The sequence below is a fragment of the Tamandua tetradactyla genome (genome assembly GCF_023851605.1).
Source record: "Tamandua tetradactyla isolate mTamTet1 chromosome 1 unlocalized genomic scaffold, mTamTet1.pri SUPER_1_unloc_1, whole genome shotgun sequence".
In the NCBI taxonomy this organism is placed as follows: domain Eukaryota; kingdom Metazoa; phylum Chordata; class Mammalia; order Pilosa; family Myrmecophagidae; genus Tamandua; species Tamandua tetradactyla.
In genome coordinates, this window is record NW_027518237.1 from 541,054 (window position 1) to 613,142 (window position 72,089).

Here is a 72,089-nt window from a genome sequence, read left to right on the forward strand (position 1 = left end):
TGCTTGTACAAAGCCACACTCGAATGTTTTTTGCACCTTTACAGAGTTTTGCAGAAATAAGAGATATAGAGATGTTGGTTGGTTGTTGTTAGATATGCTGTATACATTAGTGAGAGAAAGGGATGGGCTGAAAGCTTCAAAAGAGAAGCTTACATTCATGACAGATGTAAACATTTCTATGAGTCCTCTGAAGAAAATCTTATTTTCTGTAGCTGCAGACTTGAGATATCCAAAGATCAGACTCTGAGTCTTATTGTTAGAGCAGCAACTTTATAACATAAACTGAAATCTCAACCTTGCATGGTGTCTGACATTAAAGTGTGGACATTGATTGGAAAAAAGTGGGACCCTAAAAAATGGGATAGTGAGATATGGATTGATAATTATATTGGTGGAGAGGTGGAAACCATAGGTGATGATGAGTCTTTTCTAGATAACCATATAGTAGTAGGCTCTGAGGACATAGCTGTCCCACCACCTGCTTGCCCTGAACAATTGGCCACCCAACCTCCACCTGAAAGAATTAGTTTTGAGTGATTAATCATGTTTCACCAGATGAAACTGCAAATGAATGCCCTGAAGCATTGGAAGATGCTTCTAATTTTTTTATGCCCACCCCCACAACCTCTTTCCTTAGGTCATTTCTTCCAGACCTAAAACTAAAGTCCCAACAGGACCCAAAAGATGAAGTACAAAGTGTCACCCTTGAGGAGTTATATTATACTCCAAAAGTACTGCATGAGTTTTCCAATTTATAGACATAAATCAGGGGAATATGTGTGGCAATGGATCATAAGAGTGTGGGATAATGGTGGGAGGAATATAAAGCTGGATCAGGGTGAAATTATTGATATGGACCCACTAAACAGGGATTCTGCATCCAATGTTATAGCTTGAGGGATTAGAAAAGGCATTAACAGATTGTTTGGATGGCTCACTGAAACATGTATCAAAAGGTGGCTGACATTAACTAAGGTTGAAATTCCAGAACTACCCTGGTGTAATGTAGATGAGGGGATCCAACAGCTTAGAGACATTGGATTGTTAGAGTGGATTTATCATGGAAAGCATGATCATCCACCCCAGGAATGTCTGGAGGATGCATCTTTTACCAGAACTGTGAGAAATAAGGTTGTGAGACTAGTGCCATCATCCTTGAAGAGTTCTGTAGTTGCCTTTCACTGAAGGTCAGATATTACTGTATGAACAGCTGTCACTGTTACATATTTTTTTGGGATACTTAAACACAATAGGGATGATCAGATCCCAAGTTGGCAGAAGCCAGGTGGCAACACTTAACCACCAAAGATAAGGTGGATTTGGCTATCATAATGTACAGTAGACTCAGAGCAGGAGTCAAAATAATCTGACATGCAAACACTTGTGGCCTTGGCTAGTAGATCATGGGGTACCTAGAAGTACAATAGATGGGCAATCTACCAAATTCTTGTTTGAGCTGTATAAGCAAAAGAGTTCTAGGTCAAGTGAACAGAAATCTAACTTGAATTACAAAAACAGAGAGTCATGGTCCCTGAATTAATTTGCAGATGAGAGAGTTTACAAACCTAGAGCTCCAAAGTCCTTTGGAAGAGGATCTTGTTACATTGTGACAAATTTATACTGTTAATCTTCCTCCATGACTTCCCCAAGGACATCAACAGACTTTTTACCAGGGTAACTGTGCCCTGGGGAAAAGGAAATGATCAGATATTTGGGGGGTTATTAGCACTGATTCAGAAGTGGCATTAATTCCAGGGAATAAAACATCACTCTGATGCACAAGTCAGACTGGGGGCTTATGGAGGTCAGGTGATCAATGGAGTTTTACATCGGGTCTGTCTCATAGTGTGTCCACTGGGGCCCCAGACCCATTCTGTAGTTATTTCCCCAGTTCCACAATGCATAATTGGAATAGACATACTGAGCAACTGGCAGAATCTCTACATTGGCTTTCTAACTCATGGAATGAGGGTTATTGTGGTAGGAAAGGCCAAGTGCAAGCCACAAAACTTCCCCTAGCTAGCAAAATAGTAAATCAGAAGCAATACTGGATATCTGAAGGGATTGCTGAAATTACTGCCACTCTTAAGGACTTGAAGTGTTCATGGGTGGTGATTGCCACCACATCCCCACTCAAATCTCCTATTTGGCCTCTGCAGAAAATATATGGGTCTTGGAGGATGGCAGTGGATTATCATGGGCTCAACCAGGTGGTAACTCCATTTGAAGCTGCTGTTCTGGATGTGTTATCATTGCTTGAGCAAATCAATACATCCTCTGTTATCTGGTATGCAGCTATTGAGCTGGCAAATGCTTTTTTCTCAGTAGATATTAGTAAGGACCAACAGAAATAGTTTGCTTTCAGCTGCTAATGTCAGCAATATACTCTCACTCTCCCACCTCAGGTGTATATCAACTCTCAAGCCCTATGTTATAAACTTGTACACAGGGACCTTGATTGTTTCTCCCTCCCACAAGACATCACACTGGTCCATTATATTGAGAATATCATGTTGATTGGACCTAGTGAGCAAGAAGTAGCAGCTACTCTAGACTTACTGGTAGGGCATTTGCATGTCAGAGTATGGGAGATAAATCCAACAAAAATACTGGGGCCTTCCACTTCATTGAAATTTGAGGAGCATGTCAAGATACCCCTTCTAAGATGAAGGATAAGTTGCTGCATCTGGCCCCTTTTATGACCCAAAAAGATGCACAATGCCTACTTGGTGTCTTTGGATTTTGGCAACAATATATTCCTCATTTGGGTGTTCTACTCTGGCCCATTCATCAGGTGACCAGAAAAAACAGCCAATTTTTAGTGGGGACTTGAACAAGAGGAGGCTCTGTGACAGGTCCAGGTTGCTGTAAAAGCCACTCTGCCACTTGAACCATATGATTCAGCAGATCCTATGGGACTGGAAGTGTCAGTGGCAAATAGAGATGCTGTCTGGAGCCATTAGCAGGCCTCTATGGGTGAATTACAATGCAGTCCCTTAGGATTTTGGAGCAAGGCCTTATCATCTGTTGCAGATAACTACTTTCCTTTTGAGAAACAGCCATAGCCTGCTATGGGACCTTAGTAGAGACTGAACACTTAACTATGGGCCACCAAGTTACCATAAGACCTGAGTTGTCTATCATGAGCTGGGTGTTATCTGACCCACAACATCATAATGTTGGGCATGTACAGAAGCACTCCATCATAAAATGGAAATGTTATATAAGAGATGGGGGATGGGGCCAGAGCAGATCCTGAAGGCACAAGTAAGTTACATGAGGAAGTGGCCCAAATGCCCATGGTCTGCACTAAATCCATAATACCTTCTCTTTCCATAACCAGAGCTATGGTCTCTTGGGGAGTTCCTTACAATGAATTGACTTAGGAAGAGAAAACTCAGGCCTGGTTTACAGATGGTTCTCCACAATACACTGGTACTACCACAAAGTGGACAGTCACAGCACTATGATCCCTTTCTAGGATGCCCCTGAAGGACAGTGGTGAAGGGAAATCCTTTCAGGAGGAAGAACTTTGAGCAGTGTACCTGGTTGCTAACTTTGCTTGGAAGGGAAGCTGGCTAAATTTGCAGTTGTATACTGACACATGGGTTGTTGCTAATGGTTTGGCTGGACAGTCAGTGACTTGGAAACAGCATGATTGGAAAATCAGTAACAAAGAATTCTGAAGAAGTGAAATGTGGATAAATGTTTCTAAGTGGTCTAAAAACATGAAGGTATTTGTGTCCCATTTGAATGTGCACCAGATGGTGACTTCAGCAGAGGAAGGTATTAATACTCAGATGGGTAAGATGGCCTGTTATGTGGTTACCAGTCAACCTCTTTCCCAAACAACTCCTGTTATTGCTCAAAGGGCTCATGAACAGATTGGTCATGGTGATAGGGATTGAGGTTATGTATGGGCTCAGCAAAATAGACTTCCACTCACCATGGCTGACCTGGCTACAGCCTCTGCTGAGTTTCCAACCTAGCAGCAACAGAGACCTACATTCAGCCCCAAATATGGCACCACTCTCCAAGGTGACCAGTCAGCTACACAGTGACAGGTTGATTACATTGAACCACTCCCTTCATGAAAATGGCAGCAATTTGTTTTAACTGGATTAGACACATAATTTGCATGAGGATTTTCTTTCCCTGATGCAATCCTTCTGCCAGAACTACCATCTATAGACTTACAGGAAGCCTTGTCTACCAACGTGCTCTTCCACACAGTATTGCTTCTGATCAAGGAACACACTTCACAGCAAAGGAAATGTAGGAATGGGGAAATACTCATGGAATTCTCTGATCTTACCATCTTTCTCATCATCCAGAAGCAGCTGGATTGATAGCATGGTGGAATAGCCTTTTGAAAACTCAGTTATGGTGCCAACTACGTGGCAATATCTTTCAGGGTTGGGGTGATGTTCTCAGGAGGCTGTGTTGTTTCTAAATAGTGTCCACCATTTGGTGTTGTTTCTCCTATTGCCAAGATCCATGGGTCTTGGAACCAAGGGTTGGAAATAGAAGTGGCACCACCTACTATTACCCCTAGTGATAAACTAGGATAATTTTTGTTTCCTGTCCCTGTGCCTTTGAGCTCTGTTGGTCTACAGGTTTTAGTTCCAAAAGTGGGAGTGCTTCCACCAGAGAATCAACAACAATTCCATTGAACTGGAATCTAAGACTGCCACTTGGTCATTTTGGGCTTCTCATGACCCTGAATCAAGAAGCCAAGAAGGGAATTACTTTTCTGGCTGGAGTGATTGACCCTGACTGTTGGGTGAAATAAGGCTGCAACTACATAATTGAGATAAATAAGAGTTTTCCTTATATGTGGGAGATCCCCTAGGGCATCTTTTAGTACCACCATGCCTTGTGATTAAAATGGAAAACTGCAACAACCCAATCCAGGCAGGTCTATCAATGTGTCTGAAATTTCAGGAATAAAGGTTTGGCTCACCACACCATGCAAAGAACCATGGCCAGTTGAAGTACCTTCTGAGAGTAAAGGGAACATGGAATGGGTAGTGGAAGTAGGTAGTGATAAACATGAACTATAACCACGTGATCAGTTACAGTAATGAAGACTGTAATGCTGTTTTGTTCATGTTATAGAATTTAAGTTGTAAGATATCAAGATTAAAAGCAAATATTACCCAAGGACTTGCACCCTATTCCAAAGAGATTTAATGCATTTCTGGTTGTACATGGGACAGTTGAGTATTTTTATGTAAGGAAAAAAATGTGTCTGTTATTGTTTTTTATTTAGAGTTAAGTATCATTTAAGGTTATGTGTATAGCTGCCAAGTTGAGAAAGGGTGGATTGTCCTGGGGGTCATGTGTCATCTTGGCTAGGTGGCAGTGCCTGATCATGTGATCAGGCAAGTGATGGCCTGTATCTTTCTATGAGGACATTTCATGGACTTTAATCATGATTACATTGACTGCATCCACAGCTGATTGCATTTGCAATCAGCTAAGGGGAGCGCCTTTTGCAATGTGATGTTTAATCTAATCACTGGAAAGCTTTTAAGGAGGATTCAGAAGAGATAATCTCTCTTCCTGCTTCAGCCAGTGAGCTCTCTATGGAGTTTGTACAGATCCTTCATCGGAATCAGCATCTTCATTGCCTGGACTTTTCCATTCCTGTAGTTTTCCAACCAGCCTCTCCTGAAAATTCATTGAGGAATGTAATCAGAGTAACCAGCTTGTGGCCTGCCCTACAGACCCTGGAATCTACATTCCTATGATTATGTGAGATAATTTTATAAATTTTATATCTATGGATATCTCCTGCTGATTCTGTTTTTCTAGAGAACCCCAGCTAATACAATGTGCATGTCGGTTCTTGATATGATTGGACACTACAGGAGAAGTGCTATTGTTAGGTAGGGCATAAGACAAGCAAACTACTGATTATCTGGGTGTTTTGGCACAATGCTTTATACTGGTGTTGATATTTCCATACATATAGTAAGTTGAAATTTCCATTTCCTAAATGGAAATTAAGTACAAATAGTGTGGGACACTGTAGAATTGTACCTACAGGAGATCCTTTTTAATCCTTACATTCATTCAGCAGATATTAATTAAGCACCTACTTTTATTCTAGGTGATAAAATTTAACAGTGAACAAATAGAAAGAAATCCACATCTTTATATTTCTTACTTCTAATGCATGTCATTCCTATGGCAGGTAATTATACTGCATAACAATTATGTGAATTATACATACATATACACATCTGTATGTTTACCTGTCCACCTTACCTATCTTTCATTTCTGTCTATCATCTACCTATCTAAATATTTAGTTTATAGGAACTGCAAATATTTTTCACTTCATTAGGCTTAAGAATTTCGCTAAAAATTACAATTGCAAAACTTCCAAGAATCAAGTGAATCTAGTTGACAGCGTGGTATATAATGTAGAGTACTGAGTTCTAGAAGTACATATATATCTGACACACCATCTTACTTAAACTCCTGACTATTAATATTGCCTAAGAATATTGCTGTTCTTCCTGACTGTGTCAGAAGAGAGTTTTGAGTTCTTAATGATATGTTGCTGTAAATATGCAATCATCTCAATTGCTAAGACTTAAAAAATCTTTAATCTTCAATGCAACACATAATGACATATTTTAAAATACAACCAAAGGGCACATCTTATAATGTAGGTCTTCTTCCCATTTCTGATCCCTAGAAAACAGCTTCCATCCCCATACTAGAGCTATTAGGTACCCAATTTTCTTCTGTGCTATTCTACACAAAATCCAGTCGTATAAACATGTGACATAATATGTATTATTTTGTTTTTAATGAAAATTTTACCATTCTAAACATACATTTCTATGCTTTTATTTTTCAGTTTATAATATATTTTAGAGTTCATTGTCTATGTATCTCTTTTGTTTGTATCAATGTTTGGAGAAAAGAATCATCTCTGACAAATTCAATCCCTTTTGATGGACATTTAAGTTGTTTCCCATCTTTTAATGTCATGGAAAGAGCTGCAGTGATTGCCTTTGCTCATGAGAGTAAATGTACCTGTGGGAAAGGGGGTCATTGGTCTGATGTGTATGTGCAGTTGTAATATTACCAACTTAAGGGTTGAACAGCATGTCCTAAGAGTCTGCATCCAATTAAACTCCTACAAAAATATATGAAACTGATCATTTCCCACATCTTTGCTGGCATTTCATGTTAACACTCATACATAAAAACATTTTACTAATATAATAGATGAAAAGAATTTATAACTGTGGTTTTTATTTCAATTTGTTTAATTATGAATATAATTTAGTTTCTTTTCAAGTGTGAAATTCTTTTGATAATAAGAAAGGTCTCATAAAATTGTTTTATTTGTTTGTTACTCATTGGTGTTGGCATTTTTAAACACTAATTGTGAAATTGATTTATATTTTAAAGGATATATTTTGACTATTATATGTGTTGTAAATAAATTTTACCAGTTTGACACATTTTTACTTTTGATTATAGTATTGTTTAGAGGAATAAATGTGGTAATATACATAAAACAATTTGTCCAGTTTCTGGCACATAGTTAGATATAAATACATATTAGTTTGCTTTTTCTTTCTGACTTCTCTTCATTTAAGTCAATGTATAGGACACTCAAAAATACAGATGAAAGACATTCTATTGAAATGCTTCAGCTATGACTTTGATATTTCAGACCACATTTTGAAAAATCCCTGGTACTTAAGCTGTAAACTGGAAATTTGAAAGACTGTTCTGATTTAGGGAAAATGTCACCTCTCTTTTTTTCTTAACTATAGATAGTCTTAGTGTCTGCTTGTACCTTAGAAAACAATGCTGAGAGAACCATAAACTAAAAACTAAGGGGAAGAAATTAAATGTGGACAGCATAGTATGATTAAAAAGTACAAAGTTGAATGAGTGTTTGAATTTAGAACAAGAAACAACTAGCAAGATGTGAGAGGCAAAGTAAAAGGAAATATACTTACACTTAGGCAATAGGTACAAATAAATATTCATGCTGGAGATGACTGACAAGCTTGTCAGATTGTTGCTCATTCATTGTGCTATTTTTCTGTCATTATCACAAAACAACTCTGGTAAGGCAAAGTGTTAAGTTTATTGTCTGTCTCTGTGTGTGTGTGCTTGTGTGTGCATGCATGTAGGTTTTATTAAGGATGATGTTCTCAAATGTTTAGACCAATATTCACTGAATGTTCAGAATATGACAAGAAGAGTCTTTTATGAATGGATTATCAGTTTCAAGAAATGTGAAAGTTCACTGAATTAAATTATGCATATATTTTCATTATTTTTATAAAGCATACTCCTAATATTGATAGGTCCTGGCTGAATACTAAGAAAGACATTCAGATCAGAAAACTATACACTAATGCCTAATTCACAAAATGGATGTTTAGTATATCTGAAGAATCATGTACTTTTTCATTATTTTCCTAAGTACCCTCCTATGCAATCAGGTAAATAATTTGAATAGATATTATGCATTGCTTTACATTAAGAAAAAATCAATACACAGATAGATAAGTGATTACCGAGTTGTAAAGGGAAGTTCCATGATCAAGCATACACTCAAGCTCTAAATATGTTTATTTTATAAAATTATTTATTTTCTCCTTGGAGATTATTGCTTACCATTACTTTCCTCCCAAATTAACTGAAACAATCTAGCAAAAGACTAGAATAATTAAATTCATACTGCTGGGATTGATAAATGATCCTATAGGCAGAATGTGGTGTTTTTATTCTTCCTATTATATTATGCAGGAACTGTGGTGGGTAATTTGCTCATCATTGTGACCCTCAAGTTCAGCTAGACACATGGGAACACCATGTACTTCCTCCTATTTTTTTCTTTAGCCAACTTCTGCTTTTCAATTTTCACAGCCCCTTGTCTACATGTGGATGTTCTCTCAGTAAAGAAAATCATATCTTATGATAAGTGCATGACACAAATCTTTGAACTGCATTTATTTGGTTGCAAGGGGATCATTCTCATGGCTATTGGCTGATATGTGGCCATCTGTAAGCCCTTATATTACACAACCATCATGAGCTGGCAGGTCTGCATCAACTAGATTATTCTTGCCTGGATAGGGTCTTTCATACATTCTGTGGCTCAGATTGCCCTAGTCTTGAGATTGTCTTTCTGTGTACTCAGTTTTAGTGATCATTCCTGCTGTGATTTACAGTCTTTGTTGAAACTTGCCTGAGTGGACACTTATATGATTAACCTACTCTTGGTATCCAATAGTGAGGCCATTTATTTTGGTAGTTTCATGATTCTGATGATCTCATGCTTTGTCATCTTGTATTCTCTGTGAAACCCCAGTGCAAAAAGGAAAAAAATCCCTCTTGACTTGCATATTACACATCACCACAGTCCTCTTATTCTTTGGACCATGTTATTCAAGTATATGTATCCCACGGACAGTTTGCCTTGCACCAGATGGTGGCAGTATGTTATAGCATTGGAATACCCTTTCTCAATACATGATGAAAAATGTATTAAAAACTTCTAGACTATTAGAATTACCTTAGAAGTAAAAGGATTACCCATGGGTCCAATGATTCATTCAGTCATTGCTTGTCTAAATCAGTACCTATATCAAATATGACAGCATTGGATTGTGTAAAGAACATGCACTCATATGTAATGTTATGAGTTGCTACTTTTTCTAGTTCACAAATAAGATTAATGCCAAGATATCCTGTCAGAGAAAGATGAGTTGCTAAAGGAAGTTCTTTAAAATGATAAAAGAAAAGGCTGTGGGATATCAGAAAAGAAGAAAGAACACAATAACAAAAGTATAACTAAATACAATAATCTGCCTTCTCTGTAGTTTTCTAAATTATGTCTCACAGTTAAGGCAAAAAATATGTCAGCCTTATATGGTTCTAAATGCATACATAGGAAATATTTAAGAAAATTATATTATATAAATGGGGATTATGTGTAAAGGGATATAAAATAAGTTAAGGTTTTCATACATCACCAAAACTTGCAAAATGACCAAACCAGTAGAAAAATTATGTAGATAATAGATAACTTATGTATATATAATGTAATGTATTTAAATATCTCAATAAATATTGGATTATTAAAAAAACTTACATAAATCTCTAAGTTACAGGAAAAATAACTGATCAAATCTAGTTTAAAATTTTACAGGAAAAAGAGACAGCACAGTAACTGTCATTAACAATTTCATTTTCATGAATGGAAGATACATAAATATTTTATTAAAATTAGAATTAATAGTGCCTTTGAAAAGAAATATAGAACCCCATCAGTAATAAAACTTTGTACTGCAAACTACACCATCAAAAAAATTAAAAGCCAGTCCACATTGCGAGAAAAATATTGCAAATCAAATATATAATCATATATATATGATAAATGAATTATTTCCAAGATGTATAAAGAATTCTCACCAGTCAATAACTAAAACACAAATATTTCAATTAAGAATTGATGAAGCATCTGAATAAACATTTTAAAAAAAGATGTACAAATGGTTCAAAGAAAATGATAAGATGCTCAATGTCATTATCCATTAGAAAATGCAAATCAATGTCACAGTGACTTGCCATTTCACACATACTAGGATGGCTATAATAAGAATTTCACAATATATATAGAAAATAACAGGTGTTGGTCAGAATGCAGAGAACTTAGGATGAGCATGCATATTGGGTGGGAATGTAAAATGGTGCAGCCACTCTGGAAAATAGCCTTGTAGTTCATAAAAAATAAAACATACAGTTATTATTTGAACCAGCAAATGATATATGCCCAAGAAAAATGAAAACATAGGTCCATGCAAAAAGCTATACATGAAAATTTTAACATCATTCTTAATTGTGAAAGCAATCCACATGTTGACTAGCTGATAAGGAAATAATGATCCATAAAATGGAATATTATTCAACACTAAAAGAATGAAGTAATGATTAATTCTGCAATATAGATGAACTTTGAATGTTGTCAGTCACGAAAGATCATATATTATGTGACTCCTTTGGTATGCAATGCCATGGTTTGGCAAATCTGCAGAAACAGAAAATAGATCAGTGTTTACCTAGTAGTGTGGTAGAGAGAGGTAGAAAAGAGGAATGGGGTATGACTGCTAATGGGTATTGAGTTCTTTTAGAGATGATAAATATGCTCTAAAATTAGTTTGCAGTGATGGTTTCATAACCCTATGAGTGGTTGTACATTTTGTATCAGTGAATTTTATAGCATGTAAATTATATCTCAATAAAACTGTCAAATGAATGCATATTAAATTGGGTGAGCATTTCTGCAGCATAAAGAGCAAGGCAGCAACTGGCATTTAGTATTCCATCCCCATGAAAGTAAGGTATGTAAATAGTTTATTAAAATTTAGTAAATAATTGTGCTTTTAATTCCTAATTAACATGATTAATATTTCAAATGGCTTGCATTTATTTGATCATTCAATTCATTTAACTCATACAGAATGAATCATATATTTTATTATGAGAAGTAAATATTATGTATCCAAGGAAGTATCAGCTTACTCTAAACAGAAAATGGCACCACATGGGCTACATAATGGACATATGCTTCACCAGCCAAATGTGGAGTACAATGCCACCCATCAAGAGCAACCCATTGGGTCAGAGAAGTTCATTTCTCAAGTACCTGAGGAGCATGGCACAAGTGGTCCCAACCACTTCCCTTATAGTAAATGTGAGGGACCATGCATTACAATCAGGGGATCCTGACAGGGTGAATTCCAACTAAACAGTTCCAAATTTAAACCTTTACATATATTAGACATTTTTCTCCATTGAGTTATTGTATTAAATTTTAATTTTCGTGCTATCTACAAGATGATACTTAAATAAACCATGTTCAATCTACAAATTAGAGTTCCAGCATTACTTTGAATGGTGTATGTTTGAGATGAAATAGAGAGATTTGTGTGAGTTACCCTGAAATATGGACCTTCCAAAATCTCTGAATCTTTAGGCAATAAGTATCAACCCCCTACCCTAGCCCCAAAAGAATATCATGCCTTGGCAGGAGAATGTAAAATGACTTTACCTGAAACAGAAGCCTTGCATAATTGAGGTTTGTGCATCCTCAAATCAAATGACATCACCCCTAATTGCCTCCAGACCAATAAACATAATCATATCTCAATTTAACACAAGTTAAGATCCTAATCTGAGGGAAAGTAGCCTACACTTGAAGTGAGTTTGCAGTACTTTAAAAATTCATGAACTGTGGCAATGCTTTTTTGGGATGGATCGTGAACATATTAGTCTTAAGGAATGCACAGAATTTAGTTCTGAAGGAGGACGGATATATTAAATAAGGACTTCTGATTCAGTGCTCTGGTATGGTTATAACAGAAATTTCCTTGATGATTGAACAGGATAATGGGTTACAGCAAATGACATGAAGATATGTAAACTTCCTGTGGGAAAATAAAGTTTAAAAAAGGGGATCATTTGCTGGAAGATTTATACACTGGGAGAAGGGGACAACTCAGAAATTTTTAGGATTGTTGGATATAAATTCTGGCCTGTCACTGATGTGAGAGTTTGAAATACTATCATAATCATCCAGTTAGAGTGGAGGCTTATGAAAACCACATTATGGGTTGAGTTTTGATTCAGGACTGCTTCAGGGTAGGCTGACATCTTGTACCAGTAAGAAATATTTTACCTAGGTTATTATCATTTTGCATTATCCTCTTTAAATAAACCTTCTTAGAAGTAGATAAAAGAACACTTATTGCCAAAGATGTTATGAAATGGCAGATTTCAGTGGGGGACAGAACCAGGGTTCTCTCTGACTCCTACCTGCAACTGGATTTCTGGGCACTAACTATTGACAAAGCAATTCTGAAAATTGTCTGGTACTATTTACAAAGCAATTCCAAAGGTACCTTCCTACTTTACCTTGGTCAGCTGCTCTCAAATAACCTCAGAAGGCATAGACAAATGAAGCAAGACTGAAGCCCTGGAACAAACTTGTGAGACTACTTTATTCTTAATCTTTATCTTCCAATCTATATAGAAATTTTGTTGTAAATATATATTCAATTAAATTGCTGTATTTTCAGCACATGTAATGTATCTGTAAGACTCTGTTCTCAGAAGTAAAAGGAGTAATGGCCCCATATATATCCCAGGGTAATTTGCTCAGTGAATAAAGAAGTATTTGTAAAGTCCCCTTGGAGCATTTGGAAGAAAGGAGGAAATCTTCAACTTTCCCATTTGGAGAATTCCTGATATTCTCCTAAGCAATAGAGACAACCAAATCCATTGGTTGAATCCCCAATATTGGGGTTCATCCCTACAAAGCTTATTCCTACAAAGGAGAAGCTAAGCCTACTTATAATTTATGCCTAAGAGTCACCCCCAGAGAACATCTTTTACTGTTCATATGTGAACTCTCTCTTTAAGCCAACTCAGCAGGTAACCTCACCACCCACCTCCCACCTCCTACATGGGACATAACTCCCAAGGGTTTAAACCTCCCTGAAATTGCAGGACAAGACTCCAGGGATGAGCTGAGACCTGGCATCATGTGATTGAGAAAGCCTTCTTGACCAAAAAGAGGAAAAAAGAATGAGACAAAATAAAATTTCAGTGGTTGAGAGATTTCAAACAGAGTCAAAAGGTTATCATGGAGGTTAGTTTTATGCATTATATAGGTATAACTTTTTAGTTGATGGTGTATCGGGTTGGCCAGAAGGAAGTACCTGAAACTGTTGAGTTGTGTACCGTAGCCTTGATTCTTGAAGATAATTGTATCACTATAAAACTTTTACAGTGTGACAGTGTGGTTATGAAAATTTTGCATCTGATTCTCCTTTAATCCAGGGTATGGACAGATTAGTAAGAAAAATAAGGGAAAACAAATGAATAATAGGGGGGATAAGGGTAAAAAAATTTGGAGAGGTTGAAATATTCATCAATGAGAGGACAAGGTAAGGGGTATGGTGTGTATGATTTTTTTCTTTTTTATTTCTTTTCCTGCAGTGATACAAATATTCTAAAGATGATCATGAAATGATGAATACATGACTATGTGGTGATATTATGAGCCATTAATTGTATACTGTGGGTGGTTTGTATGTGCATGAGATTTCTCAATAAGAATATTAAAAAAAAACCTAATGTCACAAAATACATTTTCAAATGTATCTTATAAATATTTATTTTTCAATTAAAAAAAGAAATAAAAGAGAGTAAAAAAGAAGATACTAATATTATAATGAAAGGTATCCATTCACAGTTCTGAGAATGTATGAATATGAAGAAGAAAATGCCAAACAAATCTTTATCACTTCAAGAGACAGTGAGGCATTATCATATCCTAGAAAAAAGAGGAAGGAATCATTTGAGTTGGATCTTTATTCAAGGAGAAATCAGGGCTTCTCTCCTCTAGGACCTTGTGGTATAGATTATGGTGTCACAATTCAGACCAGTATATAAATGACCAGTGTCTGCTGGAATAAATTAAGTGAAAGAAATCACAGTTGTCAGAAACTGCTATGACTTGAGCTTCCTTAAAATGAAGGGCTTTCTTAATGGGGGAGTATTTGTTTTTTAATTCAGAAGGAAAAGCCATAGGGATTCAGCATGTATGCACAGGGATGTGCTTGTAGCTCAGATTTTGAATTATTATTAGATCATTATGGTTGTTTTTACTTTGCATAACATAAGAGAAGGCACATTGTAATGACTAATTCACCTCACTTTAATTTGTAGACCTGAAAACATGCAGCCATGCCATTTTTACCAAGGTAGAAGTTGAAATTTGTAGGCATAGAGTTGCTGTGAAAAGGGTAGCTGAGAGCACCGAGGTCAGTAATAGCTGTAGGAACTAAATCTGATAGGGATTTGAGGAGCTGTGGCCTCAAGTGGATAAAATTCCTAATGATTACAAGTAGAGGTGTACTCATAGCCTAAAATATAATTAGAGAAATCATTTACCACAATGTCTTCATGTGAGGAAGCACTATGAACTATTTCCACCCAAACATTCCAATGACCCAAATAGAGTACCTGAAATACCACTGCTGAATTTACTTAGATCCATTTAAATTATCTTTCTATGATGACTCTTCTGGAAATACTTAATTTATCCAAACCTGGTGTTCTAGTTTGCTACCTACCAGAATGCAACACACCAGAGATGGATTGGCTTTTAATAAAAGGGGATTTATTTTGTTAGTTCTTCAGAGGAAAGGCAGCTAACTTTCAACTGAGCTACTTTCTTATGTGGGAAGGCACAGGATGGTCTCTGTTGGCCTTCTCTCCAGGCCTGTGGGTTCCAACAACTTTCCCCAGAGTGATTTCTTTCTGTATATCCAAAGGCCTGGGATGAGCTGCAAGTGCTAAGCTGAGGCATGTTAAGCTGCTTGGGCTGTGCTTCATTGAGTCTCTCATTTAAGCACCAGTCAATTAAATCAAACATCATTCATTGCAGCAGGCACACCTGGTAGCCAACTGCAGATGTAATCAGCAACAGATGAGGTTCATGCACCATTGACTCATGTCCACAGCAACAGAACTAGGTAACTTCACCTGGCCAAGTTGACAACTGATTATAACTACCACACCTGGAGAACTAAAGTAAGCTAGCACAAAACTTGAAAGGTTAGAAAAATGAGTGGAGGATTGGTGAAATTTTAATTTTCAGTCAAACAGACAAATAATTGAAAGACCAAGACCCCTAAGGCAAACTAAAGTCTGCAGATTCTCAAACCCTCCTAGTTTAAAGAAGAAATTACTTGAGACTTCACTTTCCCACCTTTCAGATTAAACAGATCTTGCTTTGTCTCCAACAGTTTTTCAAAAATTGCTTTGTCTTCTCTTACCTTTACATTGTTATGAGAATTATGTGGCTAGTTCAGGTGTCAAGTGCTTTTATGTGATGGCAGAAACAATTCTTAGAATGACAGAGATGATAATGAAATAAAAACTCTTTCATGGTGCAAATGGGGAAACAGAAGTTCCATGATGTTAAATGATTCAATCAAGATTATAGCCTAGTTAATCAGATTTGTATAGTTCTGGTTCCCTTTAAAATGTACTCTATCAACTTTTGTCTGTAATAAAAAGCTTTATGGACTGAATTTACCAAGAAAAGATATATATTGGCAGAGTGGATTAAGAAATATAATCCAGCAATATGCTGCTTACAAGAGACTTATCTTAGACACAAGGATACAAATAGATTGAAAGTGAAAGGATGGAAAAAGATTTTACACACAAGTTGTAACCAAAAGAAAGCAGGAGTAGCTATACTAATATCAGATAAAATAGACTTTAAATGTAAAGACATCATAAAAGACAAAGAAGGATACAATATATTAATTAAAGGGTCAAATCATGAAGAAGATATAACAATCTTAAATGTTTATGCTTCCAATCAAAGAGCTCCACAGTACATCCAACAGACATTGGTAAATCTGAAGAGAGTGATAGATGTTTCAACAATAATTGTAAGAGAATTCAATACACCACTATCCTCTATAGATAGAACAACCAGACAATCAAAAGGGAAATAGAGAAGTTAAAGAACTTGATAAATGAATTAGACCTAGCAGACATATATAGGTCATTGCACTCCAAAACACAAGGATATACATTCTTCTCTAGTGGTCATGGCACATTCTCCAGGATAGGTCATATGCTAAAGCACAAAACAGGTCTTTATACATTTAAAGACATTGAAATTATTCAAAGAACTTTCTCTGATTACAGTGAGATGAAGCTGGAGCTCAATAACCACCAAAGAACAATACATGGAAATTAAATAACACACCTTTGAAAAACCAGTGGGTCAAAGAAGAAATACCTAGATAAACCGGTCACTAGCTGGAGGTGAATGAAAATGAGAATACAACCTATCAGAACTTACAGGATGTGGCAAAGGCTGTGCTGAGAAGGAAATTTATTGTCCTAAATCCCTATATTAAAAAACAAGAAAGAGGAAAAATTGCGGACTTAACAGCACACCTGGAGGAACTTGAGAAAGAACAGCAAACTAGCCCCAAAACAAATAAAGAAGAGAAACAGCAAAGATTAAAGTAGAGGTAAATGAATGGGAGAACAAAAGAACAATAGAAAGAATCAATAAAACCAAAGTTGGTTCTTTGAGAAAAACAAAAAATTGATGGGCCATTAAGAAGACTGACAGAGAAAAAAAGAGGGAGGATACATAAAAACAAAATCAGAAATGAGAAGGGGTGCATAATCAGAGAATCTGAAGAAATAAAAGAAATCATAAGAGGATACTTTGAACAACTATATGCCAACAAACTAGACAACTTAGATGAAATGGACAAATTCCTGGAAAAAAGAAAAAGCTACACTGACTCAGGAGAAAATAGAAGATCTCAACAAACCAATCACAAGTAAAGAGATTCATTCACCAAAAATCTCCCTACAAAGAAAATCCCAGGGCCAGATGGCTTCACAGGGGATTTTAACAAACTTTCCAAAAGAACACCAATCCCGACCAAACTTTTCAAAAAAAAACAAGGAAAAAGGAAAACTTTCTAATTCATTTTATGAAGCAAATATCCTTTTAATGCCAAAACCAGATAAAGATGCTATAAGAGAGGAAAACTATGAAAGAATTATACACCACAGCCAAGTGGGGTTAATACCAGGAATGCAAAGATGGTTCAACCCAAGAAAATCAATTAATATAATCCAGTACATTAACAAATTGAAAGGGAACAATCTCAGGATCATTTTGATTGATTCTGAAAAAGCATTTGACGAAATTCAACATCTTTTTCTGATAAAAATGCTCCAAAAGATAGGAATCAAGGGTAGCTACCTCAATATGATAAAAGAAATGTATGAAAAACTGATAGCCAGCATTGTACTCAATGGAAAGAGACTGAAATCATTTAACATCATGGAATTTCTGTTTCCCCATTTGTACCATGAATGAGGTAATGATGTCCACTGTCATCACTATTATACAACATTGTACTAGAAGTTCTAAATAGGGCAATCAGGTAGGACAAAGAAACAAAAGGCATCCAAATTGGAAAGGAAAAAGTAAAACTTTCATTATTTACAAATGACATAATACTATACTTGGAAGATCTTGAGAAATCTACAGCAAAGTTACTTGAGATAATAAACAACTTCAGCAAGGTGGTGGGATAAAGAAAAAAAGTGAGAGAGTTGGGACTCTTAGGTGAGTGACTTGGAGGTTTAGTTTTATCTCTCAGGGCTTTGTTTCTGACTCTGAAGTGAATGAATTGCCATTTGTATGGAGACAAGATGATCAGAATACATGATCTTCAAATTCTTTAAAAGTGTTTGTGCCAAGCAGCAGTAAGTACCTGTTTTCCATTATCCAGTACTGTGAGTATCTGTTTGTTCATCATTAGAAACATTGCTATTAGTCTTTTCATGTTTTTCTTTCAGATAATTGAATTGCCTTTTTGGAATTTGACCTGGTTGATTAATCCCATGGAAAAACAATAGTCAATGGAACTGGAATTGAACTGAACTCATTTTCAATTGCCTTTCTCAGAACCCAGAGATTGAAGTTTGTTTTGTGGTATTTTCTTTCTCCCATACAGTCATTCTTCTGAGAAACCTGATCATCAGGATAACAGTTTGCACTGGTAACATTTTTAAGACTTGAGATAGTTCATAAGAGTGGCCCTATCAGGTAGAGGGACTGACAAGTCCTACCTTTTAGGCAGAAAAAGAGACTGATCACCTCCTAAATCTGGCCTAGTACCCTTCAGACAGAGGAAAAGCTGAAGAAGAAACCTCAGTAGTTACATACACTCTGGTTTAGGAAGGCAACATAACTTGTCAAGTTGTTGAGTGCCAGTGTGAGAAAAAGTGTGAATGAGACCTGGCTTGGTCTTGAGGCTTCAGCATTGTGTCACCCATGAAGTGAATTTTGTGTCCCAATCTGAAGTTCTGTAGGTCCTCATACAGCTTGAACAGTGGCCTTCTCAACAAGAGAGTCTGGGTTGGGAGTATATACCAACACATCTCATGTTAAGAGTGCTCTAAATTGTCATGGGGGATGCAGTCAGAGACAGGAAAAGTGATTGTATTTTGCTTATTCTACTCTTTTGTTGTCTGGTGCCCTGGGAGGAGCACTGAGGGTGGTATTGAAAGCAAAACCCCCTTAGCCTGCCTTCTTAAGAATTTTTAAAAAGGGTTTCTTGGAGATTATAGAGTGAATCTTAAGCCCCAAGAGCTGCACAAATTTTGCTGATTGGACTGGCCCACTCTTGAAGTTGGATGACCATCTGAGGGGTCATTCAACCCCCACCTGATCTAAGCAGTCTGGCAAGTTGTCATGGGGCAGCCTGGCCACCCTAATCAGTTCCTGTATGTTGATTCCTGGCTCCAATTCATTTGAAATTCACCACCATGGCTAAAAATTTGCATTAAAAGCCATGCAAAAGTCCGGTTAGTACATGCTGACATAGGCATTTCACTCCCCAGAGTGGCTGCTGCAAAGTAACTAGCCCGAGCCACCACTAAACTTCCAGTCCTGGAGAACACCCTGTAGCTGACAGAAAAAAAAAGTTTTCCCACCCTTAGGCCACCAACATAAAGGAACAAGGGGGTCACCCTCTCCACAGTTGACAGAGACTTTACCCCACCCTTGCTAAATCTGCAAACCCAGAAAAACCTCCTGTCCTCCATGTTGCTGACAAAGACCTATTATCCCCATCTTACTCAGCTCAAGCTCCCCAACCCCTGCCTCAAAAACTAGCTGAGCTTCTAGAAGCTCCATCAGCTCCCCTGATGCCCTCTACTGGAAACTCCACCTCATCAGGGACTCCTACCAGTTCTCCACTATTACTTCCCGTCACTCCTGGTCCCAGTCTGCCTGAACCCCCTCCAGAAATCCCCAAAACCTGTAACCTCTGATCCTGAGTTGACAAAATGTACAACATCTCAGGAGCTCTGCAACTGCCCCTGCATGAAACTCTAGGGCCAGTTTACTATGATCCAAACAGCCAGTTTCAGGCTTTTTCAACCACTGACCTCATAAACTGGGAAAAACATGCTACTTCCCACACTGAGAAGCCTCAGGCTGTGATTGACTTACTCCAGTCAATTATACAGACCTATTGGCCAATGTGGCAAGATTGCCATCAGTTCTGTATCACCCTCTTTAAGACAGAAGACCAGAGATGATTTCACAAGCCACTCTGAAGTGGTTGAAAGAAAATGCTCCTCTAGGACAATGAATACATCCCAATATGATCAAAATTCCTTCCCAGATGTTGACCCAGGATGGATCCCAAACACCGAAGCAGGCAAAAATAAATTTAAAACTCTACCAAATTCTACTCATTCAAGGCATGCAAAAGGGGGCAGAAAGACAGTCAATATGTCAAAAACCACTGAAGTCCTGCAAAGGGTAGATTAAGTCCCTAGCCAGTTCCACAAGCACCTCTTGAAGCCTTTAGCCTGTATATTCCTTTTGATCCCGAGGTACCAGAAAACCAGAAACTTGTTAACTCTGAATTTGTTGGGCAAGCCCAACCCAACATCCAGAGAAAGCTGTAGAAATTAAAAGGTTTTCTTTAATGAATATATCCCAGCTTCTTGTGGTGGCTACCAAAGTTTACATGAACCAAGACCAGGAGGCATGGAGAGAAGTAGACTTCTGACTAAAGAAAAAAGCATACCTGCTTGCATGCAGGGCACTAGAAAGCCCCCATCCTCAAAACTCATAACCTTCAAGTGACCAGAGCCAGGAAATAAAGCCCACTTATTGGGGGCTGCCTGGAGAATGTAGAAGAATATCTCCACTGGGAGGGAATCTGTGTGCTTACTGTAAAAGAGGAAGGACACTAGAAGCAAAATGCCTCAACAAAAGATTGGAAATGGGTGACAAAATACCCAATAGCCATGAAGAACCCAGAGTTACTAATTTTGTAGGTCTAACAGGTCTTGAAGACAACTCAGACTGAAACAGACCAAGCCCCTTCACACTTAGCCCCAAGGAGCCCATGGTCATGATGACAGTAGGGGAACAAAAGATGGATTTTATGGTAGACACAAGTGCAGAACATTCTGTTGTCATGCAACAAATTGGACCAAAAACTAAAAGGCAAATCACCATTATTGGATCCCCTTGTGTCTTGGCTCAGCATCCCTTCTTAACAGCCCATAAGTATCTGCTGGGATTCCATGAAGTTTCCCATTAATTTCTTTACCTTCCTCACTGCTTAGTACCCCTACTGGGGTTAAATCTCCTGGCAAAGCTCCAGACTCAAATAAACTTGAGTGTAGGAGGGGAGTATCTCCTGATGCTAAAGAACCCAGAAAAATTATCACTGCAACCCTGACAGCCTTCCAGATGGAAGAGTGGCACCTCTTTGTTGCCAAGGAAGACTGAAACCGACCTGACTATCAACAGGTGTCAGGAGTTTATCCTTCTGTTTGGGCAGAAAATAGTCCACTGGGGCTAGCAATGAATGCCCCCTCCAGTCCTCATGGAACTCTACCTGGGAGTTGCCTCAGTGCATCTTAAACAATATCCAGTCCCTTGAGAAACCCAGGTGTAAATTCAGGTACACATCAATCACTTGTCCATGATATACTGCAGGAATGTCAGTCCCCATGGAACACTTCTCTGCCACCAGTATGAAAACCTGGTACCAATGATCATTGTCCCATTTAAGATTTGCAGATAAGGTAAAGTGACTGCTACCTTACATCCCATAGTGCCAAACCCTTATACCCTTTTGAGCTTAATTCCTGCAAGAGCATCATTTTTCACATGCCCTGACCTAAAAGACACTTTTTTTCTGTGTTTGTCTGGCGCTGGTCAGCCAACACATTTTTGCCTTTGAATGGGAACATCTGCACATTGGAAGAAAACAATTCACCTGGATGTGCCTGCCTTGAGGGTTCAAAAATTCTCCCACTATATTTAGCCAAACCTTATGGAAGGACTTGCAAGAATTTCAATGTAAAAAGTATAATAGTGTTTTGCTCCAATATGTGGGTAATCTACTCTTAGCCAGCACAACCTCACAGGACTATCTAGAAGGTACAAAGTCACTCCTGGCCCACCTGAATCAAAGAGACTATAAGGTCTCTGGAAAAAAGGCCCAAATTTGCAAAAAAAAAAAAAAAGTAAAATTCCTTGGATTTCACATCACCCAAGGCACCCAGCACCTGAAGTTAAAAGAAAACAAACCATTTGTCAAATGCCTGCACCCATATCTCTGAAACAAGTCCATAAATTCCTAACGGGCTGCAGGTCTCTGCTGCATTTGGATCCCTAACTTCACCACAGCCACTAAGCCCTTGTATGAAACTATGTGAGGAGCTGAAAATTTACCCCTGACCTGGGGAGATGAACAACAGATAGCCTTTGACACTCTAAAGAAGGTAGTACTGCTTTTCCTGCTGAATGGATGGTGAAAATCCAAAAATGGTCAATTAGCAATCCCAGAAGCACTTAACCCAGCAGTGGTCTCACAAGTTCATGAAAATAGTCACTATTTAAAAACAGCCCTGGAGCAGTTTCTTTAACCATACTTTTACATTTCTCAGCTGCATCAACTTTGCCTGCTAAATGTGTAACTTGTGCTCAAAACAACCCCTGAGAATGTCCAAAACCTCCCACCCTGGGGGAGGGGGCATTTGTTGTGGAACAAGTGCCATTCGACAGCACCCAGGTAAACTTCACAGAGCTTCCCTGGGCAAGGGGCTATCACTACTTACTAGTAGGCATCTATACTTTCTTAAGACGGGTGGAAGCCATTCTGACTTGCTCAGAAAAGTCCCAGAAAGTACCGCGGTTCTTGTGTAAAGGAATCATCCCATGGTATGACCTGACAAGCTCCCTGGGCTCTGACAATGCACCAGCATTTGTGGCCCAAATTATACAAAATCTCAACAAAACCCTCCTCATAAAGTGGAATCTCCACACAGCATATAAGCCGCAGGGTTCAGGGAAAGTATAATGAATGAATGGCACCCTGAAATCACATCTGAAGAAACTCTGTCAGGAAGCCAATCTAAAATGAATTAATATTCTCCTTATAACTTTAAGAGTAAGATGCAGTCCCACAAAACAGATTAGATTTTTCCCTTTCGAAGGTTTGTTTGGATGGCCTCCACCACTGATTAAAAAATCCCAAGAAAATATAGCACAGTTTAGAGGACTAACTTTAAGAAAGCAACTGCAGGGCCATTCTATCTCAACTGCACAGCTGGGTAAATGAAAGATTCCCACTACAATTAACATCTCTTGTGCACTCTTTTTCCCCAGGATCATTAGTCTGGGTAAAATATTTTAAAAATCAGGCTTTAATACCCACCTAGTTAGGGTCCTACATGGTCCTTCTTTCTACCCCATAGTTGTTAAAGTTGCCAAGATTGTCCCCTGGATCCACCACTCCCAGTTGAAACCTGGCAATGGCTCACCCTCATCATCAAAGTACCAGACTAACCCAGAAACCCTGCTGCATCTGATCCTGCATAAAAAACCCCACCTTTCCTGCCCCAGTCACTCTGGAGCTGGCTGGGTCTATATAAGGATGAAGCTTGAGGAAATCATCAGACTCTGAGCTTTGCTTCAGTCACTGCAAAACTGACTGATCTGGGTGGGCCATGGTGGCTCAGCAGGCAAGGATGCTTGTCTGCCATGACAGAGGACCCAGGTTCATTTCCCGGTGCCTGCCCATGTTAAAAAAAAAAACTGACTGATCCACTCATGGCCAAAAATTAAGGAATCAACATATGGGCACCCCAGCTTGTCAGATTTGTGGCCTGACTTTCCTTATCCTCATCTCTGTGTTTGTTTTTCATTTGGCTGTATTAGCTCTCTTAGAAGTAGGCCACCTGCAATTCTTTCTGGAAACTAATTTTACTTTAATTTGGTGTCATTGTTCATATCCAGGTAACTTCTCCTTTCCTATATAAGTCAAAAGATGCTGTTTTTGTCCCCAATTTACATGCTAAACTGAATCATTCAGCTCCAGGCAGTAGCTGAACTAATCACAGATGAAACTCTCTATACTTTAATTGTGTTGGCACAGCAACAAACCAAATTTAGAATAGCCATCTATCAGAACCAACTGGCTCTTGACTACCTCTTAGCAAAAGAAGGTGGAATATGTGGAAAGTTCAACCTTCCCAACTGTTGCCTGCAGTTATATGACCAAGGAAAGGTAATAAGGGAAATCACCAATCACATAAAAACCCTAGCTCATGTCCTGGCTCAGACCTGGAATGACTAGAGCCCAAAAAACCTGTTCAGGGGATGTTTTTCAACCTTTGGTGGGTTCAAAACTCTGGTTGGAAGTGTTTTAGTGCTGCTTAGTATATGTCTTATCCTCCCCTGTCTCCTCTCTTGTTTACTAAAAAATGTAAGTCAAACTGTAGAAGCCTTAGTAGACAGGAAAACTGCCTCTCACCTACTTCATCTCAGTGGCCTGCACCCCTTGAACCATCATAAATATGAATTAGTTTCCACAAGTGAAAATAGTGCAACATCTATGAACTAAAATATGATGAATGATATAATCAAAGGGGGGAATGAAGTAGTTCATAAGAGTGGTCCCAGTATTATTGCTGTATTTCTTTACTATAACTGTCTTTATGAATTTGTGTACTCTCAAGAATGTGTGAAAACGTGCTTTCTGTAAGAGGTAGTGAAACAAAACATCTGCTGTATCTGCTAGGCATGCCCAGGCCCACCTGCATTCCAGACAAAAGAAATCAGCTATGGCCAGAGCTTACAGCATTGTCTCTGTCCATTCCCATAATAACTCTTTCTCTGCTTACTTTTTAATATAATCTGGAGACAAAGGATATTCAGGGCTCAGACTTTGGACAGAAGTCTTCTACACCTATGGGCAATAAAAAGCTTGTCCACTTCTCAAAGACTGTGGTGCTTTCTTGTGTGGTGTTCAGAGTTTTCCCTGCTTCAGACTCATATGCATTTTTTTTCTCAACTATTTATCTTTTGTGGACATTTGTTACTCCTTCATGACTGTTTCCAAGATGATTGTGGACCAAGAGTAATGCTATCACCTATATGGGGTGTATGTTGCACCTCTGTGGGGGTACATTTCTTTGGTTTTACTGAGATATTCATTCTTACTGTAATGACCTATAATTGTTATGTGGCCATCTGTAAACCCCTACACTATATGACCATCATGGACAGGAACAGATGTGATAGTAACAGTTGCTTGGGACCTGGATAGGTGGGTCTTACATTCCATTATCCACGTGGCTCTAGTGGTCCAGCTATCCTTTTGTGGATCCAATAAGGTTGACCACCACTTTTGTAATGCTCACCCTGTGCTGAAACTTGCTTGCATACACACATAGGTTGCTGATGTTGTCATGACAGCCAACAGTGTGACCATTGCTCTGTGGAGTTTTTTTATCTGGCTAATCTCTTATGCTGTCATCCTGTTGTCCCTGAGAAAGCAGACAGCATAGGGCAGGCACAAAGATCTACCTGTTACTCACACATTGCTGTGGTCATCATCTACTGCTTTTCTTGTGTTTTCATGTACTTATGCCCAGGTACCGCCTTTTTAGAAGATAAAAGGTTGCTGTCTTTTATGCCATTATGAACCTTACATCAAACCCCTGATTTATACACTGAGAGATGCATAACTGTAGAATCCAATGAAAAAAAATGTTGGATAAGAAATTTTTCTAGCAGGTTAATAGCAAATAGTTATGAGGGGTGAGATTGTAAACTGATGACCTTGAAGTTTCTCAGCCTTGGTTACCTCATCTGCACAATGAAGGCAATAACAGTAACCTCACAGGGTCCTTGGAAGGAACAAATGAGACAATAATCCATTTTACAAATGTAAATAATGTTTATTATCATTGTCATTGCATTGATTCTACTATTTAATAATCAGACAATTTTCTGAAATATCCAGGACAGAGACATTTTATTAAACTAGGAATTCATCAAGACCTCATTCAGTATCATTGTTTTTTCCTTCCCATTCTGGCCTGTTTGCAATTTTCTTTAAAGAGTCAAAGTCTGCTGTGAGGTATTTAAGGCTGATTTCTAGCATTTATAACTGTGATTGGGATATTTTAAGCACTCAGTTTGTGTATGTTGCCAGAAAGAAAGAATACATAAAAACTAGTGGATCTGAACTAAAGCTTTCTGATATAAGTGCTTTGACACGCAGATTCTGACAGAAAAACAAACCTACTAAGCTTGAAATGAGAATGTAAGAGTGAGAAGATTATAAAAGAGGAGAAATAAATTTAAAAGACAAAGACTTGTTATCTTCTGATTTTTGCAAAGTCATTTTCTTTCTCTTGGACTTGTTTTCTTTGCCCACACAAGGATGCTGGATAAGTTTGCATTGAAGATCCCTCTTTTAATTATAACTCTTATGACTATGCTTCTGCTACTTGGACTCTAAATTTTACCTGTACTTTGTAGCCAGAGTCCCTTTTAGAGTAAAGTGATTAACTGGAAAAATTGAAGAAACTGAATAAAAACTGTCACCTTGAAGGATAGATGACTGCAACTCAAATCAGCAGGGTAAATATATTTCACTGTAATGCATGATTGGGAAACTATACGCCCTCCAAGGCTTGAATCAAACAGCTTTAATGAATGCAGTGAGCCATTTCTCACTGCTTTCTTGATTTCCCTAACAGAAATCCAGCTGTGAATTCCAGAGAGACTTATTCTGGAAGCAAATTTATGCCTTTCTCGTGTGAACTCACACTTGCCTCAGAGATATGTCTTTCCTTCACCAGGAGACACATTCTGAACTTAGGTCCTATAGCAGGTGAATGTATTACTGCAACCCTTCCTCCATTGTCCCATTGCCTTTCCATACATCACATTATCCAGTTATTATGCACGTGTTTATGATTGTGGTGTTAGTGTGGACACGTTTGTGTGTGTGTGTGTGTAAACTTTACTCACGTTGAGAGTTATGCATAGTTAAGCATTTTAAAACCTGCTTGCTGATGTTGCTTCAAAAGCAAAATAAAAGACTGGAAAGATCAAAAACAGAAACATGTCTGGGATAGAAGGTATAACCAAGAAGTCAAGATCCTTTGCCCTGGAATCACACAATTAATGATTATTGTCCCAACATGGGCACATGCTCACTGGTGGCTCTGGGCCTCCACTTCCTCAATTTTAAATTGAAGACTTGATTAGTGCCTCTCAAGCTTAGCAGGTGGTTGGAGTCACCTTGAGAGATTTTTTTTTTAACCAAAAAACAGAACGTAGTCCATGTGATTCTGATTCAGTAGGCTAGGGTTAAGAAATAAATGTAAATCTATATATTATCTGTTATGATTTTTATGCAGCCAGTAGTTACTGCTCAGGAAACTTGGACTTGACATCACTGGGGAAAGACTTTGCTGTCCTTAGAGTTTATGAGGTCTGTGAGTCAATAGAATCCAAAGATCCTTACTTTGGATATGTATCCCCGCCTGCTCTGCCTTCTAACAAAAAGGGACCTGAAATTGATTTGACCCAGAAAACAAAATTGAATGCATGTTACAGAATACTGTTTCCTCATGCTTTTGCACTAAGATGTTTGAAAATAAGGGGTTAATATTACTGATCTTGCAGGTCTGAGATCCTTAAGAAAGTAAAAGCTAGCAGGTTCATGGTTCTCAAAAGCATGTAAAAGGGGAGCTTGTGAAATCGTACTCAAGTTTCCTCCAGTGAGTTTATAAACATTTTGTCATTAACAAAAGTTTATCAGAGTCAATCCTCATCAGAGAAAATTAGAGAGCTGTCTCTTGGTTCTTTATAAGGAGAACTACAATGATGAGAACTCAGACTCTCCCAGTTTCTGGGGAGGAAGTAGAGCCAACAACGGCAATTTATTTCATACCAACAACGGCAATTTATTTCATAGCTGTGTGATTGCAACATTGTCTGCCAGGGATGTGACTTTGCATATAAGTCAAGTCACATTGACTTATAAGCATATACCTTCATAAATGAAAATAAAGGACATCACTTCTCATTTTCCAGTTGAATAAATTTATTTCATAATACAAAACAATGAAAAGATGCTCCTCTGTATCTTCTAACTAGTGGCTATACTTCTGTCATGTGGAGTATAAAACATTTTAAACACTTGTCCCCAAAATGCTCAATTACAAGTGTTAAAGGTAGATTTCATATTCCATCATATGGAATACCTTTTATTTATTTAAAAATATTGAGGAGATTGATATTGCTCATGTGTCAGTGTCACTAGAAGTACACAATTTTTGTAGTGCACAAGTGAATATGTCTCATTTTTTCAGTACTCTGAAGTGTTCAGTTGTTGCATGCCAACCAGCTTTCAGTACAATATGACCCACAAATAGTAAGATATGACTGCTTTTTTATGCATAAGAAGAGTGAGAGTTACATGGAATATACCTGAATCCAAACTTTGGACTGTTAGTTAATTACAGCCATGCCCAATTTGCATCAGGTGAACCCCCAGTAACCCATAGGCACATGAGCAAGATTTAATTGTTGGTGGAATAAGTCATGAGTTTCAGAATGTATAGCTGTATAACTAGATTCTGAATTCTGTATAATCATTCTGGAATGATTCCAGAATGGCATTGTCAAACTTTGGAAGAGGGGATTTGGAGGTATGTTCTTGAATATATAAATTCTCCTATTTATTTAATGTGAGTTACTTTGCAAGGAAAATTAGGAGAGGGCAAGTTGGAGAGAATGGACATGAAGTATAGCACATTAGTTTGACTACACACTTAAAAGCCAAATTCTAAATATCACAGGGTGCAGTGACCCTCCCTTCAGCTTTTTGGACCATGGATAAAATATGGGAAGACATGGACATAATATTAACCATGCTCGGATAGATTCCCTTTCACCTCTTCTATGTTAATATATAATAGAAATTGTAAAAAAGTATAAGTGCAAACTAGATTCAAACAGACTCCTGAAAGGCCTGTCTCCTATTCAGAGAAATCAAATAGGGAATTTTTCACAATCAGCTAATTTAATTCATTCTTGGAGAATGTGGTTTTCATATATATCAACAGGCTTCTTAAAATAAATGCCAAATTTAAACACTTTCCCATCTAGCTCTAGACATCTCTGTTGATCTTCACCTTCTTGAATTAAATAATCTCACCAGGAGTTTTTCACAATCAGTGAATTTAATTACATTAATTCAGGAGGTGATCACCACAAAACCAATGTCAAAACTAGAGTCTGACCTGATTCTTTATTATCTTACTTGTCTCATTTTCATTATACTTCATTTCTTGTGTGCCTCCCTTTGGGTTCTAAGTTGTTTGGTTTTTCAAACAGTATACTTGTAGACATTTAGAAAAGGAAAAACTGTTGAAACCTTCATCACCTAGAGTAATTTCTGCAAACCTATTCCTGACCTTAAACATGGCTGCATGTTACACATGGAACAATAATACATTAAATATATATAATTCATTTTCTTAATGGGAGCTGCAGTGTGGAGAAAGAAGCATCAGAATGTATCAATTGTGGTTATCTCACACTTGCAAGCTTAGTGACATTTTACCAATTTTCTGGTCCTCAATTTAATGTCCCCCCATGTGTTGTGGGAGCAGATGACACTAGAAGATCTTGGAGGTCCCTTCTAGTTCACACAGCTTGAGGATTCCTCATAGACCAAAGGTTATTTTGGCCTAGGTCCCAGTTTCAGTCAATTTATTAGTCTAATATTATTTATTTCTCCCAAGTATGAGGGTCTTCCTGAGTGGGAAGAAAAGCAGTTTTACATAGTTTGAACAGTGAAAATAAACATTAAATGATGCAACTTGTATTATTGGCAATGAATATTAACAAGTTGCAACCAGGAACACCTATTTATTCAGCTATGCACCTTCTTAAGCTCAAGGTTTTCAAATTGTGGGAGATTTTCCATGCTGAATGATTCCAAGGATTGTCAACTATATACTCAAGAAGATATTTTAAGTGAGGTTACAATATAGTCATAATAGTACATTTATAGGACTGAAAGAAGTTCATCACCAATCCTGAAATTTCCAGTTATTGGAGTATACCATTGATTTGTTACAGAGGGTTATTTACCACATGCATACATTCATATCTTCCAACCTTATAGTCTGAATAGTATGCTTTTATTGCATTGCATTATACACAAGCATAATTTGCTTAATGAAAATAATTAAAATATACAATAATGCTGATAATGTTTTGGGGCATTGTTTTATTATTATCATCATAATGAAAAACTTAAAAATTGGAAGTTGCCCTAGGACCTCCTTTATTATGAGAAGTTCTATTTCCTAAAGCAGGGCATGACTGCCAAAGTATGCAGTCTTTAAAATTTGTCATTATAAAAGTTCATTGTTTTAGGGTGGTGCAAAAGTGGCTCAGCAGGCAGAGTTCTTGCCTGCCATACTGGAGACCCTGGGTTGGATTCCTAATGCCTGCCCATGCAAAAAACAAACAAAAACAAAGTTCATTGTTTTAATTTGTTAAAACTGTCAAAATGCAGTATACCAATAGATGGGCTGGTTTTTAGCAATGCAGATTCATTAGTTTATAAACTTACAATTCTGAGGTCATGAAAATGTCCACATCAAGGCATCACCAAACTATACCTGAACTCCTCTGTCAGACGGCAAGTCACACGGCATCATATGTTGGTCCCTCCCTTCTCTTCTGTGCTTCATTGCTTTCAGCTTCTTGCTTGAGAGGCTTCCTCTCTGACTCTGTGGCTTCCTCTCTTAGATTCTCAGTCTTTGTCTGTTTTCATCTTTGTGTAGAGGAGTCCAGTATGAGGATTAAGATTCACCTTGAATGAGGTGTGTGAAATCTGCAATTAAGGTTTTTCTCACCAGAATGGGTCTACATCCACGGGACTAGTTTAAATTTAAGAACATAATTTTCTGGGGTCCATAAAACCTCCAAACTGTCACAGACATTAATGTCTACTGTGTGTGGGATCAATTAAGGACAAAATACATTCCAAAACTTCAGAACTGGAAGGGATGAGATCATATGATCTGTTGCCTCTGTACACAGGTTCAGAGAAGTAAAAAGGAACAGAAAGAGAGTGGGAGACAGGTCTTCTGTGCTTGTAGTTCATAACTTTAGATGACAGCACACCACCCTTCCTTACCAACTGTACTTACTGACATTAGTGAGATGTGACAAGGGCTCAAACCCAGAGGACTCATTTCCCTTCAAACAGCTTGTCTCGGCACCACACTTTCTTCATGGCATTCTTCATATCAACATTTCTCAGTGTGTAGGTGAGGGGGTTGAACAAGGGGGCAATCACGGTGTAAAACAAAGCAAACACCTTGTTATTACTGACAGAATCAACCGTGGTGACAAAGGTGAAGATGAGCAACACGGTAGTGTGTGAGCCACAGGTGGAGAGGGTTTTGTGGTGGCTGTCAGATGAGTGGGTCCTCAGGACGGACAGGATGATGATGTAGGAAATCACCAAGGCAAGGAAGGTCAAAATGGACGATACTCCTGTGGTGGTTATAATTGCAATAACCAACAGACTGGTGTCAGTGCAGGCCAGCTTTAGCAAGGGAAATATGTCACAGAAATAGTGGTCTACCTGATTTGGGCCACAGAAGGGAAGTCCTATGACAATCAATACATGCACAATTGAATGGATAAATGCTCCAATACAGAAGGCCATCACCAAGACATAGCACATCTGTTTGCTCATGATGATCATGTAATGAAGGGGTCTGCAGATGGCTGCATAGTGGTCATAAGCCATGGCCACCAAGGTGAAAATCTCAGTGGCACCAAAGAAGTGAGCAAAAAACATCTGGGTCATGCAGCTGTTGTAGGAGATGGTCTTCCATTGGACCAGTAAGTCTTTGATCAGTTTGGGAGCCACAGTTGAGGTGAAGCAGACATCCATGAAAGACAGAATACTGAAGAAAAAATACATGGGTTGCTCACTGAGATGTCTGCCTCTTATGGTGAGCAGAATGAGCAGGTTTCCAAAAAGAATTGCAAGATAGCAAAGTGAGAACAGCACAAAGCAGGTAGCCTTCACATCCTCATCACTAAAAAGGCCTAAGAGGATAAATTCAGTGATATTTTCATGTCCCATGGTTTCTGTGGAGTTGATAACTTAAAAGGGAGATTAATATACATGAAATGCTGGAAAATTTGAAGTTGTTAATTAATTAATCAGTTAATTAATTAATTTTGCATGGGCAGACACCGGGAGTCAAACTCGGGTCTCTAGCATGACAGGTGAGAACTCTGTCTGCTGAGCCACCATGGCCTACCCTGTTAATTTATTTTTAAAGTCATTCAGTCATTCAATAAATATGTACTGTCTTTTATTTTGACTCATTCACTGTACTTTTTGGTAAGGGTTCAGAAATAAACAAATACATAGATTCTCCACCCACATGTACAGTGTATTTCATTAGTGTGGTCAGATAATATCAATAATAGTTCAAATAATTGCAATCGTAATTAATGTCAAAACTCATACTCACCACAAATAACAAAGTGAACATTAAAAGATGAAACATTTTAAAGTCAATTTTACGATGCAATTCTATCTTATGTCCTAAGAAAGTTTTTTAAATTCCAGACTTCTATAAAGAACAACAAAATTATTTTTCAGAGCCAGGAAAGGTATTGTATTAAACCCTGAAAGTTTAGTAATGTCATTAGACTTCAATGGACTCATTATCTTAAGTATTGAACTCCTGGGTCACAATCTCAAAAGGAGACATCAGAACCTCTTCACAGCATTAAAAATAATATGGGGGAGAAAAAGAAAGCAAAAAACAGATCTTTTGGGAAAAGGATTCCTCCACTGTTTGAGCTTCCAGTACAGTTATGGCTTCTTAGAATGTATCTGATCTTCCAGTTCACTTTCCAGCCTAAACTGGAGTTCTCATCATTGTTTTTTCCTGTTTGTCCACTTTCTGGCACTTCTTGTCATGGTAGCAGTATTGGAGGGACAAACTGCATCCAGAGATAATCACTTACTTGAATCTGTTTCACCACCTTGTATCTTTGAATAGAACCACTGTTCTTCCTTACTAAGCTCACTGATGCAGTCGTGGGGCCATTTCCTACAATGTTCTAGTTAAAAAGAAAATTTTATTTGCTGCAAATTATTACAATACATCTCTTATTTCCTTTCTGCAATTAAAAGTTACCTGACCTAAAATGTAGAACACTGCTAAATTCAAATCTCAGGTTTATAAAAAACTAAATTTTATCCTTTGATTAAAACTCATCAGCCACACTCCCAAAGATTTAAGTCAGCAATTTAACAATGCCATTTACTTTATGTGGGTTACCATGAAATAGTTTTAGAAAAATGAATATTTGCCCTATGCAGAGCTTTTAAGTATGATTTTAGGGAATTCGTGGACTTGTTACTTGAATTCTATCCATGGATGCCAAGTGAATATACTCTGTTTAGTTTCTTGTAAAATCTCTGGAAATATCACTATCACATAATCAAAAGTCCAATTGTAATGGTCCTGAGCTATGGCATAGTATTTTCAAATAAAATACTAAAAATTAAAAATATTAAAAACTTTTAAACCTTTGAGTCCTGTCCTTAATAGTGTAATCCATTTCTTGAATTTTCCTAAAGATGAAAAATGGTTTGAACCATGCAAATATATTTATATATACCCTTTTATGTTTAAGAGAAATCAACATAATGAATACATCAGTTATTCCAAAATTAATTCTTACATGCAGTAATTAAAAATCAAATATCTGACAAAAAATTCACATTTTAAAGCTGATACAAAAATTCAAGCACAGTCAATATCCAGATTACTTTAGCTAACTTTTAAAAAGAAAAATTATGTTGACATACCTTTTCAGATATTGAAGCATATCACAAAGCTATGGCAATTAAATCAATGTTAGAATAGGCAGATTGGTAGACTTGGAGGTCATCAATAAACAAACACAATTATACTGGGAAAACTTGACATTTCAAATTGATATGAAATAGTCATTTCAGTAACTGAAATAAAGAAAACAGAAAACTTGATCTCACCAGTTATAAAAAGTGTATTCCAGGTTGTTGAACACTATAAATGTATCAAGTAAAATGAGAAAACTTTTGGAGGAACCATTAGTAGAATGTACTCATATTTTAGGGCATGGAAAAATTTAAAGCACATGAATAAAAGTTATAAATAAAAATCCAAAACATTCAACAGATCTGTATATCAAAATCAGTATGAACAATTATTTAGAAATCACAGAATGGGAGTAAATATTTTTAAATCCTGTAAGTCAATACTGTGAGAAGAAGTAATCCAGTTTTGTTAAAGAATAAAACATTAAAATAAGCAATATACAGAAAGGAAATAAAAATTGCCCAATACACATATATAGAAAATTTAACCTCTTTAGGATCAAGGAAATGCAACATAAACACTGAAATATCTTATTGTCTTTCAGTTTCATGAAGTGATATTTTAAACCTGTTCATATAAAATTTTATTGTTGATAAGGGGGATCAGGATGCCATTCAATGAAACTACCCCAGAAAGCATTAAAAGGGATTTTCATTGCAGGTTTGTTAAATTTTTGAAAATATAAATGATATAAACACCCAATATAATAATAGAATGCAAATAACATGTGATAGGTTCTTATTATGGAAAATGAGGCAGAAATGTAAATGGTGATCTACCTGGCACATCTTACATGGATAAATCACAAAAACATATTGCTGAGCAAAGACTGTAAGGATACAAAGATAATCATAGTATGATAACATGCACACTAAAAAAGCCACACCCAAAGAATGTCATGTAGTTTCTGTGAGTAACTGTGTTCTCATAAATGAATAGAAAAGATGTGCAAGGCATAGTTACATTTGGGGAACAAATGGCCAAGGGAATTTTAGTATTATACACTATTCTGATTTCTTTATTAAAAGGATTGCATTTCAATATTACCCCTGAAATTAAGTTAATTAAAACTGCATTAATTGTTCAATATGACTAAAAAGGATTACAGTATATAATGAATGCAATTAAACAAAATAAAATAGAAACCACAATCAAGTGTCAGAATTCAGTGAATTTTCCATAACTTGTTTTTCAGTTATTAAATGCAGATCTAGGTGTTTTCCCAGAATTATATTCAATGAATATCTGTTTTTGAAATCCAGATGAATATAACTACATAGATGAATTCTTCTCATCCCACAAGAAGATATTTGATGTAAAGGATCAAGAAATATCAATAGCCGTATATAGACATTTATGCATATCTGCATACAATTTATACTAATACCTGCATTTCTTTTTATACCTATCTCTAGATTTAGTTTGTGTCAACATTAAGAATATGACTTTCTTCATACTTAAATAATCCTCATAGGGTTTAAATAAATTCCCAAATTATTCATTAAAACTCATACTTGTTATGTTTGAGTACTCAAAGTTATAATTTGCTCTTTTTCATGGCTCTTATTTGGTGAACTAACATTGGTTCTTATAGTTTAAATAGAAGCAAACAATACATTTCTAATAGAGCAGAGATGCTGAATAATCAAAGTGTGACACTCAAATATGTCACCTGAATAGATAAGTCATCACATTTAAGGCTTTTGATGACCTGATGTGGTTGTTTCTGTGACAAAAAGTTAACAAAGAAAATGTATGTTGAACGGAAGCCTGAAAGACATGTTCAAGACATCAGTGTTCACCCTGCTTCACCACAGCCACTAAAACAGAATACAAAAGGAAAATCAAATGCTCAACTCCTGATTTTCAATATCAACTTGATTTACTTAGCCAACAAAAATTTATCTTTGGATTCAGGATTCATCCACAAGTCCTAAAATAAAATTTTCCATTTTATCTACAAGATCGCTTAAGTCAGATGTAATGGGTTCAAACATACTTATGTGTTGGATAGTATAGGCAAGTTTCATAAGTCTCTGTGCCTTGTTTTTCTCATCTGAAAAATAGTGATAATAAAAATACTTACCATAAAGGATTTTTAAAATGAAAGGATCCATATGAAATGTTTTGTTACAGATACATGTATCCAAGACATAGCAGGAATTCACTAAGTATTAGCACTTTTATTATTAATTAAAAAGGACTTGTATGCTGCACATGTTTCATCACCTGTAATGATAAACAAACTTGAGAAATAAATCATGGTGAATATTTTAGAATCTCTTTTGTCACTCAGAATATATATCTACAGCAATTGCAAGTTATTAAAAATTCTGCAGCTTCTCTCTGCTGAAAATACCAAACCAACTACCACAAAGTAAGGTGGGCAATATGAGTTCCAATTTTGTTGCAGTCTTTCAGCAACCCCTGTGAAATAAAAAACACGGATGCGGACACTTCCTGTGGAATGAGTCACACAGACACACACAGAAGACATACAAGATGACTGCAGCCCCGAAGAGCTCCAGCTGCTTTATTTTATATCATTTCTCATAGCTCTTTTGCTGACCAAGCCTGTTTTTTCAGTATATTATTCCCTTGTTCTCTTGTTACTTTCAATCTAGCCTCCTGGATATCTGGGTAGCAAAAAGGGAACATTCCATACTTCGTGTGCAAAAGTAGAAACAAAACAAGTCTGTTTGCAGAACATGTTCTTCCCCTTTGTCCCCAGATAAGGCTCATGGCTGGGAGCTCGCTGTTTGCAGCGGACCTCCTCAAGGCCACTTTGAAACCAGTCACTCTCAATAAATTTTGCAGGTTTTTTGTTAACCCTTTGGCTCCTACATTTCCCCCTTTTTTATTTTATAAGCCAGGGTGACTGTGCCTGTCTTAGGTTGCCCTTAGGCTCTGAAGTAAGGGTCTAACCTATCATTGGCTACCAGTCAAGCTCTCTGACTTTGGTTTTGGAGGGGAGCCAAGAGTACTGCAAGAATCATGCTGTTAGCATGGCTTTGCTCATTGACTGTGCCTGTCTTAGGTTGCCCTTAAGCTTTGAAGGAAGGGTCTTACCCGTCATTGGCCACCAGTCAAGAGCTATAGTTTATTTAGGGGAGGAGGTCAAAGCCTGTACAAACAATACATTGGGAGCTTGTGTTTGTTTATGATTAGAAGATATGATAGCAAATGGTGCTTCAGGACACTAAAGAGGGAAAAGAAATAGTAAGAAAAGTAAAATTCCCACTCCCAATATTGTTAGAAAATGAGAAGTTTTCTACCAATCTATAGGATTAAGATTTTTTAGCTTTTGGGTAAATAATTGTATAATATAATTTCCATTAGCTATATATAAATTATTCTGAGATATTTTTAATTTGTAATTTTAAAATATTGAGACTTAAACTATCTGAATGCTCCAAAAGATGCCTTTTTATCTTTTCCCATTATATTTTAGAATGATTATATTTTAAAGGGTTAATATAAAATTGCTCTCATTTCAGCTACATTTTAAACTTCATAAGAAATTTAAATTATACATTTGATTTCCAATATGAACTAATGTCTCTATTATTAATTTGCTCATTGATGTGAGATAGACTATGCCACAGTTCACTGACATTTTTATGCCACTCTTTAACATAATACTGTGTTTGTATAGTTTGATGCAACACAGTTCCAGCAACCGCAGCCATTGTGATACTTTCAATGATTCCAATGACAGCTGCAATAATGAGTCCAATTAGTCTCTTAGTCCTTTTCAGATATTCTTTTGCCAAGTGGATCAGGACTTGTGTTTCTGGAGAGGATTACCAGGATCTTGACATCTGCACCAACAGCGTACCTCTTCTTTTCCTTGCTGCTAAAATAGTTTTATTTTCCTGCAACATAAATGCTTGGATACAAGTGAATAGAAAACAATTGTCACAATTAAAATTTGATTTCTTATATGCATATGACTTTTAACAAATACATATGGCTCTTTAGTACATATTTGCATATAATGTTTATGGCTGCTATTTAAAAGGAAGTTATAGTTACTAGAATTTGCTATAAAAATTGATCCCAGTCTTAGGAAAATTTTCCACAAATTTTTTTGATTAATGTTATATTTATTATCCCATGGATTTGGCACAAATTGTCCTTTATGTATTAAACTTTGATTTAGCTTGCCTGCCCATATAGTCTCAGTTATCTTCAACCCTGCAAGGGCTGCATCTCTTACAATTTCATAGGAATCATTAATTATGATAACTGCTAGATCTATATGATATAACTGCCATCCATTCCAACTTTATTTCTCATTTAACAGTCCAGTATTATTTGATTTCATAGAGTTATGCATATGAGTCTTTTTTAAAAATGGAAGAGTTAAATTTGATATCATTTTTCTTTTTTTTAAGTAGGTTTGGAAGTCTTGAATTTATTGGACATGGGAATCCTAAACTAGTATTTAGATATTTTGGTAAAGTTGGATTGGCCCATGTTAGGGCTAGTAGCAAAGGTGGGTTAGGAATATAAACCCAATAAGTATAATTATGTACCTGTCCTTCAGCAATTAAAGTTATATGTTTTATAATATACATTACCCATTTAGTTATTATTTTCATCTGGGTCGACATGTCTGGGTTTATTCCCTTCGAGGGAATCCAAATTGAGGTTCCATCACCTGTAATGATAAGAGGAAATCCCCTACCCACACCTTTATCATGCCTGGTTTCCATAGATCATTTTTAATATTTTTCTAATAGATCAGCTACAGTTGCAGTTCTGTTTGAGTTATATTGCTTTTCTTTTCCAAATTATTAAAATGTAGTTCTGCAGGAGTATGTGATGAATTATCATAAGTGTTTAAAGAATTTAAAGTAAACAGTGCTTTTGCTAATTGATATTTTGGTGTACTTATTTTTATAATATTATTTTGCTGATCTTCCCCTTTTTGTTTTATGAGCACAGACTTTAGTGAGGGTTGGGGGGGCAGGACCAGACTGCTCCCCACAGGAAAAGCACATCTTTTAAAGGACTTTACCTTGTCCTTGCCCAGAAATGGGGGGTGTTTTTAGAGGGCTGAAGTACTTTTCCGGCCAGGAATCCAGCTCCAGGCTGACTCAGTTATAGTTTGTCTGCCTCTCCAGCCTGGGAGGGCTTTGCTTGCAAAGTCCAGCTTAGCTAGGCCCCCAATTTCCAAGACCATGGGAGGCACTTCCATGACATCTATAGGAAAAATTTAGTTGCTTAGGATACTGCCCTGGACAAAGGAAAACTACATTAATGCTTAGACCTTTTTCAGCATAGGTCTTAGGCCTGAGCTGGAGCTAACTGGAGGGTAGAGAGGCAGTGCCATGTTCCAGCCGGGCTTCTGGACTCTAAGACTCTGACTGCACAGCAGGCAGAACTCAGGATGTTAATTGCTTTTTGCTTAATAAATCAGAATGATCTTGTAAAATATTAAATAAGTTTTGCAACATATAATTAGGAATTTTTAAAGTGACAAGTAGCAAAATTGAAAGCAGAGTGTTAATAGTGATATGCATTCATAGTAAATATCAGATTTTGTAGAATGAATTTATTGGATTGATTGAAAAGGAATGCAGGGATGAGGATTCTTTATAATTGGTTGTGTGTTTTTGCTAATTGTAAATTGATTGCATGCAATTTGTATGATATATATATATATATATTATAACAGTGGTCAGATTCCAATTGGCTTACATGACCAGGCCCAGTTGGGTCCTCTGGGAACTGGCTAAGGACCAAGAGGAGCTTTCTGGAACCTAGACATCTTTATGAAAGTACATCTCTGTCCGGGAGGATAGCCAGTCCTCCCAGCTAGAGTGCACATTTTAATTGTTTCTTTTCAAGGTCATGTGATAGCAACATGAGCTGCATGTAATGGCAACATCAGGTGAATAGAACAGATGCCACAAGTATATTTTTTCTTGTATTTAGCTTTCAAATTTGATCTGTTCCCAACTTAAGTCAGGGTTGTTTTGGGATAAATTTAGTTTATACCTAAGTAGCTTATATAAACACTGGATAAAGCATTAAAATATTTTGGCTTAAAGGAATTTAGGTATTTATATGATTAGAATATTATTTAATGAGTAATAGATGTATTTTTACAGTAATATTATTTAAATTAATAGAGTAAGTCACCTGGTTTGGGGCAAGAAAAGAAAGAGTTTTTTGCCAGTATAAGGATACCCAGAAGAAAATCAATATTTTTTATACAGATAAGGACATGATAAATAAACATAAGCTATTTTGATAAAACACAGATTCTTTGCCTTTTACACTGATTATTTAACAAAAAATTTTTCATATCTTTTCATTATAACATGCTAAAGGTCTAAGAAAACATTGTTACTTTAGACCCATTAGCTCTTTCTTGATTTTGACCATAATTTTCATTTTTATAAACTCATAGCAATTATTATATTAGTTCAAGCTTTGTTCTACATTTTTGTTTTCATTTTGTAAAAGTTATTCAGTTTATCTTAAGATAAAACTATTTTTTATTAATAAAAATATGTCTTTATATTTTTCATGCTTAAGTCATTATTTTAAACAAATATTTTACCACATATAATTACCATCAAAGTTAAATTTGTTAGAATAATGTTAAATACTTAAAATATTTCAGTTAATGCATATTTGAAACATTAATATATAGTTTTTAACAAGAATTTTTAGTTTTAAAGTTCTGATAATATATTTCCTTTTCAAATATGAATAGGAGCTAAACTCATGGCCAGTTTCCAAATTGCTGTTTGTTGAGGATTTAAGTTAACAAAAGCAGATGGGGCTGCCATTTCCATTAATTGTCATAAGATTTTATTTATAGCATTGGTATATATTTCAGTAGAATAATTATTTAGATTAAACCAAGGTAACTTAACAGAACACTTTGAGTCAGAACTATAATCCTGAATTGCATATCCCTTAGGGAACCAATCTGTTATAATTCCATAGGAACCATTAATGAGTACTGATTATGAATTTTTATAGAAAAGCAGCTTGTTAAGATTTTTTTTTGCTCTCCTAAAGGTATGGTAAAGAAGCAATCTTTTAAATCTATCATAATAATAGGAAACATTACAGCCTTTATGCTGAAACCAATAACATTTTTGCATGACATGTTTAAAAAGTTTCTTAAGTAGAGCATCAGATGCCTCCATACCCGTGGAGTGTAACAATCCCTTAAGCAAATATAAATATTCCCGTTGTATCAATGGTGAGTTGCCCATTATAAAACATAAATCCGAAAGCCCTCCCAAATTACAGGAGGTGTGTACCCTTTCGGTTCCTTAGTAAAGGAATATTCCTATGCTGCGACATAAAACATAAATCCGAAAGTCCCTCTCAAATTCTGGAGGTGCCAAGTCCCTCCCCAATTCCAGATGGTGCCTTACCCTTTTGATTCCACAGTGGTGAAGGCCTCCAGTAACCTTCACTGAATGTTCCAGGGAGCCGGGCCAGATCCCTGAGCAGGGCTGAAGGTTCACAAGGAGCCAGGCCAGCCGGGCCCTGTGAAGTGATGAGTGGTCGCTGTTCAGGCGCCACTTGTTGCAGTCTTTCAGCAACCCCTGTGAAATAAAAAACACGGACGCAGACACTTCCTGCAGAATGAGTCACACAGACACACACAGAAGACAGAGAAGATGACTGCAGCCCCGAAGAGCTCCAGCTGCTTTATTTTATATCATTTCTCATAGCTCTTTTGCTGACCAAGCCTGTTTTTTCAGTATATTACTCCCTTGTTCTCTTGTTACTTTCAATCTAGCCTCCTGGATATCTGGGTAGCAAAAAGGGAACATTCCATACTTCGTGTGCAAAAGTAGAAGCAAAACAAGTCTGTTTGCAGACCATGTTCTTCCCCTTCATCCCCAGATAAGGCTCATGGCTGGGAGCTTGCTGTTTGCAGCAGACCTCCTCAAGGCCACTTTGAAGCCAGTCACTCCCAATAAATTCCACAGGTTTTTCTATTAACCCTTTGGCTCCTACATGTGCTTATTTGTTTTCATTTGGAGATTAAGTATGGTTTAAGGTGATATATATATAGGTGCCAAGTTGACAAGGGATGGACGGTCATAGTTAGGGAATGTGTCAACTTGGCCAAGTTGTGGTACCTGTTTATGTGATTGGGCAAGTACTGTCCTGTCTGTTGCAATGAGGACATTTCATAGGATTAGGTCATGATCACGTCAGCTGCATCCACAGCTGATTCCATTTGTAGTCAGCCAAAGGGGAGTGTCTTCTACAATTAGTGATGCTAAATCTGGTCATGGGAAGCCTTTTAAAGAGGACTCAGAGGAGACAGGACCCATTCCTGCTTCAGCTAGTGGGCCTCTCCTGTGGAGTTCATCCAGACCCTCCATTGGAGTCATCAGCTTCATGGCCTACCCTGTGGATTTTGGACTCTGCATTCCTGCGGTCACATGGGACACTTTTATAGGTTTTATATTTGCAAGTGTTCCCTGTTGGTTCTGTTTCTCTAGAGAACCCTAACTAATACAGAATATATGTTGAGTCTGTCCAAGGGTTTTCAGCATCTATGGAGATAACAGTAAGGATGCCTCATCCTCTTCTGTTTTGCCTCCCTTATCCTCCCCCACCAACCAGGGTCTGAGTACCCAGGGTTGGAAGGGAGCAGAGGGGAGGGAAAAAGAATATCTTAGCTGAGTCACTGCCTTCTCAAGCTTGCTTCATTCCCTTTCACTGTTTACTTTTGTGGTATTTTAAAAGAAATTCAAGGGCAGGTTTACTACAAATAGTTTTCTATGTTTGAGTTCTGAATTTAGAAACCAAGCACTTGTTTAAGATGTAACCAACATGCAGGTGCAGGAAACAAGATGGGAGAAACAGAAGCACATAAGATGCTATGCTGGCATCCAGTAACCATCTGTCCTAACAGGAGCTGTGTTGTTACCCTAGAGGGGCCTCTCTGATGACACCCTCAGAAAGGACTATTTGTTCCTTGTGTGTGAAGAAGACCATGTGGCTGGGGGTGGGAGTGAAGAATGTGGGTAACAGGATATGAAAGCCAGGTTACATGACAACTTAGATTGTGTGAACAGTTTGGGATTTTAGGTAAGCAAAATGGGAAGACATTAGAGGGTTTTAAACAAGAGAGAGATGCAATCTGATTTATGCTCTAAATAGGTCACTCTGGCTGCTCTGGGGAGAATGGATTGTGAGATGTAATTATCAGTTGGCATATTAATCCAGTAGAAGAATATAATTATGAAGTATTGAAAGAATCTTATAATTCATTTTTGAACCACCAGCCCAGTGGAGTTGAATGAGCTCATCTTTATACATACCTTGATTGCTTGAGAGAGATGTTGTGCCAGACAAAATATTAATTGAAGCAGTTCTGAACAACAAGTTTCGCAGTGGTTCTGGAAAAAGATCAAATGCAGAACTTGGAGGTCAGGAATGAGGGGCCAGTCTTTACAGGAAAAATAATAAAAGTTAAGCTCTTTTTTGTTCTTCCTCTGAAGTTTCAGCTGATAATGTTCTTTGGATTGCAGTAGCCCTCCCTGTGATATTTCTGACCCAGTAACAAAATGTATATATAGCATAACTCTTCAGCTGTGCTGAGTCAGTGTTTATTCCATAAAACAAAGAAACTTGACAGGTCTAAATGTGAAAAGAAATAAGAATAATTTCTTATTTCTTAAGTTAACAGAAGAACTGGCACTATCTGATCTGATTAATGATATGCTAAGAAATTCTTTTTATGAATTGTGTAAAAGTCAGTAGTCATCAGATTATCATCCATTCACAGCATGGAAACCCACCTTTCAAAGAGTCTAGGTGTGGATTTGTTAAAATTTCATCTGTCTGAATGTGTTTCCAATAATGATTCTGAGTTTAAAGGGATATCAGATTTAAAATTCTTAATGATAAAAAACCCACTTAGTAACTGTTTATGTGTTCAGAATAATCCACTACCTGATATCCAAAATAATCCAGTACAAACACATTCAGGAAGTTTAAGCCATCCTCCACACTTAACTAGCTCATTGGAAAACATAACTCTTGATCATTTAAATACTGATAAAAAAGGCTGAGTTTGGGAGTGTGTTTTAGTTGAAGAAAGGGCAAAAAAAATTACATTTAACAAAATTACATTTTGCAGCTGTCTCAATGTGAAAGTTCAGCCCTAGCTGAACTGTTTCAGGAATACAAAGAAAATGATCCTAATCAGTGGTTTAATTTATCTCATCCCTGTGACCAGCCATCTCCAGTTTCATAGATCTGCAAATTGGTGTCAGTCTTCAACTGGAATATCAGAATTAACAGGATCTCTGTCATCTTTGGCATTTTATAAAGATTGTCCCACAAGGCACCTTGAGACTTTCTGACTTGATAGTAGAAATGATTAATGTAGACAAATCTCAGATTAATAAAGATTCCTTCCACCCAGTTTGTCTGAAATGAGGTCACCTGGAATCAATTCAAGTATTGATCTTAGTGTTCTTATCAAAAACCTAGAGTCTGTTCCAAAACCTATAGTAGATAAATCAGTTGTGCCAATACCAGGAACGAACGTTCTAAATACGAAGGTAGGAAAACATTCCAATTTCACTAAAGACAATAAGAAAAACAGATGCTCACTGACTAAGAAGCTGCCTTTTCCTCTCTCTTGGACTGAGTTCCTTGCTGCTGGACCTTCAGCTTTTGCTTCAACACTGTGTCTTCATTACCCACCAAAAAGCTGCAAGGGACACACCTTTGAACTTTAACAAGACATAAAGGACAAAGAAATATATCTTCTTATAACTATAACACCATTTGGCTTCAAATTAGTATCTCCTGATAACACTGTAAAAGCTAATGGGGGCAGTGCAATTGGGGATCTGGCAGAATTCTTGTATTCCATACTGGAGACCTGGGTTTGATTCCTGGAGAATGCCCATGCAAAAAAAAAAAAAAACAATAACCAAAAAGCTAATGAAAAGAAGGCTTTTTCTATAGAATAGTGACAAAAGGAAAACATCCATTGTAGAACTTTCTACTTTTAATTTAGGTCATTATCTTTATTATGATCAGTTTATATTATGGGACTTGAGATGAGATTTTTATATTAAAATTCTTAAGTGTGTTGATAATATTAGTTATTTTAATGCAATAGCTGGCTTTATTATATTGATAACTTATAATGGGTATTTACAAAGTTCAGACCTGATATTACAAAATCAAACCTTAGATATTTTTCTTTGAAATACTCAACTTTATACATTTTTATGATGAGAAATTTTCTTTTATGAATATTTTACTGTTTTGTTTTCAAAGGAAAATGACACTACTTCAGATTATGATTCAGTGATGAGTCTCTAAAGACATGTGGCATAGGATGGCTAAGACGTAATTATATTTTAAAGTATTGTTGATATCATTCCCAGTTTCATTATTTTTCTGGAGATGAACACTAACATTTTTATATTAGAATTTTTTTAAATTTCTAACTTTTAAGAATACTGTAGGGAATTATTGAAATAAATTTTTCATGATTAAGTTTTTAAAAATATTTTTATTGATAAAACAACACACAAATATACAAACATTCTTAACATAAAAATATTTCATACATGGTGTATAATAAGTGGCTCACAATATCATCACATAACTGGGCATTCATCACTATGATCATTGTTTTGAATATTTTCATCACTCCAGAAAAAGAGATTTAAAAAAAAACATCATACACCTTTACTCTTCCCTCATCAAACACTAGTATTTCCATCTGCCCAATTTATTTTAATCTTTGTTCCCCCATTATTTGCTTGTTATTATCCATATTTTTTACTCATCTATCCATACCCTAGATAAAAGGATCATTAGACAAAAGATTTTCACAGTAGCACAGTCACATTGTAAAAACCCTACCATTATACAGTCCTCTTCACAAAACAAGGCTTGAACATAGCTCTACAGTTCCAGGTACTTCCCTCCAGCCACTCCAGTACACCATAAACTAAAAAGGAGATATCTATGTAATGCATAAGAATAACCTCCAGGATAACCTCTCAACCTTGTTTTAAATCTCTCAGCCATTGATGGTTTATTTTTTCTCTTTTCTCTCTTCTCCCTTTTTGGTCAATAAGGTTTTCTTAACCCCTTGATGCCAGGTCCTGTCTCATCCCAGGATTTCTGTCCCATGTGGCCATGGAGATTTATGCCCCTAAGAGTCATGTGCCATGCAGAATGGACACCCAACTAGGTGCCTTCACCTGGCCAAGTTGACAACTGAATCTACCACACCAACAAAATCTCATGCCCTGTTCAAGAATCCATGTACTTATGGTATTAACTAAACTGATCATGCAACATAAATTAGAAAATGCACTACCTAAAATGTAAATTTTATACCAAATATCATCTCTCCCTTTAGTCTCACATAGAAGTTGACATTTTAAAATATGGATGATATCATCCTTTACCCAGTCTTCTGATATAAATTAGTCCTATACAGATCAGCTTCTTTCACATCTCTCTGTGATGTCTGATCACTTTGTCAACTTTTTAAAACAGTTCCTGTATAGAGTATGGCTGACCTTCATAGCTTTGGAGCTCAAATTCTGAGTCTCAGGTGTCACACAAATGACCAAAGTTTCTGGGAAAGACCATGTTATATACAAACTGTTAATTATCTGAAAATTTAGAATTAAAAGTTACACCTCCTGAATAATGACTTGCTGTAAGATCTTATAATCTAAGACCTTTTACAAAATGCCCCAACCTGATATCCCATGCTCTCAACTTTAGTTCACCAGATCTCTATATTATAGTTAGTCCATATGATTCAGGCATGATAATATTTGTCTTTTTATTCCTGACATTTCTTTCAACATACAGTTATTAATGTTCATTCATCTAGTCCTGGAGACTGAATCCAGGCCAAACATGTGCCCTAGAGACTCTATCCAGGAGGATGTGAGTCCTAGATTTTGTATCCACAAGGACATGTGTCCTAGAGGCTGTGTTCAGGGAAGATATCTGCTTAGAGTAGAGATCGTACAGGATGTGTATCCTAGAGACTGTGTCCTGGAGAGTGTGCTTTCTAGAGACTTTGTCCAGGAGCACATGGGTCCTAGGGTGTGGGTCCAGGAAGAAGTGTGTCCTGGAGTCCATGTCTAGGTGGACATGTATCCTTGAGTCTGTGTCCAGAACAATGTCTGTACTTAAGTCTGTGTCCAGGTGGATGTGGATCCTAGAAACTGTGTCGGGGGGTGTGTGTCCTAGCAACTGTGTCTAGGCAGGATATGTATCTTAGACTCTGTGTCCAGACAGGACATTTGTCATAGAGACTGTGTGTCCTCATGTGTGTCATTCATTCCAGGCCTACACAGCCTGCACAGGTTGCAGTTCTCAGCTGTCCACCCCAGGTGGAAGGCTGTGCAATGAGAGTTGTTGATGAGCAGAATGGACAAGGGAAATCTGAGGTAATCATTGGTATGGCCAGAGGCAGTGGAAAGGCAGGAAAGGGAAGTGTTGGCTTCTGTGGAGCCTCAGAAGAATTAAAGCCTGGGGGCTGGCAGAGGATACACTATCCTTGAGAGAAGCATACCTAATGACAATGTGGCTGTGGGAGGGGGCTGCCACTTTGGGGGTGACAAAAATGAGGTCAAGGGTACACAGGAGAGTGGCAGGATGTCCTGCAGGCTGATGGTGTGTGTCTACTACCAAGGAGGGCAGGCAGTGGAACTCCAGGGACCACCCTCTCCTTTAGCTGGCAAGCTCAGCACCCGTGCACTTATCGAATGCTATACCTCAAATCTTCAGGAGTAAATTGACCACTGGAAAAGTGGGCCCTGGTATTGTCCTCTCACTACCCTCCCTATCCCCATCCATAGCTCTGAAAGTCAGTGGGTTTGATCATGAGGGGAGCAGCCAGCTCCCACCCAGACCCACACCTCACACCAGTCATAACCCCCTCCCCCACTCCAGGGTAGGACCTTCCCCTCACTCCAGGCCAAGTCCTGCACTTCCTCACCCCTCATAACAATACTCTTCCACCCCCAACCCTCACCCAATCCCCCCACCTACCAGTCCAACCCCCATCTGAGCCCAGGAAAACATCACTTTTTAGTTCCCTGGCCTGGCCCATTCGAGAGCCCAAAGGTCAGGTGGGAAAGAGCCCTGGTATGAACCAGAAATTCAGTTTCCACAGAAGAGCATGTCAGTACTGATACACATGTTCTTCTCCTGTTTTCTTCAGGCAACTTGGTGAGTCAGTAACCCTCTGTCTTTTTCCTACAGCAGCTGTAGAATGGGATGCCATGGGGAGAGGATACAGACAAAACCAAGTACGTTCAAACTCCTTATTCCTCAGTGTTCATGTTCACCCAGAGTCACCTCAGACTATAGCCTGGTGACCTTCCTGGGCCCCTGTCCCCCTTCCATTAAATGAGGGATATTATAGGTTAGGGGTGTTTTGAAAGCAGAAAACATCATGGACTCTCCTCAGGTCAACACAGGACCCCTGCTGGGTAAGCATAGCTGTCATGAAGAGGATTTGTAACTAATACTCCTGTATTGATTGATTGATTTCATGAGTTGACTGGGTAAGCAGTTTGAAATGAAGTTGCTGGGCCCTACCTGGCTTTCTGGCTGTCTTGGTGTGTTGTGAAGTTCGGGAGCCAGAATGGAGGTGGTGTTGCAAGTGAAAATTTACCAAAGCCTTCTTGTTCCTGGAGAGACAGAGAGATGCATCCTGAGAAGGAGAAAGCAAATGGTTATGGATATTGGGGAAAGTTAGTGGTCAGTTGCTTTTTAATTGAGGTAAGGTGTGTCACTCAAGTTCTCCCCAGGCTTGGGCAGTAAGGAACTGGAGCTCAGATCAGAAGAGAGAAAGGAGAGAAACACTGAAAAATCAGTCCTGGGTCTCCAGTTTACAACCTCCAGAACACTATTGGCAGGACTTTGAGTGGGAGATCATTGCTTGATGAATGGATTTAGTAAAAACACAGTCTTCTGCTTGTAGAGGATCTTGGTAACTGCACTCTGACTTGCTTGGAAATGAGACATTGAGATGGTAGAAGACCCATGGAAAGGAGTCTTGCAGGCACCAAAGCCAGTCTGAGTTGGGCCTGAGTGGGCTGAAAAGATTTTCAGGTAGGATGGCCCCCTAAACTGTGGCTCCCTCTGTCCTTGTCACAGAGGAGCTAGGCTGCATCTGCCTGTCAGGAAAGGAAGAAGCAGGTGTGTTTCTCATGATACCCCTTTACCAGAAGCAATCACAGTGTGTTAGGGAGTCCCTTCTGAAGTCCCTATCATGTTGAGAACTTCTGCTTGGACCGAAGGAGCAGAGCTGGTGCCAGAAACCAAAGACTTGACCTTATGTTTGGGGCCAAATCTTGGGAGATGTGTGTGCTCAGGAAGAGTTTAGGCTCACCCTCCCCTCCCCTGCCCCCTCTGGGCTTGGAGCCCAATGGGAATGTAGCTGTTTGCAAATTGAGCAGTGAGAAGGTGTAGTCTTGAACTGACGCTCCTCCCAAGGTGGCCAGGGAAGCCAAGTTGCCAGACTTGGAGGGGGACATTCAATTGGGGACCCAAGGTCTGAGAAGAGCCCTATGCATGTGAGGCTTTGGGGCCAGTTCGTGGATGCTGCTCCACAGAGGAGATTGCATAAAGAAGTGCTATTAAGTGTTACTGTCCCAGGAATAATCCCCAGAAGGAAGCAGGCATGCCTACTGAAGGGCAAAAGTAATTACCAGAGAAATTGTAAGGCGAGAGTATTTCTGTCTTAAGATGATTTTCCCCCTTGTTGTGGTATCCACAGCACCCCACCCTGAGGTGATTCAGTTGCAGCCTAGAACCCTGTGCCCTGAATGCAGTCAGCTTGCTATTTAGTGAAATACCTGTTGGCATTAAGTTGGGTAGCATTGGATTTGGAGCCCTTCGCATGTTATTTTTAAGTATGTATTGGAATCTGTGATGAAATGAGTAAGTTGCAGGTTTTGTATTTCCTGATCCTTCATTGAAGAAAAACTCAGAGGTTGTGAAAATGGTTGTCAGGAATGGGGAGAAAAACAGGAGGGACCAGGACCTAGTCTGTGCAAAAGATAATGGTGATTTCTGCCAGCATAGGACCATGGAAATGAAGAGAAATCAAGAAATACGTTGTCTCATTGATATGATCACTCTTTTGGTGTGCTATATAAGAAATCTTTGCTTCACCCAGGATTGCAGAGGGTTCCACCTGTGTATTCATTTAGAAGTTGTATAAATTTCAACTTTTACGTTAGGTCTCTGAATGACAGTTTCAGTGAAAGTACTCCTGTAACCAAAGGTCTGGACTGTAACTGGGTTTCCTTAGTTTGTTTTGTTTTGGTTTGGTTTTTGCATCTTTTTCATTTTTCCCTAAAGGTACCCAGTTGCTACAGCACCACATGTTGGAAAGACCCCTCCTTTTCTCCTCTGGATTGCCTTTTCACTGTGGTTGAAAATGAATTGTGTATGTGTGAGTCTTCTTCTGGACTCTGTTCTGCTGCAGTGATGTTTTTGTTCATATAGATGTAACACCACACTGTCTTTGTTTCTGTTGCCTGGTCACAAATTTTACAGTCATCCAACTTTATTCTGCTTTTGTGAGTTGTTTTGTCCATTCTTAAGTGCTCTATATTTCCATTATGACATGTAGATATGGTACATCAGTTTCTGATATATGTTAAATCTGCAGCTCATTTTGTGGTAGGACTGGCATCTCATCACTATTGAGTCCTTTGACCCATGAGCAGTGTGTGTCTCTCCATTTGTTCAAACTTTCCTTCATTTCTCCCACCAGGGTTCTGTAATTTTTAATGCTGCAGCTTATATGAGTAAAGCCATAAAAATATCTGTCTTTGTTTAAAATTGAAGACTGCATCTTAATTTCAGTGTTCTAGAGAAGTGAGTAAAATGTGATTCTGTTGGAGTTTGTAGGATCTAAAGGAGAAATTAGTCTGGTAAAGATACTGAGAATGAAAAAAAGTGTCTTAAACCTAAATTGTAATGCTGTGTGAGTATGTAAGTAGAGCATAAAATTTTCTTTTCCCCATTTACACTTATCTTTTAAGATAAACTATAATTTGCAGTTGGCAGAACTGCAATACACTTTGAAGAGAAGCAAAATCTATATAAAAATCATATAAATCTGCTTTATTAGACTTCAGTTCACTGATTGCATAAAAACTGGACTGGACTATACATTCTTAATGTGATTTTTACTTTTTCTCAGGATATGAACTTATCTCTGGAAACTGATATTTTTTGACTGCTTAAATCATCCATATATATATCTGATAAATTATGAGCAGGTTTTTGGTAGGTTGCATATAGTAAGTTAAAATACACTGTCAGTACACATACACATGAACACACATATGTGCACATGCATGCACAAAATAGAAAAAATTTAAAAAGTTAAAAATTAAAAAAGTGTCAATTTGTCTTGGCCCCACCCATTACTGGCATGGCCCTGCCCACTCCCCCTGTTGTCCCTGCCCATTTTCCACCCTACCCTAGGCAGCATGCATCCTTTTTCTGGCCCCTGGTGGTGGCTGCTGCCAGAATTGATGGTGAGGAGAAAATACATCAAGGGAAATCTGGGATAATCATTGGAATGGCAGGAGGTTGAAGAGAGGGAGGAAAAGGAAATGTTGGTTTCTGTGGAGGCCTCAGAAGAATTAAAGGCCAGGGGTAGGCAGAGGAAAGAATATTTCAGAGTGAAGCAAACCTAAGGGCAATTCCACTGTGGGAGGGGCATTTTTTAAACTCAAAAGTTTGAAAAAAAATCACAGAACTTATGTAATGAAAGGCAGAATTGAAATGGTAAAAAAATGAAAACTAACAATAATGAATTTGAAGAGGCAAAAGAAAAGATTAATGAAATAGAGGACTAGACATCTGATCTCCAACACACAAAAAAGAAAATACAGGTAAAAGAATGGAAAACATGAGCAGGGTGTCAGGAAATTGAATAACAACATGAAACACATGAATATATATGTTTTGTATATCCCATAAGGAGAGGAGAAGGGAAAAGGAGCATAAAGACTAATGGAGGAAATAATCACTGAAAATTTCCTCTTGTGAAAAACATAAAATTACATGTACAAGAAATACAGCATACCCAAAATAGACTAGAATCAAAGAGACATACTCCAAGACACTAATCAGTTTGTCAAATGTCAAAGACAAAGATGTAATTTTGAGAGCAGCAATAGAAAAACAATCCATCACATACAAGGCAAGTTGATAAGACTATAAATGGGTTTCCCACCAGAAGCCATGGAAGCAAGAAGGCACTGGTATGATATATTTAAGATTCTGAAAAAAAAAAATGGCAAACCAAGAATTCTATACCCAGTAAAAGTGTCCTTCAAAAATAAGGGGGAGATTAATATATTTTCAGTCAATCACTGAAATAATTTTTGACAAAGAGACTGCATCTACAAGAAATGTCCATATGAGCACTACAGGCAGATAGGGAGAGGCAGGAGGGAGATGTCTGTAGATGAGTGTAGAAATGAAGACTATCAGTAATGACAAAAAGAGAAAAAATAAATATGATGTACAAAATACAAAGAAAAGTAGTAGAAGAAAGTACTGTGTTTACAGTAACAGAATTAGATGTGAATGTATAAAATTTTCCAATCAAAAGACAGAGGACTCATTCATATGCTGCTTCCAAATCCAAGGACAAAAGAAGTTGAAAGATTTGGAAAAGATATTTCATTCAAACAACCAGAAAAGAACAGGGGTAGATTTCCTAATATCTGACAAGTTAGACGTCAAGTGTAAAACAATTAAGAGGGTCAAAGAAATACACTATATATGAAGAAAAGGAACATTTCAACAAGAATACATAGCAATGATAAATATTTATGAACTGAGCCAGAGTGCTGCAAAATACAAGAGGCAAATGCTGACAATACTGAAGGGAGAAGTAGACGTCTGTACCATAATAGTTGGATACTTCAGTTTCCTGTTCTTATCGATGGATAGAACATCTGGACAGCTGATCTATAAATAAGCATATAATTTAATAAAATGATAATAACTATACTTAGCAGACATTTACAGATCATTATAACTGACAACAGCAAGGTACACACTTTTTTCAGGTGCTCAGGGATCATTTTTGAAGATGAACCTTATGTTGAGTCACAAAGCAAGTCACAATAAATTAGAAAGATTGAAATATAAAAATCAAATTCTTGGATCATAATGGGATAAGTTGGAAATAAAAAACATGTAGAGGGCCATAAAATTCACAAATATATAGAGGCTATCCAAAGCACTCTAAAGGAATCAGTGAATCAAGGAAGATATTATAAAAGAAATCAGTAAATATATCAAGTCAAATGAAAATGAAAACACAACATATCAAAATTTACACCATGCATCAAAAACAGTGCTTGGACAGAAATTTGTTGCCTTAAAGGCCTACATTAAAGTAGAAGATGAGCAAAAGTTGAGGAATTAGCCACTCACTTGGAAGGACTAGAGACAGAACAGCAAAGTAACCCCACAGAAAGAAAAGTGAAGAAATTAGAATGATTAGAGCGGTTATACATGAAATTGAGAGTAAGAAAAAAATTGAACAAGTCAACAGAACCAGAAGTTGATTCTTTGAGAAAATAAATAAAATGGATGGACCCTTAGCTTGGCTCACAAAAAAAGAAATAGGATGCAAATAAATAAAATCAGAACTGGAAGAGGGGACATAACAACTGAACTCACAGAAATAAAGAATTAATGAGAGGATAATATGAGCAACTGTATGCCATTAAACTAGAAAATGTAGATGAAATGGGCAACTCCTTAGAAAGTTATGAACAACCAGCATTGAATCTAGAAGAAATAGATGACTTCAACAAACCAATCAGAAGACAAGAAATTGAATTGGTCACCAAGAAGCTCCCTAAAGCGAAAACTCCAGGGTCAGATGGCTTCACATGTGAATTTTACCAATCATTCAAGAAAGAATTAAGACTAGTTCTGCTGAAACTCTTCAAAAAATTGAAGAGGAGGGAAAGTTACCCATCTCTCTCTAAGAAGGCACCATGACCCTAATTCCAAAACCAGAAAATGATAGTACAACAAAATAAAATTACAAACCAATAACTTTAATGAATATAGTTGCAAAAATCCTCGACAAAGTACTTTCAAATTGAATCCAGCAGCACATTAAAATAATTATCTGACAATGATCAAGTAGGAAATATTTTGGTATACAAGGTGGTTCAACACAAGAAAATGACTTAATGTTATATAACATATCAATAAATCAAAAGTGGAGAATCTCCATTGATGCAGAAAGGGCATTTGACAAAATTATACACCCTTTCTTGATCAAAACACTTCAAAGGATAAGAATAAAAGGGAATTTCCTCAGCATAATTAAGGGGATATATGAAATACCCTCAACTAACATCATCTTCAATGGGGAAAGACTAAAAACTCCCTTTAAGATCAACAAAACAAGGATGCCCACTGTCACCATTTTTATTCACTGTTGTGCTGGAACATCTAGCAAGAGTGAGTAGGCAATAAAAAGAAATAATTCACATCCAAATATGAAAGTAAGAAGTAAAGCTCCCAGTGTTTGCAAATGATATGACACTATATGGTGGAAACAGCGAAGAACCTATAGCAAAGCTACTAGAGCTGATAAATGAAAACAACAATATGGCAGGGTACAAGATCAGCACTGAAAATTCAATAGAGTTTCTATACATGAGTGAGGAACAATCTGAGGAGGAAATCAAGAAAAAAATTTCATTTACAATAACAAGCAAAGGAATCACATAGTTAGGAATGAACTTAATTGAGGATAGAAAAGATCTACACACAGAAACCTACAAGAAATCAACAAAAGAAATCATGGAAGAACTAAAAACATGGAAGGGCATAACGTGTTCATGGATCAGAAGCCTAAATATAGATGAGATGTAAATTCAATCCAAGTTTATTTATAGATTCAACACAATACCAATTAAAATATGCACAACTTACTTTGCAGAAATAGAAAAACCAATAAGCAAATTTATTGGGAAGAGCAAGGTACCCCAAAGAGTGAAAACTATTTTCAGAAGGAAGAATGATAAGGAGGTCTCACACTACCTGACATTAAAGCATATTATAAAGCTACAGTGGCCAAAACATCATGATTCTAGCATTAAGATAGATATAATGACCAATGGAATTGAGTTGAATGTTGAGTAAATAGACCCTCTCATATATGGATTATTAATGTTTGATAAAGTTGTCAAGTCAACCCACCTGGAACAAAGCTTCTTCTTCAATAAATGGTGATCAGAAAACTGGATATCCATATGCAAAGAATGAAAGAGGATTCATATCTCATACTCTATATAAAAATTAACTTAAACTTGATGAAAGATTTAAACATTAAAGTTGAGACCATAAAACTGTTAGAAGAAAATGTCAGGAAATGCCTTATAAATTTTGCCACGTGATGTGTATAGCAGCAGTATTCATGATTGCCAAAAGATGGAACAGTCCAAATGTCCATCAACAGATGAGTGTCTCAACAAGCTGTGCTATGTACATATCATGGAATAATATGCAGTAAGACAGAATAAAATCATGAAGCATGCAACAATGTACATGAACCTTGAGGATATTACACTGAATGAAATTAGCCAGAAACAAAAGGACAAATCTTCATGATCTCTCTAATCTGAACTAATATTAAAGAATGAATCTTAGAGTTAAAGTTAAGAAAATGAATTATAAAAGAAATAGAAATATGATAGATATTGGGTATTTGGTGCTGAAGGTATAGAGCATGTATGACAGGACTGATAATAAAAATTCAGAAGTGGATAGCACAGTACTATCTGATGGTAGCACAATAATATAATTATGCTAAATGAATGTGATTATGGTTGAGAGAGAGGGGCTGAGGGCATGCATGACACCAGAACACAAGATATAGGATTAAGGCTGAGACTGTATAATTTAGGAGTGCCTTGTGTACACATTGATGGTGATGAGATGTTCAATTATATAAAAATGCTTTTGCATGAGGGAGAACAAATAAATTTCAACATTGCAAGGTGCTGACAATGGGAAGGTATACAGAAAAAGTACAATCAATGCAGTCTAGGTGTATAGTCAACAGTAACATTGTAATATGATTCCACTGAATGTAACAAAGGCATTATTCCAAAACTAAATGTGAACAAGCAGGGCATATGGGGAAGGGTATGAATTCTTTGCAGAATAAAGGAAATGTCTTCATAGAAATTATGCACACAGAGAAACAAGCGGTAGAGAGAATGAGGGGAAAGATATGTACCTAATCACTGGTGGTAGTGAAGCTGAGATGTGCAGCCTCTCTGCAGGGCAGTGTAGTGGTTGCAGAGGAGGGTATGTGTGGCTTTGCCATATGATATTGCAACCCTGTTGCTATACATCTGGAGAAGCTAAGAATGGAGACATGAATGGATATTTGCATACCGTTGTTTATGGCAACAGTGTTCATGATTCACAATGGATGGAGGTGCCCTAAGGGTATGAAAACACTGAGGAAAGGAAAGGGGAACTGTGGGGTTTACACACAACAGAGTACTGACAGGCTGCAAGAAGGAATGAAGTTGTGATGCATGCAACTAGTTGAATGAATCTTAAGGACAGTGTGCTGGTTTGAAAGGAAGTATGCCCCCTAAAAAAGAGCCATGTTTTAATATGTTCCATGTTGTAAGGTAGAATAATCCTTATTCAATAATGTATGTTTGAAACTGCAATCAGATCATCTGCCTGGATGATGTGATTTAGTCAAGAATGGTTGTTAAACTGGATTATGGGACAACATTTGTGTCGGTCTTGATTGGTTTATTGAAGTCCTATAAAAGAGGAAATATTTTGGAGAATGAGAGATTCAGAGAGAGCAGAGAATGCTGCAGCACCACGAAGCAAAGAATCCACCAGCCAGTGACCTTTGGAAATAAAGAAGGAAAACACCTCCTGGGAAGCGTCATGAAACCGGAAGCCAGGAGAGACAGCTACAGATGATGCCGTGTTCACCATGTGCCCTTCCAGCCAAGAGAGAAGCCCTGTATTCGCCATGTGTCTTCTCACTTGAGAGAGAAACCCTGAACTTCATCAGCCTTCTTGAACCAAGGTATCTTTCCCTGGATGCCTTTGATTGGTCATTTCTATAGACTTGTTTTAATTGGGACATTTTCTCAGCCTTAGAACTGTAAACTAGCAACTCATTAAATTCCCCTTGTTAAAATCTGTTCTGTTTCTGGTGTATTGCATTCCAGCAGCTAGCAAACTAGAACAGACAGTATGTTGAATGAAATGTCAGAAAGAAGACAAATATTCTCATGCCTCACTTATATGGATTGACTAAAATATACAAACTCAGAGAATTGAAATAGAAACCTCTAGTTATTAGGTTAGTGACTATGGTAAAAATTCCTAGACTTAAGCTCTTCTTCCAGTCACATATATTCAGGAGTTGTAACTGATATTTCTAAATTCTGAGATACTTAGCTGTTTGTGCATAAGCTGGTTGGTGCTTTGGATATTTATGTGATCACTGAAACTCAGAGTTAGAGCACTGAAGCTATGAAAGTCAACATTACACCCATTCAGCAACTGTTTAAAAAAGCTGAAAAAATTATCAGACTCTGTCTAGGGATATGAATGAAGCTGATTGGGATAGGAATAAGGTTAGTCAGAATCCTGGGTAAAGGATAATTGGCCTATATTTTCAAATTTCAACCTCTATGTTAGACCAAAGGGAGAAGTGTTTTCTTTTGGTGAAAAATTTATATTTTAGGTGCCAAAATACCTAATTTAATTTTTATTGTCAGTTTACTTGAACAGCATAATTACATGGAATCTTGAATAGGGCATGAGATCCTGTTGGTATTTATAGGCTGGTATGATGTCCTGATATATCCCAGAGTAATTTGGGCAGAATATTAAATAGAACTTGCAAAGTCCCCTTGGGAGGCTCAGGAAAAAGGAGCATATATTTCACTTTCCCATATAGGAAATTCCTGTTAGTCTCACAAGCAGTAGGGAACGACCAATTCAAGGGACTGAGCCCTCAATATTAGGGCTCATCACTATGAAGTTCTTTCCTGCAGAAAAGTTAAACCTACTGAATAGGCCTAAGGGTCATCCCCAGAAAGCCTGTTTTGTTGGTTAAATGTGGCTTTTTTCACTAAGCCAACTTGGCAGGGGAACCCACTGCCCTTTCCCCTACATGGTATGTGACTCCCAATAGTGTAAATCTTCCTGGCAACATGGGACCTGACTCATGGGGATAAGCCATGACCCAACATCATGAGAATGAGATATCCTTCTTGACAAAAAAGGGGAAGAGAAAAACGAGACAAAATAAAATCTCACTGGCTGAGAGATTTCAAACAGAATTGGGAGGTTTCCTAGAGGTTATTCTTACACATTATATAGATATCCCTTTTTAGTTTATGGCATATTGGAGTGGCTACAAGGAAATATCTGAAATTCTTGAACTGTGTTCCAGTAGTCTTGATTCTTTAAGAAGGCAATAACTATATAGCTTTTAACAATGTGATTCTTTGATTGTAAAAACCTTGTATTTGATACTCTTTATTCAGTGTGTTGATGAATGAGTAAAAAAATAAGGATGAAAAATAAATAATAGGGAGGATAAAATATAAAAATTGGGTAGACTGAAATACTGCTGGTAAATGAGAGGGAGGGGTAAGGGATGTGGGATGCGTGGCTTTATCTTTTTCTTTTTATGGTCTGATGCAAATGTTCTAAAAATAATCATGGTGAAGAATTCCCAGTTATGTGATGATATTGTGAGCCATCAATTATATAATATGGTTGTACTCTACCTGTGTAGATATTTCTCAATAAAATATTTTTTTAAATATTTTAAAAACCAATCATCAAAAGCCATAACTCCCCATGAGCCCACAAGAAAGATAATGTTGGAAGTATCTAAGACTCTGAATACTAAGCAGGGACAAGTCCCTCAAAGAAGAGATGATGGAACAAATGAACGTTTCACTTTTGACAGAGAGTGGGGAAAAGATGTGACTACTGTATAAGCAGATTAGAAGAATACAGAACATTTTATAGACTTATTAAAGCCAAGTATGGGCTCAGTACCAATGGAGAAAATTGAGATCTAGAAACAAAGGTTTTGCATTCATTTTCATTATCTTCTCTTCTGGTGTCTGAAGATGTTGATAAATGAAATTAAACAGGTTGTGAAAACTTCAGACAAGGTCACTATGAAACCCACAAAATACAAAATGTTCTGCTCCTCCTTTCATAATGCATGAGGAACTTTTATTATTTTATCAATTATACCTTTATTCTTACTTTAGTCTATTCAAATAATAGATAAAATTTATTGTGTCCCCCAGTCATGGAACTGGAACATCCAATTGTATAGAAAATCTTGACTTCCTTATATCTTCTACTAAATTAACCAACCAGAGCCTAAGCCATATAATAGGTTCTTTCTAGAACCTTCTTACTTAGAAACTGCATATTTCCCATGCATGTGTTCTTTCTCACTGCAATTAGATATTAAGTCACCTTGTTCAATGATGGGCATTTCTGGTGGCCTACTCCTGAAGAGCATTGAAAATTGCAAGGTTAAAATACTAGAGGAAAGGAAAGACAATATACATATGATACACAAGAAATTGTGTCTTAGAGATGGAATCTATAAGTCAGTGTCCAAAGAAATGCTAGAAATAGAACTTTTAAAAAGCACATACACAGTCATACACAATATAAGAAAAAACTTCAGTCAACAGTATCATTGGTGGTGTCAATAAAAATAAGGAAAGATTACTGAACTTGATGATACAGTAATCAGAATTAACTAAAAAAAAATGTCAAATAAAAAATCATGTGGAAAAAAGTACCAAAGACTTTTGATTCAATATCAAATGGTATGTTATAGTTATGCTTAGAGTACTTCAACAACAATAGAAATGGTGCATTTAAGAACAAATATTTAAGGTGATAATGGGCCTCTTCTGAAGGCCAGATATCAAAACTAAAGTCCATGAGTATGAAAGATCACCAGGAAGGTTAAATACAAATAGCAAACCAATTAAATAAATAAAACACATCTAGACTCTTTGGTCTCACAGAGGAAAAACAAAGTAGTAAATTATGAAGGCCATCAGAGGATAGTATGTATCACAAACAGCAGAAAAACCATGAGGATTACACAAGACTAATACACATAAAAAGTGATCCAAGCCAGAACAAAATGGAGACATATTTAAAATACTGAAAGATGCTAACTGCCCTTACAGTATTCAGTTCCCACTGAAATGGTGTACAAATATTAAAACAAAATAAAGATTCCTTCAGGAAAATTAACACACACAAATGTTTAGAAATAATTTATGACCAAAGACTTGTGTTTCAAAACTTTTCCATACCTAAGGAATATGTTAAGAGAATGAATATTGGGTCCATTCAAAGAAATAATAATGTAAAACCATAAAACTGATGGTAAATATATTCAAATATTGAATTTTTAAAAATTTAATTGCTTTAAATATAGGTGGATAAAGGAAAACTTCGTTGATGTTTTAGAAGATGAACAAATTCTGTAATCTCTCTGTGTCCCAGTTTAATCATCTGTAAAACTCAGCCATTGAAATACATTTAGGTGTTGAGGATACAGCATTGAACAAAATAACTAAAAATATTTGTTCATAGAACTTTCACTGTAGAGGAAAACAGACAAGTGACAAAAGACATCAGCAAAAATAAATAGAACATTAGAAGGGGTAACTGCTATGGAAAATAAAAGCTGTAAGGATGAGCAATTGGGTAGGTAGGGTTTTAAATAAGATTGCAAGGCATGGCCTTTAGGTAAGAGTATAAGAATAGTTCCATATACTTCTCTGGGAGAAGGGAACTTTAGGAAAATGAAAAAATTTTTTCAAGTCCAGGCAGCATCACGACTAATGTATATAAGAACTGTGAGGAGACAATTGTGGCTACTTCAAAGGGACAGTGATAGATTTGGCGATACAGGATGAGTTGATAGGAGCAAACAGAGGCAAGAATATTTAGGATATCATGGCTCCTACAAAAAATGCTGGATTTTATTCCAAGTCTAATGGGAAATCTTCCAGGTTTTGGAAGCATGACATGATCCAACTTACTTTGTTATAATTTTCACTCTGTCTCCTTTATGAAGATTAAGCTCAAGGGAAAATAAGGCAAAAAACAAGGCAACAATTTAGAAGGTTTCATCAATAATTTAAAGACTGAGATGATGGTTCTTTGGGAAATGGTGGTGGAGAGGAGGTATTTAGAAAATAGTCACATTCTGTACATAGAATCAATATGTTTATGGACTGGATATGAGGTGTGTGGTATTAGAAAAATTCCAAAATGACTCTCAAGTCTTTGCCTGAACAAGTATGTAAAATGGCTTTCATTAACTGAGAATAAATTTTCAAAATTGCAAGTATCTACATGCTATTTATCTTGTGAAGATAGGCCAGGTTAATTATAGATTCAAGCCCTCTGAATGTTGTCTGGCACTCAGTAGGTGCTCTCTAAATGCAATTTATGTTTTACCATTATTATATAAAATCAATTATTTTGCAACTGATATCTATTATTCATATTTTGTGATATAGTATTCCGATCTTATTTTCTTCATCATTCTTTAAATAGTTGAACTCTTCCAATACATAAAATTATGACATTGTGCCATGAAAAAATGCTTCCAAATGTGGTAAAAAGTGGAATTTTTTGTTGTGTGTGTATATAATATATATATAACTAGATTGAAAAAATAGAAGAATACAATATAGACTTTAAATGCAAATGTAAACCATGAAGTATAATTAATAACACAATTAAAATAATTTTGCTGCGGACTTCCAGGTCAAGATGGCGGCTTAACAGTGTGTGCATTTTAGTTCATTCTCCAGAACAACTACTAAGAGCTGGGGACATGTCAGTGACTGGACACACAGTGCACCCCTGTCTGAACCAGCTGGATTGGCTGTGAGCCCCCCCAGAACCATGAGTTCCCCAAACCATGGTGGCCAGCACCCCTCCCCCATAGGCTGCTTCCCAGAGGGGAAAGGAAAGGGAATTTACCAGCAGCAGGGGCTGAGCACAATAAAATGCCAATTGTGGAATTAATTAACAAATTCTGACTACTAAAAATAGGCCCCCAGCTCAGGTGAACCTGGTTAAAGCAGAGGATGCTCATTTTTGCCCCAGCACCAAGTGGGCATGGCTGATGGAAAAAGGGGAAAAAAAGAAGGAAACAGAGGTTTTTGTAGCTGTGTTTCTACAAAGGCTTGACTGCCTTTGAATATAGCGGCAGGACTTCTCAGGCTACAACTGCTCCAGGCATAGGCAGAAGTGAGCTCTTTTGGTGGCTTGTCTGGAGCCTTTGCCTACCCCAGGGGAGGGGTGAAGCACAACTCAGGTGGAATCCCTCCCTCAAGGAATTCAGACCCCAAGTCTTGGTAATTTGAAGCCATTAAAACCAGCCTACAACCTCTCCTCAGTCTCCACCATGCCCGCAGCAGGGAGAGTCCACCAAAGTTAAAGGTACCACATCATCATATGCTGGTGGGAGCTGCAGGCAGACAAGAACCACATACTGGGCAGGATAAGAAAAACAGAGCCCAGAAACTTCACAAGAAAGTCTTTCAAACTGCTGGGTCTCACCCTCAGGGAAAATCAATGCTGGTGACTCTTTCCTCCTGATAGGAAGCCAGTTTGGTCTGGAAAAATTCAGCTGGGGTCTATAATATCTAAGTAGACACTCTTTAGGGTGTGGGGGGGGAAGGCACCATACAAGCAGGGCAAGAAACAAGAAAACAAGAACAGAAAAATTCTCTGTTAAACAAAACTTAAGCTAGAGGTCCAGATAAAGCTGAACTGAATGTCAAAGAACAGATAAACAACAAATTCATCCAGGAAGAAAACCCTAGGTAAAAGAAGTGAAAGCAATCTCCAGAATAAACTAATTAAGGTAATTAAATGCCTAGATGCCAGCAAAAAATAAATCATACCAGGAAAATTGAAGATATGGCCCATTCAAAGGAGCAAACCAACATTTCAAATGGCATACAGGAGCTGAAACATTAATTCAGAATATATGAGCGGACATGGAAAACCTCAACAATAACCAAATCAATGAATTGAGGAAGGATATAAAGAAGGCAAGGAAAGAACAAAAAGAAGAAACTGAAAGTCTGAAAAAACAAATCACAGAACTTATGGGAATGAAAGGCAAGGTAGAAGAGATGAAAAAAACAATGGAAACCTGCAATGGTAGATTTTGAGATACAGAACACAGGATTTGTGAAATGGAGGATGGAACATCTGAAATCCAGCAAGAAAAGGAAATAAAGGGAAAAAATGGAGAAATATGAGCAGGGGCTCAGGGAATTGAAAGACAATATGATGCACATCAATATACGTGTTGTGGTTATCCCAGAAGAAGAGAAGGGAAAAGGAGGAGAAAAACTAATGGAGGAAATTATCACTGAAAAATTCCCAACTCTTACGAAAGACTTAAAATTACAGATCCAAGAAGTGCAGTGTACCCCAAAGAGAATAGATCCAAATAGACATACTCCAAGACATTTAATAATCAGAATGTCAGAGGTCAAAGAGAAAGAGAGAATCTTGAAAGCAGCAAGAGAAAAGCAATCCATCACAGACAAGGGAAGCCCAATAAGACTATGCACAGATCTCTCAGCAGAAACCATGGAGGCAAGAAAACAGTGGGATAATATATTTAAATTATTAAAAGAGAAAAACTGCCAACCAAGAATTCTATCTCCAACAAAATTGCCCTTCAAATGAGGGAGAAATTAAAACATTTTCAGACAAAAAAATCACTGAGAGAATTTGTGACCAAGAGACCAGCTCTGCAAGAAATCCTAAAGGGAGCAATAAGACCGATATGAAGACAGAAGAGAGAGGTGTGGAGAAGAGTATAGAAAGGAAAACTATGAGTAAATGTAAAAAGAAAGAAAATTAGATATGACATATAAAATCCAGAAGGCAAAATAGTAGAAGAAAGTACTACCCATGCAGTAATAGCACTGAATGTTAATGGATTAAACTCTCCAATCAAAAGATGTAGTCTGGCAGAATGGATTAAAAAAACAGGACCCATCTATATGCTGCCTCTACTCAATGGACATGAAGGCAAGGACACAAATGGACATTTACACACCAATGTTTATAGCAACATTATTTACAATTACCAAGAGATGGAAGCAGCCAAAATGTCGATCAACAGACGGTTGGCTAAACAAACCATGGCATTTACATAGGATGTAATTTTATGCAGCTGTAAGACAGAATAAAGTTATGAAGTATGTAACAACATGAATGGACCTTAAGGACATTATGCTGAGTGTGATTAGCCAGAAACAAAAGGACAAATACTGTATGGTCTCACTTATATGAACTGACATTAATGAATAAACTTGGAATATCTTATTGGTAACAGAGACTATCAGGAGATAGAAATAGGGTAAGATATTGGGTAATTGGAGCTGAAGGGATACAGATTGTGCAACAGGACTGAATATAAAAACTCAGAAATGGACAGCACAATATTACCTAACTGTAATACAATTATGTTAAAACATTGACTGAAGCAGCATATGAAAATGATAGAGGGAGGAGGGATGGGGCATAAGAGAAATCACAAAGAAAGATAGACAATAAAGATTAAGATGGTATAACCTAGGAATGCCTAAAGTGTATAAAGATAGTGACTAAGTCACATTAGTGACTAAGTGTACAAATTTAAAAAATGTTTTTGCATGAGGAAGAACAAAAGAATGTCATTACTACAGTGTGCTGAAAATAGATGGTAATTAATATTTTAAAATTTCAACTTATGTGTGAGACTAAAGCAAAAAATGTTGATTTGGTACAAATTTATACTTTGACTAGTGCATCTCCTAATATAACTTATGTAGATAGTTGGTTGAACACCTTAAGTACATGGAACTTTGTATAGAACATGAGATTTTGTTGGTTTGTCCAGGTGATGCCCTGATGAATCCCAGAGTGATTTGATCAGTGAGTGGAAAAGTATTTGCAAATCCCCCTTAAGGGAATGGTGAGAACAGGGGAAAACTCAACATCCTCAAGTTGAATTCTTGATATTCTCGCCAGCAGTGTGGGCAACCAAAGCTATAGGCTGAGCCCCCAGTCTTGGGGTTTGTTCATATGAAACTTAACCTCACAGGGGATAGGTCAAGCCCATTTAAAATTAGGCCTAAGAGTCACCACAAGAAAACCTCTTATGTTGCTCAGATGTGGCCTCTCTCTCCAGCCAACACAGCAAGCAAACTCACCACCCTCCACCTGTCTATGTGGGACATGACTCCAAGGAGTGTGGACCTTCTTGGCAATGTGGGACAGAAATCCCTGAATGAGCTGAGATTCAACATCAAGAGATTGATAAAAACCCTAGAATGATCTGAGACCCAGCATCAAGGGTTTGAGAAAACCTTCTTGACCAAAAGAGGAAAGAGTGAAGTGAGACAAAGTGTCAATGGCTGAGAGATTCCAAACAAAGTCAAGAGGTTATCCTGGAGCTTATTCTTATGCATTAAGTAGATATCACCTTGTTAACCAAGATGTAATGGAGTGGCTGGAGGGAACTGCCTGAAAATGTAGAGCTGTGTTCCAGTAGCCATGTTTCTTGATGATGATTGTATAATGATACAGCTTTCACAATGTGACTGTGTGATTGTGAAATCTTTGTGTCTGATGCTCCTTTTATCTACCTTGTCATCAGATAAGTAGAACATATGGAATAAAAATAAATAGTAAGGGGAACAAATGTTAAAATTAATTTAGTTTGAAATGCTAGTGATCAATGAAAGGGAAGGGTAAGGGGTATGGTATGTAAATTTTTTTCTGTTTTTGTTTTATTTTTCTGTTGTTTTTTATTTTTTTCTGAATTGATGCAAATGTTCCAAGAAATGATCATGATGATGAATATGCAGCTATGTGATGATATTGTGAATTGCTGAGTGTATATGTTAGGAGTGTTTGTGTTTCTTTTGTGTAATTTTTTTCTAATTAGTAAAAAATTTAAAAAAAATTTTGCCACACTAATTATCACACTCATGCACAGGGGGATTTGGGTGAGCTTTGCAGTTTTTGAATGATTATTCTCTAAACTTTTAAATTCTGTGCTGAAAATAAACACACACACACAAACACATATCTATATGCAGGTGAGCATGCTTTGTCTATCTGAACAATAAAATCAGACAGTATTTAACATAAAATATTATCTGCCCTGATATTAATATAGATATGTGTAAAAATGAAATTGTGTAGTGTATTTATATTGCTCAAAGTTTTTACACATTTTTTTAAAAAACAATTACTCACTAGAATATATTATAGCACAGTTTGAGTAATCTTAATTTAATTAAAAGTTAAGCATTTCCTTAATTTACTATTGTCTACAAAATTATAGAGTCCATTGAACACTGTGCCAACACATGTAAGCATGATATGTTTTCTAAAGTATATAAATGAAAGCAAGTTCATAAAAAACCAGAAAATGAAAAGCCTGAAACATAGTAGAAAAAATGCATGCATAAAATGAGAGATTAGTTTAAAAATTATATTATTAAAGAAATTGCTCATGAGCGATATCTCTCACTGCAAACAATACAAAGAGGAATTGTAAAATATAAAGATTCATTGCTTATGATACAGAGGAATTGCAAAATATAAAGATTTTGGGTAACAGATTTCAAATTTAAAATGCCACAATTAAATAGTTTATATTGTATTATATCTGCTGAGTTCAAAATTTCATGTAAATCAGGAATGTAAATGAAAAAATGCAAATTTTAATTATTTGAATAAACCAATAAACAATGATGAACCAATGAAAAGTTGTTAAACATTTTCATGCCTAAAACAAAGGTTGAACTTTACAATAATCAAATATTTTCTCATGTAACCTTTGAGTAGCAGAGAAATATAAAACTACAATCTCAGATTTTGTAAGGGAAATTTACCAACCAACCTGACAAACACTATGAGATTTCACAAAATTAGGTTTCACTATCAATTCTATCTTTAGATATTTTTTATCAAAAAATTTAAAGCAAATCAAGTCTTTAATTTGAGAAATTATTTATTTTCAAATAATATAACAAACAATTAGAAATCAGGAGGAAAACACTGATTTTTTAAGTATACTGAATTCACACAAAGAAGTGAAATTATTGAATCATTTAGACACATCTCAGAATAGTATGCTTTTCAAATGGCCAGTAGGTAGACCCATGAGACATATTACAACATGCAAATTTTTAACCTGAAGATTTTGCAAAACATGAGGTACTAAATATTGCAGGATGAGAATCTTGATTTCACCCATGTACCAAGAAAGCATTCATCTCCCAACTTTAAATGACTGTTTTCTATAAAAGAATTCTAACCCAATATGCTCCTTTGCCCTAATAACATGATTGAGCTGTTTTCCTTTTGCTGCTGTTTGCTTAACCAATAAGATTAACCAAATGTAGTTATGAAACTGTAGCAAATATTTTCATAACAACACATTGTGTATTGAAAATTTTGCAACACTGTAATTGCTCTGATGATAATGACCACATATTGTCAGTACCACATTTAACTTATCCAAAGTCATCCTTTGATTTAATCTTTACAATAACCCTTTGGATTTAGAATGATGATTTTTATTTTATAGCTAAGGAAACTGAGAGTTAATCTTGCAGTGATGTACCAAGGGAAAGCCTGCTAAAAAATAGGCAGATCTAAAATCTAAACCCTGGCTTGTCCAGCATAAATCAGCACTCTTTATGACTGAGTTAAATATCTTTTTTACAAAATAAATGGAATGACATCAGAAAGGACTAACCATAATAACATTCTATCAAATTGGAAAATGCATGAGGATTTCTATGATACAGTTTGAAAGATCACAGTACATTTTAAAATTATTAGTTGTACTTAAAAACATATATATACCCCAGGTATGGCATATATTTTATGGCTTCTGATTACTATGCAGATTTATAACATATTCTGGGAACTATCCTAGATCACATGCAGTGATGCAGGGGTTGGCTCAACAGAAATGCAAACTAAGCAAAGATGCTGATATTTTTAAAGAGAGACCAAGTAAATACCAAAATAGGAAAGAAAGAAAAGATAAACATGGATGTGCAGCATCCCTTTCAATTCAATTGCATGGAACTCTCTCTCTTCTTCATGAGTCTAATGATAGCATTTTTCACTTCTTTATTCCTAAGACTATAAATAAGTGGATTCAGCATGGGGATCACCATAGTATAAAACACAGAAGTCACTTGTTCCCTTCCCAAGGAGTAAAACTTAGTTGGTTTCAAATAAGTAAAAATAATAGTGCCATAAAAGATACTGACTCCCAGGATGTGTGAAGAACAAGTAGAAAAAGCTTTGTGTTTTCCTGAAGTGGAATTAATTTTCAGAATAGTAGACAGAATGGACCCATAGGACAAAGAGATTGTGATAAGAGACACCATTACAGTGGAGCCAGCGAGAATGAATATCATGATTTCAATGTCATGAGTGTCAATGCAAGACAGGGCTAAAATTGGAGTTGTGTCACAGAAAAAGTGATGGATTACATTGGATTTGCAGAAAGACAAACTGTGCATGCAAAGAACATTGACCAAGGATACAGTAAAGCCAATCATGTAGGATCCAGTGATGAGGATGTGGCAGAGTCTTGTGGACATAACAACAGGGTAATGAAGGGGATTGCAAATTGCTGCATAGCGGTCATATGCCATAGAAGAGAGAAGGAAACACTCAGTGCCACATAAGAAGACAAAAAAATACATCTGGGTGAAACAACCCATGAATGAAATATACCTGGTGGAAGTCAGTAAGTCCTCTAAGGTCTTAGGTGTAATGACCGTTGAGTAACAGAGGTCAAGGAATGACAGGTGACTGAGGAAAAAATACATGGGGTTGTGAAGCTGGAGGTCCAGGCAAATCATCATTATCATTCCTGCATTCCCCAGTATGGTAATCAGATATATGAGGAGAAATAGCATAAAGAGGACCTGCTGGATCTCTTCAGAATCTGTAAATCCCATAAGGACGAAGTCAGGCATTTCTGTGTTATTCCTTCTTCCCATAATAGAATTTAACTGTTGTAAACCATTGGGAGATCAAAGGTGATGCTTGTCATGAATGATTTTTAAAAGTTTTTATGTTTATATGAATGATGTTGCATTTTAAAAATTAGTTCCTTATTCTTAGAAATTCATAATAAAGAGCAGGTTGCACAACGTGATTGAAAAATTCTTACTTTTACTGTCAAATGTAAATTAGATGTAAAATATAATTTTCATTTCATATAATAGAAGCTTACATATATTAAGTAATTAGAATGAACTGGGACTATTATAAATGCTTATTTTTATTAATACATTTATCCAGATGAAAATATTATTTCAAAGCTATTACTTTTGTACACACTTTTGAGTTGAGAAAGGGGAAACAGAAAGCTAAATATCTTATAGAGAGTCATAACCAATAAGCGTTGGTTCATTATTCTCCAGAGACTTAGTTGAAACCAGAGAACATGTTCATCACACTATATTTCTATTTACAATTTCTTTCATGAAAAAATAAACATTTATAAATGTTATATATACTGATAGTTTTAATGCATACTTTTCTGGGTTTTTTGTATTTAATTTTAAGTAATACCAATGACAAGTAAGAAATTAAACCTAGATTTTTTTTTTACTGGGTGCATTAATATTATATACCTAGCATTAATATTAATTTTCAAGTGAGGCAATGTTTTTTAACACATTTATGTAAAATAAAATTTCTTCCAAATGTTACATTTTAAATTTAGGTATATTGCTGGTGCATTCTGATTCCACAAGTTCTACATTCCCATTTCCATGCATCCTGGCATTAGTTAAGAGACCTAAATTATATGCCTATATATAAAGCTATTCTTCTAATATCTTCATTTTATTGGATCAAATATAAATCATCTAACTTTGAGAGTACTACTTACCATAAGCCAAAGCTGAAGACTATCTTCAAGTGCTACATCTCAAATTACATCAAGATCAATTTTTTCCATGGCTACAATATGTGAACCACTTAAGGAAGTGAGAATTTATATGATATAATATTTGTTTCCTTTGAGATAAGTTATTTTTAAACTTTTTTACATGCATTTTTGTTTAATTCTGAAGTAAAAAAAAATTGACCCCAAATTTTGCTCAGCTTTAGTCAAATGGAAAGATCCCCCAAAATTATGTCTCACAAATATACCACGGAGCGTCAGTGAACAAAAACAGAACAAAGTATTCCTGCCTTTTCCCCACTAATGCCGATTCACCTCTTATATAGATGGCTGCTGATAATGCCCTATTCGGTCATCTTGGGGACAAATTTCCAAAAACATTTCTTGGCATGTTTCCAAGGACTGATGTATCAATGTTAAGTTTGAACCAGAGAATTCCTTTTCTCTTAGGAGCCACATAATTTCAACAATGATTTGTTTGGCATTGTTTGAGATCCTGTAACATTTGAGTGGATAATAGAGAAGATATTCTTTAGAGAAATACTTAATTATCTTCTGGTTGAAAGGCTAGTTTATTAACCATTAAGGATGGAATAGTTCATTTTTCATTTGATATATATTTATATTTAAAGTGTGACTCTATCATGGGAGTAAACGTGTTCATTACACTAAAATTAGAACACAATAAAATTCAAAGAATAAAATTGAAATCATTTATAACTGTTGTAAATCTTGACATGTGTTTTCTTCAAATTATTTTCCTTTAGGCATAGCTAATTATTTGTATGTACACTTATGTGGTCACATAATTTTTATCATGCTATATTTTCAGTAACATCCAGTATTTTATCATAAATGTTTACAATACATCTTAAACTAATTTATACTAGACTTTGTAAAACCCATAACTTCATGTAATTTATACCAGACTTTGTAAATCTCAAAAAAAAATTCATTTTTGCATTAGCTGGTGCAGCATAAATGTTCTTTAGGAGTTTGCCCTAACTGATGAATGGGTATTTTTCAGGTATCACAAGGAAAGCTAGCATAGTTTCTCCATTCAGTTTGGAATGAATAAGTTGAATTAGTTTCAACTAATTCATTGACACAGAAGATTTGTTGTTGTATTTATTCCCCAAAAATGTTTCTGTAATTTATTTTCATTTTTAGTGTCCTTTGCTAATATTTTATTAAATAAACAAGAAAGAAAAGAAGAAATAAAATTAATTGCTGAGATGTGAAAAAATGTGTAATTAATGACAAAAAGCATACTTCCTTTCTATATAAGCAGGTCAAAGACTTTCTTGTGAACCTTAGAAATATGAACAATATTGAAATAAATTTTCATATATATATATATATTTGAAAGTAACTCACAGCAAAGACTATTTACACTTGAAAAATCAGGAGGAAATATGTTGGTGTGGATAAAGGAGCTACAAAATAATGTACTTTATATTTGGTGAACATTTGGAAATACAATTCTTCTATTCATCAAAAACTTAGTGATATTTTACCAGGCTTTATTTGAAACTAAAAAGCCAGCCTAAGTTTATTTCATAAAATATGACCTTGGACTTTCAGCCAAATGTGAGACTACCAGAGATTTTCTTTGTCAATGCCACCCCAATAGGGCAGGCTTATAATTTGCAATATCCCCAGGAGTGAGTTTTTGTTTTTTACCCAGCATTGAAATCATTTTTTTATAGTCAATTAAGTGAAATTTTGAGTAATATATGTAAGGATTAAAGAAAGAATATTTAAAAAAACTAATTTTATGACTAATCCATTTTCTGAGTTTTATTGCTTGGATTCCAATTCCAATAGATCAACTCTACCAGTAACATATTATTGGCAGAAGATTGGGAGACAGAAACAAAGGAAAAAATGGCTCTTTGCCTTAGATTCCAATACAATTAGCTTTTTATCTCTGAAAATTATTCAATGTCATTATTTAATTAAAAATCCATTGCTGCATTAAATATTGTCCAATTTTTCCTTATAGGTTTTGAAGTTTTGTTAAGAATTTTTATATCTTTCTGATAATTTGCTCTAC

General features: G+C 36.6%; 2 protein-coding genes and 2 pseudogenes across 6 annotated transcripts; 2 read left to right on the forward strand and 2 right to left on the reverse strand.

Annotated features, from left to right (window-relative positions):
- Positions 1 to 18,547: 18,547 nt before the first annotated feature.
- LOC143672672 (olfactory receptor 4S2-like) lies at positions 18,548 to 25,634 on the forward strand (annotated as a pseudogene).
- A 2,196-nt stretch (positions 25,635 to 27,830) lies between these two features.
- LOC143672694 (olfactory receptor 4P4-like) lies at positions 27,831 to 41,756 on the reverse strand. 5 transcript variants are annotated; one of them, XM_077147252.1, is made up of 5 exons: positions 41,337 to 41,756; positions 38,514 to 38,593; positions 36,017 to 36,159; positions 33,879 to 34,031; positions 27,831 to 33,124 (listed from the first exon to the last, which is right to left on the reverse strand). In XM_077147252.1, exon 5 carries the CDS (start codon positions 32,127 to 32,129, stop codon positions 31,221 to 31,223), a length of 909 nt encoding a protein of 302 aa, XP_077003367.1. In that variant the 5' UTR covers positions 32,130 to 33,124; positions 33,879 to 34,031; positions 36,017 to 36,159; positions 38,514 to 38,593; positions 41,337 to 41,756; the 3' UTR covers positions 27,831 to 31,220. The 5 variants fall into 5 exon arrangements, with proteins under 5 accessions (XP_077003367.1, XP_077003368.1, XP_077003366.1 ...); XM_077147253.1 differs by having other exon boundaries at positions 38,514 to 38,616; XM_077147251.1 differs by lacking the exon at positions 38,514 to 38,593 and adding an exon at positions 38,954 to 39,138.
- A 1,163-nt stretch (positions 41,757 to 42,919) lies between these two features.
- Positions 42,920 to 44,831, forward strand: LOC143672673 (uncharacterized; annotated as a pseudogene).
- A 23,340-nt stretch (positions 44,832 to 68,171) lies between these two features.
- LOC143672674 (olfactory receptor 8H1-like) lies at positions 68,172 to 69,119 on the reverse strand. Its single transcript, XM_077147239.1, has one exon. It carries the CDS (start codon positions 69,117 to 69,119, stop codon positions 68,172 to 68,174), a length of 948 nt encoding a protein of 315 aa, XP_077003354.1.
- Positions 69,120 to 72,089: the final 2,970 nt, after the last annotated feature.

Excerpts from the sequence above, each read along its gene's own strand:
- LOC143672694 (XM_077147250.1), bottom strand. The coding sequence starts at position 32,129 with ATGGGACATGAAAATATCACTGAATTTATCCTCTTAGGCCTTTTTAGT.
- LOC143672674 (XM_077147239.1), bottom strand. The coding sequence starts at position 69,119 with ATGGGAAGAAGGAATAACACAGAAATGCCTGACTTCGTCCTTATGGGA.